At 43.8% G+C, this 60,948-nt stretch overlaps 1 protein-coding gene across 1 annotated transcript; it reads right to left on the bottom strand.

The window, feature by feature from the left end:
* Positions 1-1,456: 1,456 nt before the first annotated feature.
* TEX48 (testis expressed 48) lies at positions 1,457-6,024 on the bottom strand. The gene is made up of 4 exons (XM_068553967.1): positions 6,015-6,024; positions 5,511-5,633; positions 3,316-3,444; positions 1,457-1,560 (listed from the first exon to the last, which is right to left on the bottom strand). Exons 1-4 carry the CDS (start codon positions 6,022-6,024, stop codon positions 1,457-1,459), a joined length of 366 nt encoding a protein of 121 aa, XP_068410068.1.
* Positions 6,025-60,948: the final 54,924 nt, after the last annotated feature.

Below are 60,948 nucleotides of genomic sequence, written 5' to 3'. Positions count from 1 at the left end.
TCTGCCATTTACTATTAGTGTAATCTTCAGAGACTTATTTAAGTTCTCTGTGTCTCAGTTTCCTAATTTGTAAAACCAGAGTAGTAACAGTACTATCCTTGTTGGGTTATTATGCTAAGTGAGTTGATATTTATAAAGCATTTAGAAGAGTAATATACCAGATTTATACACTGCTGTTATCGTTATTGCTCACACTTCTTCAAATTGCACATCCTTCAAATTGCAGCCAGGATGGGCTTTCCACTGTAGGTGTGAATCTTAATCTAGAATATTGTGGTATAAGACATCGTCTTCCTTTATTCTCCTCTTCAGCGCTGGGGGCAGACACAGGGAGTGCTAATGTATTGTCTTAACAACTCACCGTGTTCATATTGCAAAAACCAGAAATATGGCTATGTCACTTTGTTGCCTAAACATTACCTTCCCTGGCTCCCCATTACCTTCTGGATAGAGTCCAACTTTCTTTTTCTGGATACGAGGCTCTTAAAGCTCTGTCCCCCTCACCTCTCCCAACACCCTGGCTCAGGTTTTCACTTTTGTCTTTCCAAGCATCGAAGTTCACTACTTTATACTCCTACCAGCTTGTCTTTCTGTTTTCCAAATTTGCTTATTCTGTTCCCTCCTTCTGGAATACCATTCCCCTCTCCTCTTTGCTTGGCTAATTCCCTTTCAACTTTCAAAAAACTCAAGCACCATCTCTTCCAGGAAGCCTTCCCCAAATCCCCAAGTTGGTTGCAAAATTCCCCATTGTTATTGTTTCCCAATTGTTGTCTATAAGGTGAAGTGATATGCTTCTGTGCCTGGCTCCCTGGCTAAAGCTGAAGCCACTTGGGGTGTCCTGCATGTTATGTTTGCATGCTCTGCATTTTAGCACAAACAGCTTTCTACAACTGCATGGGCTGTGCATTGCACTATAGGGCTGCTGGTTGTAGAGTTGTGCACTACCTGCCCCACTGTTCACTATGATCCTGAGCACCAAATTGAGTCCCACAGTAGGCGAGCAGTATTGTGCCCTCAAGTTCTAGACAGTTATTACAGCATCTATTTATAGCTGCCCGTTGCTGACCAGCCTCTCCTAAGTACTTCGTTAGGTTGGTAAGGAGTGACTGAAAGTGTTTTAGAATCAGACCTCATTTCTTAATAAGAGATGCCTAATTCTAATTGTTCTATATTCAAGGGAATCTCAGAAGTAGGGCTGGGAGAGGGGAAAAGAGGAGGGACACAGGCCTAAGATGCAACTAAGGACTTTAATTGGAGGCAGCTCCTCCACAGTGGCTTCTCCGGGAGCTGAAGTGACTCTTGCTGGCGGCACAGGGATGGCTCAGACGTCTTCTCCTCCTCTGGGGAGTTTCCGAATCAGTCTTCATGGCCCCTGTTCACCGCCCCCTTCCTGCCGGAGACCCTCCAGCAGCCGTGCAGCCTCGGAGACCTGCGAGGGGGCTGCCGTCTAGAATGTTCAGGGTCTCCCAATGAGGCATGGCTGGTACGGCCAGCGATCCTGGGAGTAGCGGCTTGGGTTTCTCTTGTGAAATCCTCTTTTGGAAACATGTGAATTCACATCTGAAAGAAGAAAGGGAAAAATCACACTGAGTGAAGGCTTTGCTCTGGCCCTGGGTGGACTGTTCCGGTCGCCTCCATCCCTGGTCATTGTCAGATTCTAGAATACTGTGTGAGCCACGTGGATCCTGGCCTGGGACGCATTGGTACCCCATTGGAGCATTCAGTGACAGCAGGGTGTCTTGCAAAGTGCAGTGGCTGGAAAATAGAAGAATTGGGCCCATGATGGTTCTGACGTTAACACCACTCTCTGCTGGGCCTTTGGAAAGTCCCTTCCCACTGTGGGCCAAAGCCTTCTCTATACAGTGAGAGGTGGGTTTATTTTTTTTTTAACATCTTTATTGGAGTATAATTGCTTTACAATGTTGTGTTAGTTTCTGCTGTATAACAAAGTGAATCAGCTATACATATACATATATCCCCATATCCCCTCCCTCTTGCGTCTCCCTCCCACCCTCCCTATCCCACCCTTCTAGGTAGTCACAAAGCACCGAGCTGATCTCCCTGTGCTATGCGGCTGCTTCCCACTAGCTTGCTATTTTACATTTGGTAGTGTGTATATGTCAGTGCTACTCTCTCACTTTGTCCCAGCATACCCTTCCCTCTCCCCGTGTCCTCAAGTCCATAGAGAGGGGGGTTTTTAAACTATGCTCCATGGAGCCCTGTGGGGGGAAGGGAGCTAGGGGGGCTTCCAGACCCTCACCCCCAATTCGAGTAGAGCAGGACCCCTTTGATTTTTTTTTAAAGCGTTTGTTGTTATAATTAGCTTTTTAAAAAAATTAATTAATTAATTAATTTTAATTTTTGGCTGTGTTGGGTCTTCGTTTCTGTGCGAGGGCTTTCTCTAGTTGCGGCGAGCGGGGGCCACTCTTCATCGCGGTGCACGGGCCTCTCACTGTCGTGGCCTCTCTTGTTGGGAGCACAGGCTCCAGACGCGCAGGCTCAGTAATTGTGGCTCACGGGCCCGGTTGCTCCGCGGCATGTGGGATCTTCCCAGACCAGGGCTCGAACCCGTGTCCCCTGCATTGGCAGGCAGATTCTCAACCACTGCGCCACCAGGGAAGCCCCACCCCTTTGGTTTTTTATAGAAATTGGACTTTGAAATTTTGTTTGCCAGGAGGGTTTAGCTGTTACGAGAATTCTGAAGTGACTGGGCTGGATGACGCTCACCTCTCAACAGCCAGCCTAATAGGGTGGTTGTGAGCTGTGTGAGGTCACCTGGGTACAGCGTTGGTGCCCATCAATGGGGCTGCGTTTCTCCTTCCTGGATGTGGCTACAGCCCAGGAACCAGAGGCATTTCTCCCCCCACTGGACTACGCTCAATCCACAAGCATTTTCTGGCATGTTTATTTGCCATGTACCTGGTTGAGTTTGGAGGAACAAAAGTGATGTAGGCCCTGCCCTCCTGGAACTTATGGTCTGGTGGCTGAAGCAGACATTAAGCAAACAGTCACGTGCAATACACATATAAGACAATGCCACAAGGGCTTAGAAGGAAAGTATGGATATGTGTTCTTTCTTCCCAGACCTCCTGCTCCTCATGTAATTCCCAGCTCAGAGGGTTCTGCAGCCAGGTCTTAGACCCCTGGACTCTGTCCAGTGTGTCCTAGAATGTGACTGCAGCTTCCTGAAGGCAGCAGTCCTGCCACTCCTGTCACCCCACTTAGCTCAATATCAAATTGGGGTTTGGTCATTAGGACAAGGCCCCCTCCCCCAGAGGTTCCTGGTCAGTGTTAGGACCCCAGTTTGGAGCTCACCCTCAAACTCACTGCTGCTGAAATAGGAGGTTCTCTTTTCTGGATGGAGCAGGGATTTTCCCAAAATCACGCGGGACACTTCATTATCTTGCTTGAGATTTTGTCCGTCAAGCTCATCCTTCTGCAGACCTGGCAGTGGTAATTCCACGTGGTCATGTGGGGAGGCTCAGAGGAGGTACCAGAGGTGAAGGCGTTTTGCCAACTGGAGCAGGGCACATGGACCAGCGGTGATTATTGTGGGGTGGGAAGTACCTGAGTCTGCGTCCTCTGGTCTTCTGAGTTCTCTGCCTCATAAGCAGGCACTGGATTCAAAATATGTATTCTTTTTAAAATATAAAGTTTACTTTCTTCCTGTTTATAAATATAATGCATACCCATTATAGAAAAGCTAGGAAATATTGAAGAATATGAAGTAGGAAAAAATGCCCCAAACACCCCTCCCCTCAGATATGATCACAGTTCCAGTGTTTGCCTATGCATATTTTTACATAGTCCATCACATCCTGTATATTATGCATGCGTTTTACTTTGTACATATCATAAATATTTTTCTCATGTCACTAAATTTTAAGGATTTTATGGATAATTCAGGATTTATTTAACCAATGTTCTATTGTTGGGCGTTTAGACTGCTTTCAAATTTCACTACCATAAATGCCATTGTGATGACCACTGTTGTGTATAAGGCTTTGTTTTGACATACTCCTAGATTCTTAAAGAATGACATACAATCTTGTCAACAGACTAGGCTGTATTCTGTAATAAATGACTATCCTTTTCTAGCCGCAAACCTTGAACAAATTGCTTCACCTCTCTCTGTCTGTGTTTTCAGACCTGCAAAATGATATATCCATTCTGGATAATCAGGTCCACTTCTTAGAGTTATTACAGAGATTAAATAAGATCACTTTTCTAGTGTGTAAGCTCTGAAACAGTAGGGGACTTATCTGATCACAGCTGGGTCCCTTGTGCCTAGACAGTGCCTTGCATGTAATTGGGGCTCAGTAATTATCATTATTATCATCTTGGAAAAAGGGACTGACATTTTTAAGTTTCTTGGTTTTTATCGTGAAATTATTTTCAGGGGAAGTATTTTTTAAAGGCCCCTGCTATGGATTTCTGGCAAAATATGCCATGAGAATTTTTTTCCTGCCATTGAACTGTCCTGTCTCCTAGTGGGATTGTGCCAGCTGCCTGACCAGCCTCCCTGACCCCACCACTCACCGCCCAACTGTGTGTTTGTCCGTCCTAGCTTTGCCTGATCTTGACAATAATGCTTTTTTTTTTTTTCTGTCTGAAATTGCTGATTTTGACCCCCAGTCTTCTCCACTATGACCTTTTGTCATGGATCATCAAGAAGGATGTAATTACAAACTGAAGGTCAGGATGCCTTCTCTCCCTCTCTCTCTCCTCTTATACATGGTTGCCTTGGAAACTGTGTGTTCCAGATGGTCTGACTAAAGATGAAAAAAGATGTGTGATAGACTTTGCATGAGCAAGAAATACACTTTCGTTTTGTGAATGATTGAGATTTAAAGGCATATTTGTTTTAGCAGCAGAGCCTATCCTATCCTGGCCAATACCTATACACTGTAGTTTCCATTTGTTGACCTTTGTTGAATGCCTACCTAGCGCAAGCCCTGTGCTTGGTGCTTCTATCTATTCCCTCATTTAATCCTCCCCGTGATCCTGAAAGGTAATAATACAGTGTGGCTATCCCCATTTTACAGGTAGGGACACTGAAGCTCAGAGAGAAAGGGTAAGTGACTTGCCCAATTCTGTGGCAGAGCTGATTGGATCTAACCCCAGCCCCAAAGGCAAGGTTCTTAGCTGCTATCTTTATAGTCTTTAGACAAGTGACTCTCAGACTATGATGTATGTTCAGGTTTCCCTGTGGGTCATGTTAAAACGTAGGTTTTGATTCAGTAGGACTGGAGCAGGGTCTGAAAGTGCAGCTTTAACAAGCTCCCAGGTGATGCCGATGTTGCTGATTCATGAATCGCACTTTAAGTTTCAAGATTTTTAAGCTCTATTGTTTATGGATTTGGGTGCTTAGCCACCCAATCTTCACTTCATTTTAGGTTGGAATTATTCAATCAGAAGCTGAAGGAAATCTGAGGGTATCTCAGCAGGAAGGGGGATGAGCAAAATGAAGCCTCGAGAGGCCAGGCAGGGTGTTTTCGCCTGGTACCTACCATGCTTTGATGGCTGAAGCTCTCGGGTTTGACTGGGGATCTTGGAGTCATCTGTGGCATTGGGTTCCTCACAGCATTTGCAGCATAAACAGAAGATCTTCGAGGCCAGGTTTTGGTGGGCTGCTGTACGAAAGAAAGGAATGGGGCCTTGGGTTCTGGGGCCTGAATTCCAGATGCCCCGTTGGAAATTTACTGTGATGGGGGTCATACAGGGTCAGCTTCTCCCAAGGTATAATAACACTTCCCTCTTCCAGGTCTCTTGTAGCTCCCCACAGCCAGCAGGTCCAAGCCCTTCAGCCTAGGTTGCTCTCTCTTAAGGTCGCTATTCCTATTTTATACAAAATGTTCTTACCCATGGAAAGGAGTTGAAGCCTCTATTCTTCCAGCTTTGCTTGCAGGGGTGCCTTCTTGAATCAACCGATCTTGAATTTGAGCCCGGTTCCCTGGGCAGGGCTGTTTGCTAAATAAACATAAGACTGTGGATGAAAAGTGCCAGCCCTTTACCTGTGCTCATGCTCCAGGTAGGATCCCACTATAGCAGAATCCCAGCCCATGCAGAAATCCACATAAACATGCTTGACTTCTAAAGAGATCTGTATTCTACCCCATTTCTAGGGGTAGGTTCCTTAACCTTCTCGAGCCTCACTTTTATCACGTGGAAAATGGGAAAAGCAGTGCCTACTTTGCAAAAAGTAAAGGTTTAAACATACGAAAATTGACCCCTGTGGTGATGGGTACACAAAGTGCCCAGTCAGTGGTCATTGCATTTCCTTTCCCTCCCCTTCATGTAGCTCATTGGCTCCAAACTATTCTAGCTGGTCCAGGTCCCATGAGAACATGGTGATGAAGCACAGTCTTATAGATGTACGTCCTGGTTCTGCCACCAACTTGCTGTATGGCTTTGAGTAAGTCCATGCTTATCTCTGTGTCTCAGGCTTCTCATCAATAATAAGAGGAAGTTAGGTTAGATGATCTCTTCAAGGATCTTCCTAGTTTGGGTGGTCCAGAATTACAAGGCCTTGTTTTCATCCCAAAGTCCTTTCACTGTGTATCAACTTTTCCAGGTCTCTGAATGCTTCCTGTTTTCCCTTCCCTTTCTTAAAGGGCAAAACCCCCTTGTAGGAAATTCTTCTCACAATACCCAACTCACTATGTGAGTTGTCTCACTCATGGGCATTTGCTTCTCACTTTCTCTACTCTCATACCGTCCAAGCCACCATCAGCTCTTGCCTGAATTATGGCAATAGATTTTCTTTTCTTTTTTTTTTTTTTAAATTTTTATTTATTTATTTATTATTTTTGGCTGTGTTGGGTCTTCGTTTCTGTGCGAGGGCTTTCTCTAGTTGCGGAGAGTGGGGGCCACTCTTCATCGCGGTGCGCGGGCCTCTCACTGTTGCGGCCTCTCTTGTTGCGGAGCACAGGCTCCAGACGCGCAGGCTCAGCAGTTGTGGCTCACGGGCCCGGTTGCTCCGCGGCATGTGGGATCTTCCCAGACCAGGGCTCGAACCAGTGTCCCCTGCATTGGCAGGCAGATTCTCAACCACTGGGCCACCAGGGAAGCCCTTACCCTTGACTTCTTAATAATTAATACAAAATCTCTAACTTCCTGCACATAAGCTATTCAGTATAGCACAATTTATATACTGTGGCTAGATACAGCGAGCAGACTAGACACATACGATGTCGCTGCTGTGTGGGATCCTTGGACCAACAGGGGTACTTTCTGGGCCCATTTAGCTTCAATCTCCAATAGTCCTTTGGATCTGCTGTCAAGTGAGTTTTTCATCATAATTTGAGCTGTGACATATTTCGCTGAGCTCTCCTTAATGAATTTATTTTCTTAGGATTTATAAACAAATGGAAATTAATATAAGGCAATTAGATCTTTTGTTTTGGAGATACACCATTTAGCAAATATGCTTACCATTAATACGCTGATTCTTCTGCTGCTTGCTATAGTTTCAATCTTCATCTACTTATATAAACTCTTGCTTCATGGGATTTTGTTTTGTTCTAGACTGCCTTATGTATATTGAGTGTAGAAGGAAATGCTTCATAAGGAAGAAATGAAAACATAAGTCTGACCTGCCTCCACCGCCAGGCAGCCCCGGGAACTGATGGTTGGAGGTCTGTTAGATTGGTGGTCAGTTTGTGTAAAGGAAATTGCTAAACCTTTGCCTTGGGTCTCTCCAAACCTTCATGAGCACGTCTGTCTTGGTAAAGCAATGAAAAGTCACTTTTCTCAGCCTATATTTTGGAGTTAGTGATTTCCAGGGCATTGATCATATGAAGCCTTTTAGGTTCTCCTTGGCCAAGGAATTCAAGATGTCATGCATAGTACAAACTTTTGACTAACTGTAGTGTATTCTTTCCTGTTTGTCATGGTCTCAGCTGCATTAAAGTTGCTTCCTCTTCCTGGAAATACTCTTGCTTTGTATATATACTCTCACTGAATGTACTCTGATGTGCTTATCTTAATTAATGGCAAAATTTTGCTAGATGACTTAAAATTACAATGGCCATTATGGCAAACTTTCAGTGTCAAAAATAATAGATTTAAGAGGGGCGGTAGAAAAGAGAGAGGACAAAAACACCAAACACTCAATAGAGGGCTTCTTTGATTGATATGCTCTCGCCCCAGAAAGAAGAAGAAAAAATCTTACTACTCAAACCTGAAACCTACTTGCATTGCATGTCTCCCTCTCTCCACCTAGCTTTATCTCTACCACCCACTTAAACTTCTCTTGTTCCTTTCCCTAACTACCTTAATAAACTTTCTTCATGGGGCATTTCTCTAGAAAAGAGAACAAAACATTGCACAATATTCCCCTAAAACTCCTGTACCAGAAGGTGGATCCAGAGAAGTTGAATTTAAAACCTGGGTGAGAGCTGAATTGAGGAGAAATATTTAAAATCATCTCAAATTTTGGAACAACAGAAAGTTGCTGTCTAGTTCAGGATTCTGTTATTCAGTTACTTATTGCCCTGGACTACCACATTTGTATCAATTAGTTAACTTAATTTTTAACCTTCAACAATGGGGGAAAATGTTTAAAAGCAGCAGGATGGAAAAGACCAGAAGATTTAAATAACCCATCTATGCATAATTCCAAAAAATTAAGGGCTTGAGAAGTTAAGAAACACAGAAAATGCACCACGTAAAATTATTTCAAAAGTTATTTCAAAAGGTAAAACCTTTTTCTTAAGGGTAGATTGGGCAAAGATTCAGAATTGAGAACAAAATCAAGATGAATCAGTAGGAGACTGAATAAACTTTAGGACATTCTGGGGTAGACCAACAGCTTAAGGGAACCTTTTCTTCTTTTCTTGCAAGGGACTCAGACCTGAAATAGTGAACTTAGATACAATAAATTGGAATGAGAAATTTAAACTTTGACCTCCCGATTATTTTCAAATAGTCCTAAAAATCAATTAGAAATCAAAATAACTTTAAGCCCTCTTGGACCAAAAGTTCCTCTGTTCTTAAAGAATACGGAGCCTGTGGATGAGGACACGTGTGTGTGTGTGTGTGTGTGTGTGTGTGTGTGTGTGTGTGTGTGTGTGTGTGTATATATATATATATATATATATATATACATACTTTGAGCAGAAAGACCATTGGAAGAACTCATGTTCCATAATGGCCAAAGGACAACTGTCCGAATCTGTCCAGTGATACCACTCTAAGGAGACCTTAGCACTCAGCACTCTCCTGTTCTTCCTCTAAACTCCCAAGGAAAATTGATAAATAAAGGTGGACAGTAATACTGCTTGATTGTTGACATGGTTTATTTCTTACTGGGAAATCAGACTCTTCAATGCCAACCGGGACTAAGACCTACCATTCTTTGTGATGACTATGTGTACCTTTCCGAGTGTGCAACTCCCGGGCACCCTCAGTGGCCTGTGTTTCTTACACAGTGTTGGAAGGGAAAAAAACCCTTCATGGAGTTATCAATATCCCAGACTTCTGAGGATAGTGAGCCCTCCAAAGGAGGTGGACAACACAAGGGGCTCATTTTCCTTCACCTTGACTGACATAGTACGCAACACAGCCCACATCCTAGGGCACAACTGACCAATTGAAAATTCTTAGCTCAGGTAATAATGGATAATAGAATACCTTTGGATTTTATTTTGGCTAATCGGGGGATTATGCACCATTGCTTTCACTTCATGCTGTACCTTGATTAATACCACAGGTGAGGTTAATCTATATCTAAGCCCAAAGAAAAGGCAACCTGGCTATTTGAGGTAGACACAGGGTATCACTTGAAATTTATCTTCTTCCGTCATGCCTGGGAAATATAGGTTATGATTCTAGACTGCCTTCCACACTCTCTTAAAAATACTTTTAATTATTTTTGTTTGTCTCACAGTCATTCATTGGCTGTTGTCCAGAGAGTTGAATACTTTTATGTGGCAACTGTTTCAACTTCTGGCTCCACAGCTGATTGAAAGACAGAAACAAGAAGACATCAGGCTGGCTGACACTCAAACTGAACATCAGATCTCTGTAAGTGGAAAACTGTAACTGTGTCTTCAAGGAAAGCCGACAACAGTGGTGAAGATCTGGACAATCCCTGAGGGTCTCTCCTGAGGCTTTGGTTGAGGGAGGGCCGAAAGGGGGAGACTGAGAATAACAAAGGAGTTCCCACACTCCTAAGTGAAGACTGATTGCTCTGTAACCATGGTAAAAGGTAATCACCAGAACCTGTTTAAACCCATTTAATCTGTTAATGAACTTTTATCTTGATGACGATTCTCCTGAAAGTAACATCCACAGACAGTACTTCATGGCCTATGGTCTACCATTCCTAAGCACTCCTGCCTTTGAAACACCACCTGTCCACGAACTCAGTGCCTCCACAAACCCCTTAAATATTAGCCATTAGCTTTGTTCAGAGACTTTGTCATCAGAGCATAGTTCTCTCTTGTTTAATGAGAAATAAACTCAGTTTTTGTTCCACACGTTGAGTGGAGGTCTCTTCTGCTAAAGCAGCTTATACGTACATAGCATCTTGGAGATCACTCTGTAGCAGCAGCTCAGCATATATTTTCAAATATAAGTTTATCTGAATCTAGCGCTGATGCTTTTCATATCTTTACTCCCCAGCAATTTCCCGAGAAAGAGAGGGGAGTAGAACCACTTTCTCCTCTAAGTGTTGGTAGCCAAGAGTTTTGAACTTTTGAACCCTCTTCAGAAATGGAAAGGATCTGAACACTGTAGCAATTACAAGCACGTTCTCTGGGGTATAATTCCTAAGGATTTACAGTTTATTAGCTATGAAATTTAAAAGAATTTAACTTTCCTGAACTTCTGTTTTCTTATCTGTAAAATGGGAATGATAATAGTATCTACCCTAGAATGTGGTTGTGAGGATTAAATAATCCTCACATAAATAATGATGGAAAGTGCTTAGCACAGCTGTCTGGCACATTGTAAAGGCTCAATAAATGTAAATGCTGATGCTGATGAAAATGTGGAGTTGATTTTGGTTAGGGCGGCAGGGTGGGTGTGGTGTTTCTTGCACTACCAGCGCCCTCCTCTAGGTGGAAGCAGGAGCCAAAGAAAAGGGCCCTTGGGTTACCCGCAGTGGGCTGTGAACTTCAGGTCTTCAGTGACCCCACAGAACTTCGACCAGAACCAGAAAGATCAATGAGGTCAAACAGGAAGACTTCCAGAGCTGGAGGAGCCCTTAGGGGTCATTCAGCACAGGTGGGGAGACTGGGACCCAGAGAGAGAAACAGTGGGGTCGTGGTAAGAGGGATGGCGTCTGCTTCCTGAAGTAAAGTGAAAAGGTGCCCAGGAGTGATGGAGACATTGTCCCTTTAAGTATGAAAAAATATCCCTCCTGCTCTCAGGTCTAACTTTTGAGCCTCACTCACCTGCAGCTGGCAGAGCAGAGATGGAACTGTCTGTGATGTCACAGGGCCTGGGAACCACGGAATGTTGGGGGCAGAGGGGTTTGGACTGACTACAAATGCAGGGAGGAGGGAGGATGTCTGCTGATCCTCTCTCTAGTGGTCCTTCCCTCTGTCCACAATGCCATGCTGTCCTTTGGGGCACTGGAATGGAAGTCCTGGTGCCTCTGGTGAAAGCATCTTGAGGATGGCTGGGCCAGAAGGGGGCAGTATAGCACTGGATGCAGAAGACCTGGGTCCACATTCTGTCTCCGTACCCAGCAGGGTGGTAACCTTAGGCAAATAGACGTCATGCCTTGGTTTCTTCCTCTTTAAAGTGAGAATAACAGGACTTCCCTGGTGGCACACTGGTTTAGAATCCGCCTGCCAATGCAGGGGACACGGGTTCGAGCCCTGGTCCGGGAAGATCCCACATGCCGCGGAACAGCTAAGCCCAGGCGCCACAGCTATGGAGCCTGCGCTCTACAGCCCACGAGCCACAGCTACTGAGCCCACATGCGACAACTAAAGCCAGCGCGCCTAAAGCCCATGCTCCTCAGCAAAGAGTAGCTCCCACTCGCTGCAACTAGAGAAAGCCTGCATGCAGCAATGAAGACCCAATGCAGCCAAAATTAAAAATAAATTTATTAAAAAAAAGTGGGAATAATAATAATTATTATTTAATTTTAAATGATATTTTTAGGATTAAATGAGGCCAGGTAAACATTTAACACGGTGCCTAGGTATAGTAAACATTCAAGAAATGGTTGTTATTAATGATCTATGCAAATGTAAAGTGGCATTCTCTTCCCAATCTATCTTTCAGGAAAAGAATTATTTTATATTTGAGTCCTGACAAAATCTCTCACCTTTGGGGAACTCTTAGTTCCTTTATTTAGGACAACCAATTTCTATTCGGGGAAGCCAAATTAGGTTAAAATGTTCTCAATCAGTACTATCTTTGGTTGCTTCTACAGGTCACCTGATACAAAAGGAACAGAAGCCAGCAAAACTTCAGCACAGTTTTGGATGTTCTGTTGGAGGGGTGGATTGGGGTTCAGGTGGTTACTTTCAGGAGGATGGTCATCAAGATAAAAGTTTATTAACAGATGAAATGTGTTTAAACAAGTTCTGGTGATTATCTGTTACCATGGTTACGGAGCAATTGGTCTATGTGACCTAAGCCATACGAGTATTCGATGGTGGTTAAAACAGTCTTTTAAACCTCAGTTGTAAAGAAGTACTCCTAAGTGGTAATATTGAAGGTTCTCAATTCTGGCTGCAAGTGAGATTCATCTGAGATGTTTTTTAAAACATAGGAATACCCTCAGGCCTAACTCCAGATAAATTAGAATCCTTGGGGATAGTGGTGGGTGAAGCCTGGGCATCAGTATTTTTACAAAGCTTTCCAGGTGATTCCTATACGTAATCAAGACTGAGAACTACTAAGTTACATTGTGGAGATGGCTAATTACACACATAAACAGTGATTCTCTGCAAAGGCTGCCCTTAGGGAGGAACATTTAAAAATGCCACGCCCGGGCTTCCCTGGTGGTGCAGTGGTTGAGAATCTGCCTGCCAATGCGGGGGACACAGGTGCGAGCCCTGGTGTGGGAAGATCCCACATGCCGCGGAGCAACTGGGCCCGTGAGCCACAACTACTGAGCCTGTGCGTCTGGAGCCTGTGCTCCGCAACAAGAGAGGCCGCAACAGTGAGAGGCCCCCGCACCGCGATGAAGAGTGGCCCCCGCTCGCCACAACGAGAAAGCCCTCGCACAGAAACGAAGACCCAACACAGCCAAAAATAAATAAATTAATTAATTAATTTAAAAAAAATGCCACGCCCAGTGCCCACTTTATAGGCCAGTAAAAATCACTATTTCTGGGCATTGGTAGTTTTGGAAAGCTCCCCAGATGATTTCCCCCCATCACACTTTAAAAAAATTGAGATATAACTGACATATAATGTTGTATAAGTTTGAGATGTACAATGTGTTGGTTTGATACATTTATATATTGCAATATGATTACTATTGCAATAGTAGTGTTAGCTAACACCTTTATTGCGTCACATAATTATTTCTTTTTTGTGTTGAGAACAATTAAGATGCAGTCTCTTAGCAACTTAGAAGTTTATAATACAGTATGATTTTTAACTTGCAGCCAGCATTGAAAACTACTGACCTACAGAACAAATTTTAAAAACATAACTTTTCTTGATGCTGTATAAATGTATTTTTTAGCTTTTCAGGGACAGTATTATATATGGATTCAATAGGACTTTTTCAAATAACTTAGAAATGAAAATATACTCTGGAAACCTGTGTCAGATGAAAATTGTAAAGACACTGATGTTAGAGATATGTGAGAAGCATTTGAATGAAGTTGTTTCAGAAAATGGGAGAATGAGGATAGCGGTATTTCTAAATTAATATATTTTATAATATATAATATGCCATTGTATACACACATCCTGTATTGAATCCTTGTAAATAGATGTTTGGTTATTTCATCCATAGCACAAAACATTTATATACTCAGGTTGGCCAAAATACTTAAAAAAAATCTTTGCATGGGGAAATTGGGAGATAGTCTTCTGTTTGGGGTGGTTTACCATTCAAGCTTAGATCTGTGGTAGGAGTCTAGTTAGCAGGTTCCTGCACTAATCCCTGGTCCAGGTAGAGAATAATGAACTAAGGCACTGGCCTAAGATAAGTGGGTGGATTTTGAATCTGGTGATTCCAGAGGGTATGGGCTCTAGAGTTGGGCTGCCTGCATGAGAAACCTGCTGTGGTAACTTGCTGTATGACGTTGGCCAAGGTCATTTACCCCTCTAATCCTCAGTTTCCTTACCTTTAAAATGGGAATTATAATAGCGTTGACATGAGGAATACATTAGACCAGCCATGGAAGGTTATAAGTGTATAGTTGTCCCTCGGTGTCTGCGGGGGGAATTGGACCCCCAAGGATACTGAATCTGAGGATGCTCAAGTCGCTTATATAAAATGGTGTAGTATTTGCATGTAACCTAAGCACATCCTCCTGTATACTTTAAATCATCTCTAGATTACTTATAATACCTAATACAATGTAAATGCCATGTATATAGTTGCTGGAGAGGTGCAAATTCAAGTTTTGCTTTTTGGAACTTTCCGGAATTTTTTTTTTTTCTCTGAGTATTTTCTGTTGTGGTTGGTCGAATCTGTGGATGTGAAGCCCTCAGATATGGAGGGCTGAATGTAGTACCTGGTAGAGAAGAAGCATTCAATAAATGTGGCCTGTTACTATTATTATTTGATACTGAGAGTGAAGGGTGAGTCTGGGCTGATGCTTTCACACCTGTGGATGTGAAATTAGAGAATTCAGGAAGAGTACGTTTTGGATAAGGATAAATTTAGGTTTTAAAACAACTTCATTTTGAAATAATTACAAATTCACAGGAAGTTGCAAAGAAATGTGCAGAGTTTTTTTTTTTAATTTTTGAATTTTATTTTATTTATTTTTTTATACAGCAGGTTCTTATTAGTCATCAGTTTTATACACATCAGTGTATACATGTCAATCCCAATCGCCCAATTCATCACACCACCATCACCACCCCCCTGCGGCTTTCCCCCCTTGGTGTCCATACGTTTGTTCTCTACATCTGTGTCTCAACTTCAAGTGCAGAGAGTTTCTATGAACCCTTCACCCAGTCTCCCCCAATGTTTGCATCCTGTATCACTAATGATATCAAAACCAGAAAATTAACATTGGTGCAATCCACTAAGCTCATTCGACCATTCACCAGTTTCGTATGTACTCACATGTGTGTATGTGTGTAGCTGCACGCAGTTTTATCACATGTGGCTTCATGTAACTTCCACCACAACCAAGACACTTAACTACCATCACCACAAAGTTCCTTATGTGCTACTTCTTTATAGCCACACCACCCCCTCTCCCCACCATCTCTAACTCCTGGAAACCACTGATCTGTTCCCCATTTCTATAATTATGTCATTTCATGAATGTTCACAAATGGAAACACACAGTATACATGTATCTTTTTAGTTTTTTTTTTTTTCACTCAGCATAATTTCCTTGAGATTCATCCAAGTTTTAGCATGTATCAATAGTTTATTCCTTTTCATTGCTGACTCATAATCCACAGTATGGATGTACCACACTTTGTTTAACCAGTCATCCAGTGAAAGATATTTGAATGGTTTCTAGTTTTTGGCCATTACAAATAAAGCTACTCTGTGGGCTTCCCTGGTGGCACAGTAGTTAAGAATCCGCCTGCCAATCCAGGGGACATGGGTTCGAGCCCTGGTCCAGGAAGATCCCACATGCTGCGCAGCAACTAAGCCCGTGCGCCACAACTACTGAGCCTGCGATCTAGAGCCCACGAGCCACAGCTACTGAACCCTGCGCGCCTAGAGCCCGTGCTCCGCAACAAGAGAAGCCACCGCAATGAGAAGCCCCCGCTCCCTGCAGCTAGAGAAAAGCCAGTGCGCAGCAACGAAGATCCAACGCAGCCAAAGATAAAATAAATAAATTTATGGAAAAAAAAATAAAGCTACTCTGAACATTCATGTACTAGTTTCTGGGTGAAGATAAGTTTTCACTTCTGTGGGGTAAATGCCCAAGAGTACAATTTCTAGATTGTATGGTAAACCCATTTTTAGCTCTAAAAGAAAGTGCCAAATCGTTACCAACCCTTCCAAGCTGGTCCCCAACAGGGGTCTTCCTGCCTAGTGTCGCTCGCGCCAATATAACTAGACTGACTTGGGTTCAGAAGCAAAGGAAAGTTTTATTCTTTGATCAAAGAATGCAGAGGCGCCAGCTCCCGCTTGGAGTCTGTGCTCCGCCCACTCCCGCTCCCCAGGCCATCGGGGCGGGGCTGCTTTGCAGGGGTCTCTTCCGCGGCGGAAGGGGCGGGAGTTCCCCTGGATCTCGCGCAGTTACGCCGCTCACGCTCCAGATCACAGCGCCGGGTGCAGCCTCTCTGCACGCGGCCTGCTGCAGCCATCTTGAATTGCAGTGTCGTGTGCGGCGCGTCTGCACGGCCCCAAGCTGCAGTGTCGGGGCAAGCCCTTTCGCACTAGGAACTCTGATCTGCAGTGCCGGGTGGAGGTCTTTGTCCATGGTATCGTGTGAGAAAGTGAAGCTAGACGAGACACAAAGAAAAAGAAAAAAAAGGTTAGGCTTTATTTTATTACCCAGATTCTATTTTTATTTCTCGGGAATTGTGAATGGGCTCTTTTGTTGACCAAGTTATTTTCCAGAGAGACTGTGCCGTTTTAGATTTCCACCAGCAACTCTCCTCTTCTCCAGTGTGTTTTTTCACTGTTTTTTATTTTAGTCATTCTAATAGGTGTGTCCTGGTATCTCATTGTGATTTTAATGTGCACTTCCCTAATAGCTACTAATGTTGAACATGCTTTCACATGCTTATTAGTGACTCATACATCCTCTTTTTTTTTTTTTTTTTTTAAATTATTTATTTATTTATTTATTTATTTATGGCTGTGTTGGGTCTTCGTTTCTGTGCGAGGGCTTTCTCCAGTTGTGGCAAGCGGGGGCCACTCTTCATCGCAGTGCGCGGGCCTCTCACTATCGCGGCCTCTCTTGTTGCGGAGCACAGGCTCCAGACGCGCAGGCTCAGTAATTGTGGCTCACGGGGCCTAGTCGCTCCGCGGCATGTGGGATCTTCCCAGACCAGGGCTCGAACCCATGTCCCCTGCATTAGCAGGCAGATTCTCAACGACTGCGCCACCAGGGAAGCCCTCATACATCCTCTTTGGTGAAATGTCTCTTCATGTCTTTTGCCCACTTTCTAATTGGATTGTTTTGAAAATTCAGTTTTTAAAATGATAGCTTATTGAGATATAATTCATATGCCATAAAATTTATACTTCTAAGGTGTACAAGTCAGTAGTTTTTAGTATATTCATAGAATTGTGCAACACTGTCTAATTCCTGAATATTTGCATCACCCCAAAAGGAAACTCCATGTCCATTAGCAGTCACTCTCCATTCCCCCTTCCTTCCAGCCCCTGGCAACCACTAATCTGCTTTCTGTCTCTATGGATTTGCCTATTCTGGACATTTCATATAAATTAAATCATACAATATGATTTACCTTTTCAGGGTACCTCCAGGTTGTAACATATATCAGTTCTTCATTCCTTTGTGTTGCCAAATAATATTCCATTGTATGGATATACCACATTTTGTTCATCTATTCATCTATTGATGGACATTTAGGTTCTCTTCACTTTTTGACTCCATGAAAAATACTGGTATGAATATCTGTGTGCAAGTTTTCTTATGGACATGTGTTTTCTTTTCTCTTGGGTATATATACCTGGAAATGAATTTGCTGAGTCAGATAGTAACTCAATTTTAACTTTTCAGAAATTGCCAGACTGTTTCCAAGGTGGCGCTACCCTCAGCAATGTATGAGGGTTTCATTCGCTTTATATCCTCAACAACACTTGTTATTGTCTGTCTTTTTTACTTTAAGCATCTTAGTGTGAATAGTATCTCATTGTGATTTTGATCTGTCTTTTCCTAATGACTAATGATATTGAGCATCTTTTCATGTATTTATTGGCCATTTGTATATCTTGTTTGGAGAAATGTCTGTTAAGCTCCTTTGCCCATTTAAAAATTGGATTGTCTTTTTATGGTTGAATTTTAAGAGTTCTTTATATATTCTGGATATTAGACCATTATCAGATACATGGTTTGCAAATATTTCTTGCATTCTGAATGTGTCTTTTCACGTTCTTGATGGTGTCCTTTGAAGCACAAAAGTTTTTAATTTTGATGAAGTTCGCTTAACCATTTTTTCTTTTGTTGCTTGTATTTTTGATGTCATATCTAACAAATCAACCACCTAACCCAAGGTCATGAAGATTTACTACCATATTTTCTTCTAAAATTTTATAGTTTTAACTCTTACATGTAGGCCTTTGGTCCATTTTGAGTTAGTATTTGTATATGGTGTAAGGTAGGAGTCCCAACTTCATTGTTTTGCATGTGGATGTCTAGTGGTCCCAGCATCATTTGTTTAAAAGACTATTCTTTCCGCATTGAATGGTCTTGGTCTTGGCACTGTTGTCAAGAATCAGCTGACCATAAATGTAAGAACTAAAATTTACTTCTGAGAATGTTGCATTTGATATTGTAAGAGAGAGTCAAATGAAGGTTTCCAGAAAGGTCAAATGAGTGTGGTAGATGGCATTGTTGCCCCAATTCTTTACCCCTGCCAATGGTCATACCTTCTCCGTGGCATCCTCATAAGCAGAGTGTATTTCCCTGTGTTTGATTTTGGATTTGACTAAGTGACTTGCTTTGGTCAATGGTTTATGGGCAAAAGGGCCAGTATTAGAGTTTTGAGCTTAGAATTCCTAGCATGTTGCCACTTCGGCTCTTGCTCTTCTGCCACTGCCCTGACAGACTGTGTGCCCATTAGCCCATTAGTCCCAGAAGAAGAATGAGAGACATAGATCAGAGTCACTCCAGGCAAGCAGTCAAGCTAAGTCCAGCTTAGGTCAGCCAACCGCCATTCAACTCACAGACAATTAGAGGCTTTGGGACGTTTGCTAGGCACAGGCATTAATGTTTTCCCAAAGTGTGGGATGCAGTCCCCCAGTGGGAAGTGCAATGATTTAAGGTCAAACATGGACATGACACTATATAGCATTGAATCATATCATGAGAGACCAACTCCCTTTTGAGTCTTTTCAGTGACATAAAGGGAGAAGTCTCCGCTAGGTGTTACCCACTCTGTAATGCCTACAGAAAGTTGACAATCTCCCTTTATAACAAAAAGAAAATAGCCTGCAGGCTCAGAGTCTTTGCAGGTGACAGCATCATACTAGGAATTCAGCTCATTATTTTGTTTTTATTCTATTTTTTTACGTTGACCTTTTCCATTTGTGGTACATTTGTTTTAGTGTAAAGTAATGAGATGGTTTAAAGAAAAATATTAAGGGAATAATAGTAGAGATAATAGGCAGATCCAACAATGTTATGTGAATAAATGCAGTTTAGGAAATACTGATTTGATATACAACATCATGTCTATGACCTATATAATAAATATTAAGAGAGATTTATGTTTCTCTTCTAAGCGGCTTGTGGAAGGGCATCATTTTATTTATTTATTTATTTATTTATTTATTTGGCTGTGTTGGGTCTTTGTTGCTGCGCGCGGGCTTTCTCGAGTTGCGGCGAGCGGGGGCCACTCTTCGTTGTGGTGCACGGGCTTCTCATTGTGGTGGCTTCTCTTGTTGCGGACCACAGGCTCTAGTCGTGCAGGCTTCAGTAGTTCCGGGGCGTGGGCTCAGTAGTTGTGGTGCACGGGCTTTGTTGCTCCGTGGCATGTGGGATCTTCCCCAAGCAGGGATCGAACCAGTGTCCCCTGCATTGGCAGGCGGATTCTTAACCACTGCGCCACTAGGGAAGTCCCAGGGCATCATTTTAGATGTAAACTCATCTCTTGCCCATACTTTTTGAGCTGAAAATTGGGTTTATTCTTTCAAAAAATGTAGGCTTCTCAATTTCCAGGAATCTTAACCCCTAGACTCCCTTCAAAGCCCCAAGGTGACGGTAGCAAATAAAACCCTTTTGTGGCTCTTACATAATTGATACTTAAGAACCTTTTGGAAAAATACTCCTCTGTAATCTCACATTCTAAAAATAGGCTTGACTTTTGGATTGCTTCTAAATAAAAACATATTTTTCGATTACACTGGAGACAAAAAAAATTTCCAGTATCAATTTGAGACTTGTGGGAAAACGGAGAGAATCAAAGTTTCACTGTTCTCGGTGAAGGTTTTGGTATTGAAATTTTGTCATGTTGGCTGACTTTTGAGTGTGATGGTGGTGGGGAGGAAGGAAGGGTAAACATTGTCACCAGTCATTTAATATGTCACTTATTACTCAGATCTGACACTAAATGCAAAGGCTGCGGCAGGAAGACGAAGCTCGCATCACTGTATATGCTGTGGTCCAGGAGAACATCTCTGAAATGCTATGGTTTCTCTGAGTAATGACTGAATCATCTCTTTATTACAGTGAAACTTCACAGTGACACTATTTGCTGTGGGGCAGAACCAGAGGGCTTCATTCTGGGACTTCTTGGGCAGCAACTAAAAGGGCTTGGCTTCCAAAGAGGCAAGGCATGTCCCTTTACAAGTCCCTCTCACCTGAGCACAGCCCACAGGACAATGCTACAGTGTAGGCCATTTCTCAAGAACTCCCTCTTGGTGCTGAATTTTGTTCTTTCTCCCTCCTCTTTTGAAACAGTGGATAGAAAAGAAGGAGCCATGGGCAGTGTAGGGTAGCATGTAATCCAGAGTTAAAATGTGGTCTTTCCCTATTCATTCAAGGATGTTTTCGCCTTACACCAAGTCATCTGCTAGGTCCATGGTCTAAAAAATTACTTACCCTATGTGGATTCAGACTTCTGCCTTTCCCATTCACGGCAAATCACTTCCCTTCTTTGAGTCCCATTTGCTCATCTCTGAAATGGGACCCATAATTCCCACCTCTCCCAGGGCAAGAAGAACGGGCATCTATGAAATTGCTTGTTGAACTGCACCATGTGTGTATTTTGGAAGGACATCTGTGTTTTCCCCAGTGTCTCACCAGGCTGTCTTTATATAGCCACCCACCTCTCTGTGCTCTCTTTGTAAGCTTTTGTGCTCACAAAGCACCATCATATTACTTGACCCAGAGGGGGATAGAGTAACTTGACTGAATGATAAAGAGGGAAGCTTGATACCTCACCTTTTTTTTCCTGACCTTTGAACAGCCATATTGTTTATTATGTCTCTTTATATTACAAATCCCAGCAGAGTGCCATATACATGTGGAGGAGGGTGCATAAATATACTTTAATTGGATTTGAGTAAGAATCTATATTTATTGTTGCCTCGATGCTTGAAAGAAGTAAACAGAGGGGATATGGGAAAACATACTCATACAGTGTCAAGCTATAGGGGGATAGAGAAGAAGTATGTTACAAGACAAAGGACGAAGTCTTACAGAGAAAAAAATTTAAAAAATGAGTTGAGAAAGAGAGATTCACGGTTTACAAATCAGTGGATTTGGATTTATCTACTGGTGTATCCACATACGTTCTTCCAGTATTTTCTCTGGTCTACTGATGGGCAAAGATGCACCATTAGAATTGACAATACATCCATGTGCAACGTACAGAAAGTCTTCCATTTCTAACATCCAGCCACCTGAACTCCATCAGTCATCTCTTCAACTGGATAAATTAGAGGTTGCTCCTTGTAAAGAAAGATTGGAAACTACCAATTTGGAGTTCTACCCTTTTCATGGTGATTCTTCACTTAGCCTTATAACTGATTTCAAGACAATTTGCCAACTCCCCAGGCATACGGAAGAGATTATTTCTTAAGATTGTTTTAAAAAGCCCTAAAAAGTGAAATCCAACATTCTCAAAAACTAGTACAATAACACAAATCCTTTGACTTTGGCAGGGATGCCGGAGTTCTACAGGACAGCTTATGGGCTTCTCCCATGGAAGTCAGCTAGATGCTGTGGGTTAGAGGATCCCTGAGGCCACCTTGCTCAAATATAGGCAAGAGTCATTTTATGGGGAGTTAGCACAATAGTAACATGAGTGGAAACTCTGTGCCAGGCAGTGTACTAAGGGCTTTGTTTGGGAGAAACTACCTAGGATGAAATATGACGTTGGACATGTTATGTGGTTTCTCTGAGGTTCAGTGTTCATGCCTCTAAATGGGGTCATAACACCTAACTCTCAGGAATTTTCAAGGATTTGTTGAGACATTGAACTCAAAGTAATAGGTACAGAGAAAACACTCAATACCTAATGTTGCTGTTTTCTTGTTATTCATACATTTCATACAAAATTCAGGCAGCCATGAATTTCATGGCAGATGGAGCATTCTGCCTGGCCCTGGGCTTCAGTGCCATTTTGAAATTTTTTCTTCCAAAGAGAGAGAGATTTAAATTTTAAAGGAGGAGGATTTCTGAGTTGTAAACTAAATGAGTCTGATTTATAAGAGTAGAATAAATTTGACTGCAGATCCAATGACAATGATTTCAAAGTAGATAAAGACAAAGCCATAGACCTAGGCTTATTTTGGAAGAAGAGATTCTTATGTCTGTCAGATGGAAGAGACTTTTACTCTAAGATTTGAAAGCCTCGTGATATTGTCCTAACCTAGAAGGGAGTAAGTAGTTTCTTTCATCACAGAATTGTAAGGCTTTATAAGACTTGTAGAAGAATTTAATTAGACTCTGAGCAAAGGTTTATTTCCTCTTTATAAAGTGCACATATGGGCTATATAATTTGATGGTGGTAAATTAAAATGTTTGTTCTCTATTCCCGCTCCAAACAGGGTCACATAAATGTTGCCTGGCTGGATTTTGAATATCTGACTGCTCCCTTCTCAAATCTTTTTGGATCGCATAGCTTTCGCGCACTGGGTCAGGAGCAGGAGTTGAGTGGTGTAATTGATCTTTGTTCTCTGACCACTACTAGGGTTATAGCTAATCAGACTTAGGACCTTCTAGGCTCCCGAGACAGCCACTTCTTTGCAACTCAAAAAGTAGCAATGAGAGAGCTCAGGTAGATCTCTCTCTTTATCCAACACAGGTTTATATTTGGCATTTTTCCTTTTATTCACTAAATGCTTTCAGACTAAAGAGGAGATGTCACCTGGGTTTATAAATAGGTATATCTCTGATGGAAGGCTAACCCACTCAGAATCTTCATTCTATGATTCTGGAAAGGGAAGAGCCAGAAGGAGATTAAGAGGCCATGCAGACCAACTCTCTCCCTTGCCCCCATTGTATAGGAACACTGAGGCCTGAAGAAGGAAAGAATTTTCCCAAGTTTATAAGTTGAGGTCCTGGTTGAGCTATGATATGGATCTAGGTCTGTTTGATCCAAAACCTGTTTGGACTTGCAGCAGAAACTACTAGTTGTTTCCCAATTTCCATCTTCTACTTCTCCCTTATTAATAGAACCTCCAGTTTGTGGCTGAGCATATAACTGTCTGGAAAAAGATTTATTTTCCAGTCTTCCTTGCAGTAGAGGTAGTCAAGAGACTAAGTTCTGGCCAATGACAAATAAGTGGTAGTATCCTGTGCGTCTTCTGGAAATATTACTTGGTCCTTCCTCCATCTTACTGGTTGTAATATGGAAGTGAAGGCTGGAGCTTGAGCAGCTATCTTGGATTATGAGGTGGAAGCCATGTGTTGAGGATGGGGGAACATCCAGGTAGCAGAATCCTGGGTGCCTGACCTTGCAGAACATGATACCAGCCCTGAAATGCCCATCCCTGGCCTTTTTATATGATTGAATTATTTTTTAAAAAATTTCATTTGCTTCTGGATTGTATCTTTACTGATTCTCCACTACCTCATTCTGCCTCCGGTTAAGTTTTCTTGTTGTTAAGAAGATAGAAATTAGGTCTTGGGAGTTCTGCTGGGGGATGGTGAGGTAAGATCCTCATAGATAAAGAAAAAGATGTTCGTGTATCTCTTTCAGCAGATTGGGATCCCCAGGAGGGAGGACCATGACTGAATTTTCTTTGTGGCTCAGAACTCAGCATAGGATATAGAAGACACTGGTAAATGTTGTTGGATCTTATACCAGTTACTTATTGCCAAAATAATGCTGAGTAACAAATAACCACAAAACCTCGGTGGCTTATGACAATGCCTATTTATTGCTTATGTGTCTGGGGTGGTCAGCTAGGCAGCTCTGCTGAACTTGGCTGGGCCTGACCACACGTCTGGGGGATTGGCTGGCTACTGGATGATCTAGTGTGGCCATGGCTCAGACAACTGGGGTGACTTGACTCTGCTTCACATGCCTGTTATATCCTACCAAGCTAGCCTATGCCAATGGAAGAGGCCACAAATGATGAGTAGAAACATGCAGGTAATTTTTCTTGCCTCTGCTTGTGTCATATCTGCTAACACCCCATTGGCCAAAGCAAGTGCCATGGCTGGACCCAGAGGTGAGTGGGAGGTCACTTAACTGTGACATGGCAAAGGCATTGGTACAGGGCGGGATGAGAACTGGGGCCTTAATGGATCCAGTCTACTACAGATGGATGACTGAATGGATGGAGGGATAGATGGAAAGAGGCAGAGAAAAAAGGCAGACAAGGGTAGGAAGTTCTATTCCCTGTGTCCAATACAAGGGAAAAGGAGGCACTAGAGGGTGGTTTCGTATAAGTCTCTAATGCTCTCTGGGGTGAGCAGCTTTGGGCTCGGGGACTGCCCATGGCACATGGGGTCTGCAGCTTTGGCACAGACCCAGGCTATGGGGTATTTATATTATGACTTGCTTCTGTGCTGGGGAATCTTTGGTTCTGAGTGAGTAATTATGAAAGGCTTCGCAAGCTTTACCTAGTGGTTGGGAAGAGTCTATTTTGGAGACGAGAAGCCTTTTCAGAGAGAACTAATTCATAACATGAAGACTGTTGTGTCGTGGCCTGAGAACTGAACTGGGAAGCAAGGGGCCTAAGTTTCAGTCCTGCCTCTGTCAAGTCAGGAAGAAACACCATATATACAAGCTTCTCTTAGGCAACTTCTGAGCACTGTAGTACTTGTCAGCAAGAGAAAAGGCTAAAAAAAGAAAAGAAGTTTTAAAGAATACATTTTTCTCCCACTCTTTATGGTTGTTTGAGCTCCTGGAAATAATATTTTTTAAGAAGATGAAAATTCTCTAGTGCTAATAAATTTGGTAACTTAGTTTTCTGTTATATATATTGAAGATCCTTTTCATTTGTTGTTTCAAATGCTTTCAAAATAATGCTTAAATGTTTATACCATAAAATGATGGCTAGTATGAAAATTAAACATTATTAATGTGAACATTAGCAATGATTCTAAATTTCATAATTGTTGATGCAAGAGATTTACCAGTAAGTCTAATCAAGTTTTCCCTCAAAGATGGGGAAAAAACTCAATTGGTTCTGATGGTGTTAGGATGAACAATTCACTTCATTTTCCTTCTGTTGTAGAAATGAAAGTGATCCTGGCAATTTTCCTGAATCCTCAACACAAAGTAAATGCTTTGTTTGCTTTCTCAGCTTAAATGAAAGGAAAATTAGATCCAATTCCCTGGCAACTGCAGATCCTGCAGGCTTTTCAGGGTCAAGGTCAAGAGCACCAAAGTAGGCCACTTTCCAAGGGGTTGAATTCTGGAGGCCTGAGACAGGTCTTTCTGATCCTCTTTTTGATCCTTCCCCCACCTTTAAAGTCCCGGGAATCTTGAGGCCTGGAAGAGGAAAGAGACTTGGCTGTGTGAGTCTCAGAGGGCCACCAGGAATACTGGATCCTCATGCTGGTTCTCTGTACATTGCACGAGATCTCATTCTTCCATCCTACACAGCTTGTGTCCCTTTAAATAGTGACTTGCCAGTTCCGAGATGCACTAATTCAAAACATATTTCTATATTTGCTTTCAGAAGAGAGCAAGCAAAGTCATATAATGTTGCCCCCGAGGAAAGTGGAGAAATAGCTATTTCATTTCCTTATTACTTGAGCATACTCAGCCTAAACCCCAGAAGTTTGTTAACTAGAGCCAGGGCCTGTCTCATTCTGTCTCAGTCCTTTTTATCCCTTTCCTCCATGGCTTGTACTGAAATATAGAAAAGATGCCTTCTTTTTGCTGGTGCATGGTTTGTGATTTCACTTCATTATGAATTCAGGATAGGCATGAGATTGAAAGCGTCAGCACGAGGCACTGACAGCTGTGAGATGGAAGGGCTCCCGGGAGTGTCTCAAATCTCCCTCTATCAGAAGTCAGCTAGATCTTAGGAGGGCTTCTGTTCCTGCCCCGTTGATTCATGTGGCACAATGATGCCTGTGTGCAGAAAGATGGCTTCTAATACAGGAGGTGATCTCGAGATTCATCTGCTGATTCCTTGCGTCAAAACCTTGCAGCTGGAGTCTTACTTCTTTAGAGAGAAGCAACAGTCCCCACCTCCCTTGCTGACAGTGGCCAGGATTGGGTATGCCTCTGGTATCAAGATTCATAGCTACTTCTTTAGATTTTTTGTTGTTCCACCACCTCCAGACTATTGGCTTGGAAGGCATCCAGGGTTCTGGAGTTCGGAGTGAGTCTTCAGAGACCCTAAAGTCTCATGGCTTTCTCACGGGAGTCTGTAGTCATTTTCCCTTCTTTGACCTCAGTTTTCCTCCCTGCCAAAACTGATAGCCATGTAAAGAACACCCCAGGGGGTTAAGGAAAAGCTGAACAGAAAGGGCCCTGGCGTCTTGCATGGGCTTTAAAGAGAGCACCTCCAGTCTTAACAATTTCATAAATTGAGGATACCTGTAAGATTGTGTTCAAACAAAGGGCTCTGCTATTGAAGAAGAAGCTTGAACTCTTCCTCACCTCTTTTATGAACGTGATCTATGCTTGATGTCCGAGAACTTCTGTTCTTAAATACTCCCAGGGACGTGAGGTGGTAGTAAGGAAACAAAATTCCCCAAACTCTTCATTGCTTATAACATCTCGGCAACGAGTGGACTTCTGCAATATATTTTTTTGTCCTCTATGTGTTAATACTTTCTTCTTATCTCTGCTTGTTGGCCCTGGATTGAACCCCTGAATCCCTGAGTAGTGATTAGCCTTGGGAGTAGACACATCTTATCTAAGTTCATAAGGGACTAATGTACAAACTGGATGCCATGGTGTCAGTTTACAATCTATATAAATAAAAAAATTGTCCATTTGCCTGTTATTACATGATATGAAAATATTGATTGACTTTAGAGATTATGTTTTGGGTGGAATAACCCAAATAATAGTCTCTGTGTCTGTATTAGTCAATGTTTTTTGCTTGGTAATACTGCATAACAAATAATCCCATGTGCCCACCCCCATATCGGTGACTTATGATAACGTGTATTTTTCTTACTCACAGATTTGCTGGTCAGTTCACGTGTCTCTGTTGGGCTTAGCTTGGATCAGCAGGGCTTGGCTTTAGGATGAAGGTCAGTGCAGGTCTGCCTCACATGTCTTCATTTTAGGACCTGAACTGAAGGGGCAGAAACTGCTTGGGGGAAACTTTTAAGATGGCAAATAGCAGGAGTACAGGAGAGGTGAGCAGAAGCGTGTGATGCCTCTTAAGGCCGTTGTTAGAACTGGCACTTTGTCACTAACACCCACGTCCCATTGGCTAAGACAAGTCTTATGGCCGAGTCCAGTGTTAATGGGCTTGGATATATACTTTATTTCTTCTACTCAGAGGGAATGACAAGTGACAAGGCAAAAAGGATATGTAGTCCTAATAATAATGACAGGGCAGAGAAGAACTGGGAATAGTAATTCAGCCTACTACAGAGGCCTGTGTTAAATTCACTTAGTGGGAGGCACTGGGGAGCACCTCGGAGAGACAGCCATTCACCTCCCAGAGGGGTTAAAATGGAATTACAATGAGAGCCCGTGTTACGCTGCCCTTCAGAGTCTATCCCATAAGACAGCAAGCAGTGGTTTCAAACACAAGCTCCACATTGAAAATCACAATGATAAGCAGGTAGGTAAAGGTAGGTATTGGTTTTCAGGCGAGCTGTTTCCCATCACATGGCATCTCTATTCATTGTACTCCTGGGCTGGCAGCACCAAGTCCCAGCTGAGTCCACTCTTAACCTATGAACTTTGGCTTTTCCAAAAAAGATCAGAATTGATCAGAATTCTTGTAAAGGTGGCAGCTCTCATGAGTTTTTTGTCCATTTCTCTTATTTTCATTCTCAGGGTTCTAGATTTGACTGTTTCTGTCACCTTCATATTCTGCCTACAGTAATGCTACTCAACATAGGAGAAAAGGGAGTGAGAATAGAATCCAGACAAACACAGGAAACTGAGAGTGACCAGTCTACCTACAACACTCATGACAGACGCTGATAAACAAGTGTCCTCTCTGCTGCTGAGCTCACACGAACCATCATTCTTGTAACAATGAGCTCCATGCAGCCATTGGCAATCCATCCACCTGACAGGAAAACTATTTGCCATCTTTTCCTAAAAGGAAATGCCCATGGTGCCAAAGATAGAGTGCCTGTCCTGAGAGATCTCCAAGGAGAGAGGCAAGGCGGTGGAGTGAGAAGAGCTTTGACCTACGAGGGACACAGGTTCTGCCCCCAGCCCTGTGGGTGACCTCCTGTGTGACCTTAGGCACATTGTTTTCCCTCCTCTCACCTCAGTTTCCCCATTGCTCATTGATATCTATGATGGAAGTAGTGGGTTTTAGTCCTGACTCAGCTGTGTGGCCCTAGTCATCTCATCTGGGCTTTCAGAATCCCATTTTTCTCATCCGGTAGAGTGAGGTCAAATTTTCTGCAATAACTGGGATAAGAAAGTGACCTGTAAACTCCAAAGTGTCAGAGAAATGGGAAGGGCTTTCATCCAAGGGCTTCTTGATCAGTCCTGGAAGAGCCAGGATTCTCCCCGCAGTGGCTTTTTCAGTTGACCTGGTAGAAGGCAGAAGACTGGGTCCCAGAAGCTTTGAGGGTCCCTTCCTGCTTGGATGCTTTTGCTTCCTTTGCTCCCAGAGAAGGTGAAAGGCCCCGTTGCATGCTGGTGTGAGTGTGCATGTTGGAAAAAACAAAACAAAATCCCACCACTTTCTAGCCTGGGGCCTCTTCTGAATCTCTCTGCAGAGAGAAATTAGGGATGCCCCGAAATTGAGAATGTGGCAGAGGACTGAGGCCAGATTGCTCACCACACAGTTACGTGACGGATGCTCAGTCATATCAGGACCCAGAAGACGCGCAGAGCCCTGCCCTGCGGGCTGTTTGAAGGTCACACCGACTTTGCCCTGCTGGGAAACGAACTCAGCGTGTCTGTTTGCGGATTCCCCGTGCTGAGGGCACGGTTTGCTGGGGCTCTGGCCCCCCTATTCCCACTGCCGCCTGGCTGTCTCTACCACCCGCTTTCGGGCCCCTGCTCCAGAGCCCCTCCTGGTGGGGGCAACTTTTAGACTTAATTACTTTTGAATTCTCCTCTTTTTTGGTGTGTTTTCCTCAAAATTTGTTATAAAAGGGGCAACTTGGCACAGGAAGTGCAGCTGTGGCCTGAGGCCGTTCCAGTCTAATTGAATCTGGGCCAGAAAGGAGCTCCTGACTCATCTCTGAGGGATTGAAAGCAGAATGACCCCTGGGACTGCCCTGGGGTCACGGGGTCACTCAGGACGGTGAAGGGAAATGATTTCTCTGGAGCACTTGCTGTGAGGCATTTTTTCCTAGGTAAACCTCACAACCCACAGCACAGGGGGGGAGGTACTCCTCTGTTTTGCAGGTGTGACTCAGGGAGGAAAAGAGCTCCTCCGCGGGGGAATGAATAGCCCCATGGCACCTCCTTTTTCAGCCCCTCTGCCTTAAAAAGTGTGTGCTGTGGAGGATAGGGTGTCATTCCATTCTGTTCTGTGTCTTTAGGAAAAGCCCTTTTCTCTCTGAGCTTCAGTTTCTGCTTCTGTAAAACACAGTCATTGGCATTAGACCTCTTGGAGCTCAAGAATCCTATATTCCATGCCCTCTTAGCACTTCACTCAGTTCTCCTTAGCTCCAGAACAGGCTGGATAACTTCCTGGGATGTTGGCATCCATTTCAAGGAGTGACCCCACAGACAGCTGTGGATCTAGTAGTTAGGATGATAGAGGTACCTACCTAGATGTGGTAGGGAAGATGGTGAATGACTGTGAAGTGGACTGAAAAGATTCCTGGTGTCTTCAGTGGAAAACTAGGTGTTTCTATGGGGCCGCTGTGCCTTTCATTGCCTTTGAGCTATTTCAGAACTCTGTAAGTCGTAGATAACTGAGAGCAGTGCAGATGGTTCATGTTCATGATTTCTTTTCCAGTGCAAGTACAGCTGGTTTAGCACACCCCCTGTGGGATAAGCTACTTGCGCATCTCTTTGTGGTTTCATTTCAACATTTCTTTTTGTTTGTGTATATGTGATTCTTTGAACCAATTGTGACATCTTACTAGTTCCTTCACTAATTAGCGAGCTAAATAAAATCCTTGATACGTGTTTATTTTATATTTCTATGAGGGTCATGATTATATCCTTTTAAATAAACTCTCCTTTAACAGTGTATAGTAACTGCAACACAAATCTGTTCGTAGTTGGTGGGTAAAGGGTTGCAGGTGGGGGTGTATAACCCTTTGTCTATACTTCCAGCCTCGAGGCTGCTTTTCTGGTCCAGACCGTTTCCCTCAAAACTCTGGTCCCCTGGGTTTCTCTTTTTGCATTTCCTGGAAAGGGGCCCATTCTTCCCAGCTCCCTACTTCAAAGCTACCCTTGAAGCCTTGCTAACCTACTACCTACTTTTGTGTTTAGACTTGACCCATCATGATTAGGGGGATAGAAATACCTCCCATGGGGAAGTGATGAGGATTAGATTAGGCTGTGCATGTCTGAGGGTACTTATCTGCAGTCATGTCAGGTCCCAGCTGAGATGGCCACTCAAGGGATCAATGCCTTGTGCCTGCCTTAAGTTTGTTTATGAGAATTGGGCTGCCCATCTCCAGTCCACTCCTCTCCCCGCATCTGGTCCTTCGCAAGGCTGGTGGAACTTTCTGCCGCTTAGAGATGAAATCTGGGCCTGAATAGCCGACCAGACCAGAATGTTAGGCGCTTCTGCTTCTCAGACCAGGTGACAGGATTTTCTGAGGCCTCCAGTATTTCTAGGAATGACCTTTTCCAGGATTTCCTCACCAGCATTTTCCTATTGACAAACTGTATTTTCATCCATTCTGAGTTGAACCCTACAATAACTCCTTGAGCTAGGCTGGAAGAGTTTGACTATCCCCCCACTTCAGACATGCGAGACATGAACTTCAGAGAGAAGAAGTGACTTGCTCAAGGTGAGTGTGGCAGGGAAAGGACCCAAGTCAGGACATGGCAGTCCCCAGACCTCTATCTCTACACTTCACTTTGATCCTAGGCTGCCAGCTCCCCACAACCTTGGCTGTCTTAGACATTTGTGTCTTTGGTCAAAGAGAGGATCTGAGTGAGGCAGGGGAGGACTTTGTTTCACCTTTTCCTTATTCTGGGGATATTCCTCTGCCCTGATGTTAGCTGACTTAACTGTTTTTTGAGATGCAAATAAAATGGGGTTGATGGCTTGAATATTATCTCCTAGGGAGTGGGGGCCCTGGGGCTCTCCTAGTCTCTCTCCCCGGGAGTATCAGTTAAAATGCAGTTGGCCGCAGGTACCAGAAAACTCAATATACAGTAACCTACAAATTAGGGATTTCTCTTGATTAACAAGGAGTTTGGAGATGGATGGCTCAACTTCAGGGTCAGAGATCCTATGATTCTCTAGTCCTAGCTGTCCAATAAGTAGCTTCTGCCACATGTGGCTATTTAAATTTAGGTAAATTAAAATTAATAAAAATTAAAAAGAATTCAGTTCCTCAGTCATACTAGCAACATTTCAAGTGGCTAGTTGCTTCTGCTTTGGGCCAGTACATGTATAGAGCACTTCCATCAGTGCTTCTGTTGGACAGCAGCAAGATGTCTCCTGCTGTCTAGGTGTGGAATAGACGGCAAAGAAAGAAGAAAGGTAGAACATGATGGTGCTACCATGTTTGTTCCTTTTTATTGAGAAGGAAAGGCTTTTGTAGAATTCCTACAAGACTTCTGTCAGTGTCTTACTGATGTCACAGGGCCCTTCCTAGCTGCCAGGGAAGTTTCTGATAGCAAGAAGAGAGAAGGATTTTGGGCAGGCAGTTCTGTGATGGGGAGAGGCTTACCTTTTCCTGGTCACGTCTGCTCTGAGATCCTCTCTCTGCCCGGTGTGTTCTAAGTCCTTGGGTTGTCTCTGTGTGTGTTGACCTGGTCTACCCCGCTTTCCCTAGCACCTCTTCAATTTGCACAAAAAAACCCCAGCAATACAAATGTCCACAGAAGTCACACTCTAGTAGAGGTTCCAGGGACTTGAAGGGGCCTTAGATCTTATTAATGCAAACCACTTAACACTAACATTGGGAGTCCCCGATCTTACCAATCTGTCTGTGTCACACTGTCATGTTGCTCTGCCATCCGGTTTCTCCCTTCTGTGTTCCCATTATTAGGAGCCCCACCTCTTAGGCCACCTGATTCCCCTCCTTTTACTAAGTAGAGCAATTTAGGCTGATACTACAGACCACGTGGCCTGGCCGGGGCGGGGGGGGGGTCTCTTTGCACAATCAAAGATGCTGCAAAGCCATGGCAGTCTTCTTCATCCTCCTTCCCCCAGCCTCCTGCCTTTTCACTAGTGCAAGAGAAATAAGGAAAGGCTTTGGGGAGTGTCCGTCTATTCCTTTCTCTGTCCCTATCAGCTCCGTCAGACTATAGGCCACTGTATAGATGTACCTTCACTCTGATGAAAATGATTTCATCTGTCTTTGGAAGGCACCAACAACCACGGCTAGTTTTGATTTTAAATAACAATTTTTGTTCTATTGCATTCATATACAGCATTTTCACTATTGAATGTTGACAATACAATTAATCAAGCATTTTGGTTAAGAACCAGCGATTGAGATTTTTGAAGAAATAGAATAAAATAAAGTATTCTTAATTCTGGAGGCAGAGTGGCCCATGAGTCAGATCTGAGTATGAGGGACAGTCCTGATGGCTGAGTGACCTCAGACAAATGTACTTAAACTCTGTGCAACGCGAGGGTTAGATGAATCAGAGACCCATGGACCATGGTCTTCAGGCCAAATTCTGCCACAAGACTGTTTGTGTACAACCCCTGAGCTACGAATAGTTTTTCCATTCTTAAATGGCTTTTAGGGACTTCCCTGGCTGTCCAGTGGTTAAGACTCTGCGCTTCCAACGCAGTGGGTGCGGGTTCGATCCCTGGTTGGGGAACTAAGATCCCACATGCTGCACGGTGTGGCCAAAAAAAAAAAAATGGCTTTTAAAAAATAAGGATATGCAATAGGGATTGGATGTGACCCACTAAGCGTAACAAATATACTACTTGGCCCTTTACAGAAAAAGTTCACCCTACCCTGGATTAGATGGTCTCTGAGTGTTTTTCCAACTCTCAGGGTCTAGATGTCTGGGATCCTGGTAGACTAGATGATTCAGGATGTGTTAAGTCCAAGGCCTTGTGAGGCTCAACAGTGATTTCCTTCATTTCTGGGGTCTCTCCATTCTGTATCAAAAGGAAAATGGGAGGGGGCATGACTCATCAGGGACTGAGGCTGGAAGTTACTGGAGGATGGCTTTACGGTAAACCCGCTGACGTGGTCCGTGGAGAGAGATTTCCCTCAGCAGGTGAGCAGCAGGCGTGTACGTCAGCTACTGGAAACTGTGGGGCAGAATGTTTTGGTGTTCTAGCCGCCGCCAGGCCTGCTCATCCGGAGCAGGTGTCAGCAGCTCCGACTGCGGTCAGCTGGGCAGCTCTGGCACCAGGCTGTGTGTGTGTGGGGGGGAAGGTCGGATGTGGAGGAGTGGGGGTAGGGGAAGTGGGTCACATTTGCTCCCCCTCGAGGCACTGAGGTCTTGAATTCCACCCTGGTAAGGACTTTGTATGGGGACTGCTACCCTTAGCCTCTTACTCTGAGGTCTGGGAAACCAGGCCTTCAGTGCAGGGCTTCGAAGGAGCCCAGTCTTCACTTCCATTCGTCTCCAGGGTGACCATGAGCAAGTCACTTCACTTCTCTCTGTTTTCTCAACAGTAAGATGGTGCTAATGAATCCTAATCTACAGACCTCCTTGGGTTGTTGAGAGGACAAAAGCAGATATTATATGGAAAATCAGTTACAAACAGAAAAGTACAATAAGGCCCCAAAGGTTCAAGGGGAGCTTTCTTTTAAAACTACCATTTGTTGAACAGTTACTAGGCCAGGCACTTGGGTAAGCTCTTTACATAGTTCGTCCATTTAAACCTCAAAACAACCCTCTGAGACACGTATTATTATCCCTGTTTATGGATGAGGTGACTCTGGGTCACGAGCATTTTAGGCTGCAGCACTGCGATCCAGTCCCAGGTCTGGGTGATGCAGTTTTTTTGCTCCTAACCACTTTTCAAGATCTGGAAAGACCATCAGCTTCTGGAATTGACACTTAAGTGGCTCTGTGGATTCCTCATTTCATTCGTGGGAATGGCTAGTATTGCTTTAGACTGGCCTATTTTTTTGTCGTCTCATAGAATTTTATTTTGGCTCCTGAAAATTCACATGGGTGATTGTCCTTATTAAAGCTCTTAACTGGAGTATTTATACTGTTTAGTAACTTTAGAGAAAAGAAAAAAGACAATGTTCTCAGGAAACAAACACCCAAAAATCTCAACCCCAAATAAAATAATAATAGCCATGAAAAACCAGTTAAGATGAAATTTTGATGTTTGTGCCATTAGAGGTTTCAAAATCCTTTGATTTTTATCTTACCTCTCCCACTGCTAATTCTCATCTTTTCTGCTTGCATTCGAGATAATTATGGGATGGAAACATTTTAGAATTACAGATGTCCAGTCATATCTGAATAATTATTATCCTTTTATGGAGTCATGCTACAGAGTTTTCTAACCACTTTTATTTCCAATATGTTAGTCGAATTTTACAGACACTTTCTGAGGTCTGGAAAACATGATGTCTATTGTCTTTAAGAGGAAGCAGAGGCTCAGGGAGGTTAAGTGACTTACCTAGACTCACACAACTACTACACAGCACAGGTAGAATTTCTAGGACTCAGCACATCTACCCACCTCCTCTGGGGAGGGCAGCCTACCGTGATTTCATGGTGTATCCAACCACTGCAAATATTGACTGATTGTGGTTTAATTACTTTTCCTCATTAAATTCATCAAATTAATTTATTAAATTCATTACATTTATTTATTATATTATTATACTATAATATTGTAGTTTATTATTATACCAACATAAATTATAGTATACTATACTATGTGTATTATAATATATTATTATACCATATATCATTATATTATTATAATATTTATAATAATATCATTTATTATTTATTATGAAATTCATTATATTTATTAAATTCATCACATTAATCATATTATAATGTATTATAATATATTATTATACTATATATTATAGTATGCTATAATATACTATATATAATAGTATATTTTATACCATACATATTATATATCATTATAATATTTTAAATAAATATTATTATTAAATCCATTACATTAATTTATTAATTTCCTCATTAAATTTGTTACATTAATTAATTAATTACCTCATTAAATTCATTACATTAATTCATGACAACCCTGCAAAATAGGTATTTATTATCATTGGAGTTTTACAAATGAGGAAACCAAGACTTAGAGAGGTGGGTATTTGTTCAAGTTTACTCAGCCAAATAGAAGCAGAGGCAGGATTTGAACCCATCTCTGCCTGACTCCAGAACCATGCTCTTGCCAGCTGTCTTCTATGCCATCATTGGCATAGCCAGGGAAGGTTTAAAAGAGGCAGAAGGGAGGGTATAGGGTATCTTGGTTCCAAAACCCATTGGTATTTTATCTGGCCCACTGGAGAGCCAGGGAGTGCGTCTTGTGAGTGACCTTAACGCAGGTTTGGTGATGGAGATGGAAGGTGTGTCCTGGCCTCTATCACCAGGAGATGGGTCTGTACGAAGGCAGCTAAGAGAGTGGTCTAAAAGCAGCAGCGAGTCTTGTCAGTTTGGGCAGGTGAAGTGTGTGCCTGTGTGGGTCTCTTCCCTTTCTCTTTTCTAGCTCAGGATTCAGGGGTTAATAACACTTGTTAAGCCCCTCTTAGATACCTGGAGCTCACTGCAAGCTGCGTGTGTATGATGTCCGTTTCAAAAAGGAGGAAATGGAGGCTGAGAGGTGTGCCATGACTCACCCGAGATCATACAGCTGGAAGGGGCAGAGCTGGGATTTACACCTCGGTCTCTCTGGAATTAAGACGCTCCGCCTGCTGCCTTTGTCTGTCTTTTCGTTCAGTCCTGGACCCCTTCTTTTTCCAGTAGCACTCCCTGCCATATTTCTAATCTCATTTGTCCCCAGGCCCAGCTGCTGGAGAAGTCCATGCTGGGCCCAGGCAGGAGAAAACGCAATGCCCGGAGACCCAGAAGCTGCTCCTGTGTACACGCTCTGCTGGGTCAGCGAGCTCCTGACCTCTAGTCCTTGTTACCTTACCAGCAGCTTGCGTGACCTGGGCAGGCTGTCCCCATGAGGACTAATGGCAGTAATAGCTAACAGGTGCCCAGCTCTGCACACTCACATTCATTCTCCATCTGAACCGGGAAGGCTCAGATACTTCATGAGTGTCGCCCCCTTCCTGGGTTCCTGGGTCCTGCTCTCAGCTCGGCCAATAATCTTTGTGTGGCCATGGCTCCTGCCTTCCCTTTTTTGGACCACAGCTTTTCCATCTGCAAGTGAAAGAGATCCTTGGAAAGCTTCCAAGGGACAAATCGGAGGCCTCTGGGTTCTGTGTAAAATTATCTCCTTTGTCTTTCACATTTTGAACTATGTTAAACTACTTCATTTAATTTTATAGAAATACCCAAACAACAACAACTCTCTCAAACCTTTTTTTTTTTTTTTTCCCTGTTTTTGTGGGGAGGTCATTTTTTCCTCTTGTAGTGTGACCTGTGCCCATTATTCTTCTCTAGTCCACCTCCAAGAAATGGGGAAGTGGCATTTAGCTTTGCGGCGACTACTTCTAATCCAGCACAAAGTCTTCACTGTCACAAGCTGAACCCCTAACAGCACATCGGGATGATGACACACTTTCCACCCAGATGACCATATCTGTTTCCGTCGCCAACCTCATCCCTCTTCTTCTCACTGAGGGCTCAATTCTTGGACAATTTTAAGAGCTCGTTTTAGGGAAAAGCCCATTTTTCCACCCTGACAGTAGAGATTTCTTTTTGGATCAGCTTTAGAAATTGCAGCCCAGGGAAGAAGATGGCTCCCTTTGCTTTGCCAGATGCTTTTTCTTTTCCCTTTATGGTTATTTCATGAGCGCCCTTTCACCCATCACTACCCCGCCCTCACCTCTGTGCTAACTGGAAGTATGGGTCTAGGATGGCAAACAGGACACGAAACCTGGAACAGTGTCTTACCAGGCTGCAAGGAGAGCTGCAAGGGTAGAGGTCTTTGGTTCCGTTCTTTGTCACTCTGTCCCTTATGGCTGCACAGCATCTCCCGGCCAGGTTGGGGAGGTTTTCCTCATCACCTCTGAAGCATCATAAATCAGCTGCCCCTGCTCTATGCTTAGCTGAGCTCTGGAGGTTTGCAGAGAAGTCTGAAGGTCTACTTTTTGTCCTCAGGGTGTGTTTTGTTGAGGCAAGTAGGTTTGATTGGAAAAAGTTCAAAGTTGATTAAGAATGGTCTGAGGCCGTACTGAAATTACTAACGTGCTGCCTGCTCCGCCCACGAATTCTGGGGCTGCAGGCTCTTCCGGGTTTGTGCTAACCACCTGGGGGTTTGCAGATCAAAAATAAATTTAGCTATTTGGTCTTTGGAGGCCACAAGATAGCCTGGTGAAATACCACTTTCATAGTGTCCCTGCTTTGCTCAGGAATACACCGTGATTCCTCGTGATAGTTTTCTGCTTGTGTGTAACAATTACCCCCAAACCTAGTGGGTCAGAAATTTGGGAGCAGCTTAGGCATGTGGTTTTGGCTTCAGGAGGGTGTGTCCTCACATCTCAGCAGGAGAGACAGATTCATGAACGCATATGAATGTTATGGTTTGTGTTACCAGCTTTGAGTGTGAACATAGTCACAAAAAATTATTAGGCAATATATTTTAAGAGCCAAAAGGCCTAAAGAATCTTGTAAGACGGGTGTACTTGACCTATCCTAAGAAACAAATATTTCCAGTCGTGTAGAAACTCCTGGGTATCCCTTTCCTATTGCATGTTCCCCACTATCTCTTCACCCAAATGGTAACCAATTCCTTGAATGAAGTCTTTATCTGTCCCAATCATTTCTCTTATACTTTTATGGCGCCAGCATGTATACCTAAACAATGTGTAGCATTGCTTTGCAGACTTTTAAATTACATTGAATTATGTCATAGAGCATGTGCTTTTCTGCAGTGTGCTTTCTTCACCCAGCATTCTACACATGAATACCCTTGTTCATCCAGTTTTTGCTGCTGTATAGTATTACACTGTGTGGCTATACTATAGTTTATTTGTTCATTCTCTTGTTGATGGATACCTGGATTGTTTATAATTTCTTTCAAATTAATCGTAGGAGCTCTCCCTGACCCGATTAACAGAATGTTCTCTTTCACCCCCTTGAGATTCTATGATACCACCCAAAATGGATAGGAATCTTAGTGACTTTCTTAGGCATAAGGGATGAGTTCTGCTCAAGAGCTGAATCAGTCCATGGCTGCCCTTGCTTCTGTGATAGTTACATGGAGTCACTGCTCAAAACTTGTTTCTCGTAGTCCTTGGCGTCCTTATTCCCTGATATGGTAACATCCCCAGGAGAAGAGCTGAGCAGGTGAGTATGAACCGAAGAGCCCTGACCTGGAGTGTGAGCCTGGGCCACTGCTGGTCCCGGGCAAGGACCCAGTCATCACCAAGGCTGTCCCTGCAGCAGGGCAATGGGGGCAAAGACTCCCACCAGCCCCTGAGAGCACTGATCTAGATAAACGGATCAGTAACCATGGCTACAGCCACCCTGTGAGGTTGGAATTCTCCTGCTGAGGCCTCTAGAAGCACAGCCTTTCATGCACTGGCATTAACAGGAGGCACGCCTTCATTTTTCAGCATGGGTCTCTTAGCCTCTGTGTTTTAGTTTCCTCATCTGTCAAGAATGCATTACCCCATGTGATGCAGACAATCATGGTCATTGATTGCTTAGCTGGAAGCAACCACTTCTAGTAGGGGCCCCTACTGCCGACATACCCTCCTCCTTCCCGAAGGCAGTAGCCCTTTCCTGGGCTTCCCTGTTAAGAGGCTACTTAACTCTGGCATGGCCAGGACACTGCTCTTGGAACGAGAGGACCCGGCCTAGGCCCCACTCCATCCACATTCTTGCTGTGTGATCTTCTTCATATTCCTTAACCTCTCTGAACCTCAGGTTCCCCATGTGTAAACACAGGGAGAATCACCTCTCTGCAGAGAATTGCTATGAGGGCAAAATGAGACCATGGACTTGAAAGGGCTCGAGAGGCTGGAATGGGTGGGGTGAGGGTGGGGGGGGGGTCTCTTCAGCTTTGGAGCAGCGCATTCTTTTGTTAAACAGTTCTGACTTTGCAAACATGTGAGTCGGGTCCTGCTTCCCCACAGCAGACTCTCGACAGCGTTTTGTGTATTCAAGACTCCCAGCATGTTCAAAACATCCCTCCACACCCCAACTCTTTTCTTCTCCAGAAAAATCTTCCCTAGTTCCTTCACAAATTATATTCTGGGTCACAGTTTCCATAAAACAAAAGAAGGTTGTAGAATATAAACTGCTTGCAAAAATATAAAATGCCATATAGTTCTAAGGTGATATCATTGTTAATGAGACCATTTATTATTATCACTATGGTGAGAATGACAACCTCCTCTGTTGAAGGCAGAGGTCACTGATGACTTCCATGCCCCTAAATCCAGGGACACCTTTCAGGCCTCATCTGACTTGATTTCTCACCTGGCCACATTTCTTAACACACACTCTTTCCTTGGCTGCCAAGGGGACAACAGTGTGTATTTCACTGATAACTCCTTCTCAGCCTCTTGCTGTCTCTTCTTCTTCAGACCAGATCTTAAATGTTGTAATCCTCAGGGATAGGTCCCAGGCCCTCTATTCTTCTCCCTCCTCCCACCATCCCTGGAAGTTCACCTATGCTCATCTACTCCAATAGCTTCAATTACCATTCATGAGCTGATGACTTCCAAGGTCATCCAGTCCATATTTCTCTCCTGACCACCAGCTCTATAGCTCCAACTGCCTGTTAAACATCTCAGTTTGGATGTATTGTGGGCATGTTAATCTCCTTGAGCCCTTCCCCCAATCCCAGACTGTCTCATGCTATACTGTGAAAGCTACCACCATCCACCCAGTTGCCCAAGCCAGCAGCCTAGGAATTATTCATGACTTCTTTCTTGCTTTCTATCCAGCGTGTAAAGAATTACCAACTTCTGTGAACACCATCTGTTTCTGCATTCCCACCACCACTACCTCTGCCTAGGAGTCAACAGCTCATTTATTGCAATAGCCCCTTATCTAGTTTCTTGAGCTCCAATATTGCCCACTTCTAATTCAGTTTCTACACTGAAGCCAAAGAGATCTTTCTAAAGCCCAATCAGATCATGGGGATTTCGGGCTGGATGGTTCACTCCACTGCTGCTGGCCCTCCTGCCCTACCCCCTGCCACCAAAAGCTGAACTCTGGGGACATTATGGAAGGAGAGTGAAGCATGGAGACACTGAAGAACTGGCATGAAATCTGTGGGAAAACTCTGGGGAGGACATCTCCTGACTTGGCATGTGGAGGGAACATGAGCCAGAGGCAGACGGGGATGGGGAGCCTCACCAGGGGACAGAGGTGACTTCTGCTCTTTCCTCTCTCCCACTCATTGCCTCAGGGCACCAGTGCCTGCCTGGCACAACTCAGCTGCGACACAGAAAACTATGGGGGCACCTTGGGTTATCCCTGCAGCTGATACCAACAATAAGAAATGAGAAGTTAAAGTCCTAACCCCCAGAACCTCAGATTGTGACTGTATTTGGAGATAGAGTCTTTAAAAATATAATGAAGTTAAAATAGGGTCATCAGGGTGGGCCCTAATCCAATAGGACTGGTGGCCTCGTAAGAAGAGGAGATTGGGACACAGACATGTACAGAGGAAAGACCATGTAAAGACAGGGAGAAGATGGCCATCTGCAAGCCAAGAAGAGAGCCTCAGAAGAAACCAATCCTACTGACACCTGATTTTGGACTTCTAGCCTCTAGAATTGTGAGAAAATAGATTTCTGCTGTTTAAGCTATTTAGTCTATGGCACTTTGTTATAGCTTCCCCAGCAAACTAATACAGAGGTGTGAATATTGAAGGGAAAAAGTAAAGCTATCATTATTCACATGTGTTATGATCATCGACAAAGAAAGCCAACTGAATCAGCAGACCCTCTTTTAAAACTAATAAGAGGATTCAGCAAGATTGCCAAACACAAGACCAACTACTAAAAACCAATAGCATGTTTCCACACCAGCAAACACCAACCATAAAATACATAAGAGAAAAAATATGACGCCACTCACTGTAGTTACAAAAACTATACCTAGGAATTATTTTATCAAGGAATAAACAAGGCATCTATGGAAGAAAAATTTAAATTCAATTAAAGGATGTAAAATGAAGTTTTAAATAAATGGAGAGAGATTCTCCATTCATGATGGAATAATATAACATTGTACACATGTCAACTATCTTCAAATTAATCTGTAAATCTGATAACAATTGCAATCAGAATTCCAGATAGATATGTTGAGAAACCTAACAAACTTATTCTGAAATTGATAAGTATAAAGGTCTGCAGATAGCTGAGGCAACTTTTAAAAAGAGGAGGGGCATATCTTCTAGATATTAAAACACATTAAAAAGTCATGGAAATAGAAGAATTGTGTGGTTCTCATAGAAGGATAGGTTAATAAGCCAATGGAAGAGGACAGAGAGCTTAGAGACAGACCCCACACATATGGGAACTTGATATATGATAAATATGGCACCACAGATCAATGGGAAAGGTCCCACTGACTTGCAGATGGCTTTGGAAAGCTGGCTGATTACATATATTAGAAGAGAACTGGATTCCTACTTTACCCAGAACACAAAAGTGGACTCCAGATAAATTAAAAACTCAAAGGTTAAGCAATAAAACTGATTGATTGAAGAAAATGTAGGGGAACATTTTTATAACCTAGGCGTGAGGAAGTCTTCTCAAACAAAACCCCCCCAAACAAAGTATAATATCAAAAATTAATTTATTTTTAATCAAAATTATGGATTTCTAATCAATGGGATTAGATAACCGTAACCCGGTGGGAGGGATAACCTATAGACCAGTGGTTCTCAGCTGGGGGTGATTTTGCCCCCCCATCCCAGGACACTGGCAATATCTGGAGATATTTTTGGTTGTCACAACTGGGCTGGAGGCGCTACTGGCATCTAGCGGGTAGAGGCCAGGGATGCTGTTAAACATGCTCCAATACATAGGACAGCCCCTCAAGGAAGGATTATCAGGACAAAATATCAGTCGTGCTGGGGTTGAGAAACTCTCCTGTAGACAGATATCACATACAGATAACACATCTAAAACCTGGAATATGCAAGAAGTCCTATAAATTGTTAAGAAAAAGACAGGGAACCCAGTGGAAAATTGGACAAAGTGTACAAATAAGCAATCCACAACAGTAGAAACCAAGATGGCTCATGAGTATATGAAGAGCTGCTCAAACTCATTAATAATGGGAGGCACGAGTTAACACAACAGTGAACATTTACACTCACTAGACTGGCAAAAATGAGAAAATTGGATAATGCCAAGCATTCACAGAGATCTGGGGAACCAGGGACACATGCACACCACTGGTGGGGGTGTAGGCTGATGCAGGGACTTGGGAGAGTTATCAGGCAGAATTCAGTCAAGATAGTGTATCCATACCGATGGACTCCAGTATCTCTGGTGAGCGTCCAAGGCTGTCTACGTAGGTCCCTAAGGAAGCATATTCAAACATGTTCATCACAGCACTGCTTTTGGTAGCAAGGTGATTGGGAGGTCCTTAGGGTACACTGGGGAAACAGAAAAATAAAATATGGTGTAGGCACGTGATAAAATACGATGCATCAGTCAGAATCCACAGACTGGATATATGTACGGCATCGTGGATAGCTTTTAAACAATTGTAAGAATTAAATGAAATAAAGTAGAAGTGTGTCTGGTGCACAGTTTTGTTTTTTTGTTTTTTTTTTTTTAAAGTATTTATTTATTTATTTATGGCTGTGTTGGGTCTTCGTTTCTGTGCGAGGGCTTTCTCTAGTTGTGGCAAGCGGAGACCACTCTTCATCGCAGTGCGCGGGCCTCTCACTATCGCGGCCTCTCTTGTTGCGGAGCACAGGCTCCAGATGCGCAGGCTCAGTAATTGTGGCTCACGGGCCCAGCTGCTCCGCGGCACGTGGGATCTTCCCAGACCAGGGCTCGAACCCGTGTCCCCTGCATTGGCAGGCAGACTCTCAACCACTGCGCCACCAGGGAAGCCCTGGCGCACAGCTTTGAATGATGTTTTTGCACGTGCCACTTAGATGGAATTAAAACAAGTGCACGTACAGATTTTACCAGAACACGCGCATCTGTGTTTTACATTTACCTAAATTCGTTCTCTGTCTAGCTTTGTTCAACTCAGTACTATGATATTGTGTGCCAGATGCTATTCTTTTTGTTACCCTCCTCCTCAAGGCCCGGTAGGTAATTATTTTAAGGAGTTTGATATATATCATGCGTGTTGGGGGGGTAATAAAAAGGAATAAAACCAGGGGAGAAGTGTTGCATTAGTCTGCTTAGGCTGCCATAATAAAACACCACAGACAGGGTGGATTAAACAACAGAAGTTTATTTTCCCACAGGTCTGGAGGCTGGACGTCTAAGATCAAGGTGTTGGCAGGTTTGTTTCTCCTGAGGCGTCTCTACTTGGCTTGCACATGGCTGCCTCTGGCTGTGTCCTCACATGTCCTTTTCTCTTTCTGCATGCCTCCCTGCTGTCTCTTCCTCTTCTTACAAGGACACCGGTTCTATGGGATTAGGGCCCCACTTTATGACCTTATTTAACATTAATTACCTTCTTCAAGGTCCCATTTCCAAATACAATAATATTGGAGGATAAGGCTTAGACATATGAATTTGTGGTGGGCAGAGAACAGTTCAGACCATAACAGGCCTATTGGTCTTTTTTTTTTAAAGTTATTTATTTATTTATTTGTTATTATTTTTTGGCCACACCGCACGGCATGTGAGATCTTAGTTCCCCCACCAGGGATCAAACCCATGTCCCCTGCAGTGGAAGCACAGAGTCTTAACCACTGGACTGCCAGGGAAGTCCCAGGCCTATTGGTCTTGAAGGGGACATGAGGAGGACTCTGGGATGCTTGTTTCCTGGTCCAGGTGCTGATTACACAGGTATATTTAGTTGGTAGAAGTTCATTGACTGACACTTATGATTTATATGCTTTTCTGTAGGTATGTTACCCTTCAAAAATTTTTTTTAAAAAGGGTTGAATTTTAGCAACTGCTTTTATTACCTTTACTGATATGTTTATATGGATTTTCTATTTTATCCTTTTTCTGTGGTATTGTATTAGTTTGCTAGCACTGCCATAACAAAGTACCACTGACTGGGTATCTTAAACAACAGGAATTTATTTTCTCACAGTTCTGGAGGCCAGAAGTCCAAGGTCAAGGTGTCAGTAGGGTTAGTTTCTCCTGAGGCCCCTCTTTTTGGCTTCTAGATGGCCATCTTCTCCCTGTGTCTTCACAGCCTCTTCCCTTTGTACCTGTGTCCAAATTTCCTCTTCTTATAAAGACACCAGTCCTATTGGATTAAGGCCCACCCTAATGACCTCATTTTAACTGAATTATCTCTTTAAAGACCCTATCTCTAAATACAGTCACATTCTGAGATACTAGGAGTCAGGACTTGAACATATAAATTTAGGGGGACACAAGTCAGTCCGTAACAAGTATAGTGCATTAACGGATTGTCTGAAGGAATATTCTTGTAATACTTGAGCATGATGTATCTTACACATTGCTTGCTGAATTCAAATTGACAGCATTTTATGTAAGATTTAAAAAATACTGTGGCCATATTTAAATTCATCTTATATTTTATTTTATGGCACCACCCCTATCAGGTTTAAGCATCAGGGTTATAATAGCTTTATAAAATGAGATAGGTAAGTTTTGCTCCTCCTTCTGTTGTATAAAACAACTGTTGTAACTTCATTTTATGTGCGCCTTGAAGGCTTGGGGAAACTGAACTGTAAAATTCCACTGCCTCAACAAAAAGTAAACCAAAGGGAGAAAAAGAAGAAGGGCACTTGTCAAGGTGGATGATGAACACCATGAGCGTATTTTCTGCGTCCGAGGTCCAGTTCCACTTCCTCAAAACATACAAAGGGATGAACAAACCAAGTCGGATCAAGTCACTCTCCTGCTCAGATCCTTCCCTGGCTTTCCATTGCCCTCAGGAAGGAGCCTACTCTTTACCACAGCCTTCTAGGATCTTCGTGTTCTGGGTCTACCAGCCTGTCCCATCTTGCTTCCTAAACCTGGTTCAAATGCATTTGATTTGATCTCACTGCTAGGATTTTGCTTAGAATGCTTCCCTTTCCCCCATATCCTTACCGGTGGAACTCCTCCTCCAGTTCCCATCTCAGAAATCACCTCCTCCAGAAAGCCTCCCAGACCTCTCCCTTGCCAATCCCCAGGCTCAATTAAATAACACACTTCTGTGCTCCTCCTGCCCTTCATGCTTCTCCCAACTTCAGCTCTTCCTACCCTGTCTCTCTTATTGCTGGGAGCCCTTGCATGGCCTGGGCCTATAGTCATGGGCTCCAAGACAGACCCTGCTGGATGAGTGACAGTCTGAGACCCACAGAGTCACATCACGAAACAGACTTCCCCAGTTAAACAGGCAAAGAAATGGGAGTCAGCTCTTTTAAGATAATGGCTCTCAAATTTAGTCTAAAGTTAAACACCACTCAAGTTCTTATTTTAGAGTGAGATGGAGTTGGGTGGGTGGGGGACATGCAGCTCCCTCCGTCTTTTCTTAAAACACAAAGCCTGCTGGAGGCAACTTCTAGTGTTGCTTCTGTGCCAGCTGAGTCAGGGTCCCTTGCCCTTAAGGGAGGGTCTCAATCCTCTGTGTTTCCTCCCATCTCTTCTTTTTGCCTTGAATGGACCTGTTGAAAAATATCTGACTCTTCTTTGAGTCCCAGGGGCATTCACCCTCTGCATTGAGAACCTGACAGTACCCAGGGGATCTTGGAGAATAGCATCCCCTCCTGTGCTGTAGACATAGGGAAACTGAGTCCAGACAGGGGAAGGGGCTTGTCCAATCCACCTCCAGTGGGGCAGAGGCAGGTCTGGACACAGGGTTCTTGCTACCAGGTGGAGACCTGGGCAGTGTGTTTTCTAGGCCCAGTGTGAGGCCAGGATCCCCCCGCCCCCTAACTGGGCTGCTGTCTTCCCTCTTTCATGTCCCCTCTGCCCTCTTACTATGGACTGAATGGTATACCAGCTCCCCTCAAATTCACATGTTGAAGCCCTAACCCCCAGTGTGACTGTATTTGGGGAAAGGACCTTTAGGGAAGTACTTAAGGTTAAATGAAGTCATAAGGGTGTGGCCCTGATCCAATAGGCTTAGTGTCCCTATAAGAAGAAATACAGAGAACTAGCTCTCTTTCTGTACCACGTGGGGATACAGCTAGAAGGCGGCTGTCTGCAAGCCAAGGAGAGAGTCCTCAGCAGAACCCAACAATGCTGGCATCCTGATCTCAGACTTCCAGCTTCTAGAACTGTGAGAAAAAAAACTCCTGTTGTTTAAGACTCCCAGTCTGTGGTCTTTTGTTCTGCGCTAGGACACCTCCCAATCCTTCATGGATCTGCCCTTTTCCTTATCTCTGACGGCTTCATCTGTCTAACCCTTTAGCTCCTTTTCTTCCTAAGATCCTAAATGTTGGCATTCTTTGAGGCTTTGCCCTTTACTCACTCTCTTTCCCCTCCTTGTCTCCAGTTCCCTCTCTTTCTTCTTCTTTTCTTTTCTCTCTTCTATTCTTTGGCTCTCATATCTGCAATTCTAGCCTCACCGTAGGTAACATCACCGTTTATTATTTCTTTCCTTACCTCCTGGACTTTTCTACTTGGATCTCCTGCTGTCGGGGTTGGGCATCCTCTCCTCTCCTACTGACCAGAAAATTCATGCCGCCTCCTGACTTCCCTGTTTACATGTTTAGCACCTGCCCCCCAGAAAGAATCTCACAGCCTTGGAATAAATTTCCAAGTCACACTGACCTTCCACTCTCTCCCTCTGGACCAGAGAAGAATGGGTGTGGGTTGCAGCCTTAGGGAGTGGTTAGTAAACTCAGTTGAATAGTCAAAAAGCACAGCTCCTCTAGCCACAGAATTTAAATACCCGGCAGGAGTGGCCTCTGTGAGTCATGAAGGATGAAACCACACGGTACCCACCTCTTGTGTTTTTCTTGGAATCGGGTGTGTGGGTGTGAGCATCCTCTCACAAAGACCTTTGAAGATTTGCGTCTTGAAAGGGGGCTGACAGTTCACCTGTACAGGATGCTCTGCAGGTGACAAAGCGCTTTCACATACCTTGATTCATTCCCACCTTATGACAACCCATGAAGTTGGGATTGTCATCTGCAGGCGAGAGCTGAAGAGTCTGAGCCCCCGGGAGCGGCTTGCCTAAGGTCATCACTGGTAGATGGCCCAACTGCCACTTGAAACCTGGTCTTCCTGCTCACAGATGGAGGAAAGAGCATGCAGTGGGCACCTCTCACTGCTAAGTCCTTGGCAGTTGTTACCTTGATATGTGAGGGAAGTTGAGGCTCAGCTAAGTGAGTTTGCTCAGAGTCTCCAACTGATGAGCATTATCGTGAGGGTCTAAACCCACATGGCTCTGACTCCAAAGTCAGTGGATGTGTGAATTCATCAGGTTCATGGCCTCCTAAATCCAGGCCTTCCCACTGACCTGAAGGGACTTCCCGCTGGGCACTGATGGCTTGTCATCCTGTTGCAGTAGTTCCCAATCTGGAGAGAGTCATTATCTCCATCATCACCCTCACCTTTGGTACCACTTACTGAGTGCTTCCTGTATGCTAAAGCACTGCCCCAGATGCCTTATGTAACTGATGCTCTGGGCTGAATTGTGTCCCCCCTGCAATTCATGTGTTAAAAGTCTTAACCCCCGCTACCTCAGATTATGACTATATTTGAAAATAGGGTCTTTAAAGAGATAATTAATTTAAATGAGTTCATCAGGGTGGACTGTAATTCAGTATGACTGGTATTTTTATAAAAAGAGGACATTACGACTTAGACATAAACAGAGAGAAGACCATGTGAAGACACAGGGAGAAGAACACCATCTGCAAGCCAAGGAGAGAGGCCTCAGGAGAAACCAGCTTACCAAATCTTGATCTTGGACTTGTGGCCTCCGGAACTGTAAGGAAATACGTTTCTGTTGTTTAAGCCATCCGGTCTGTGGTACTTTGTTATGGCAGCCCTGGCAAACGCATACAACTGATCTTATGAAGTTCTCACAGGCATTATGGGAAACGGGGAGCTTGAAGGAGGCAGGAGTGAGAGGGGAATAGGCCTCATGTGGTTGCCTGAGAGACGGCAGACAACCCGCCTGGTGCCCACATAGTGGCAGTTGTCCTGGTACGTCCCCATGGTGGGGACTGGCGGCCCTCAGCTCTGTGCGCTCAGACCTCCCGGGTCAGCCCACCGAGAATGAAAACTACCCGGCTGCCCGTGGCTGGGCTCCGGCTCTGTGCTGGGCACATGCCCGGTGCTGTACGCACACCGTCTTGCTTCCTTTCCACAGCAGCGTCCTGGGGTGAGCGTGGTATCTCTTTGCTTTACAGATGGGGACGTGGAGGCTCATGAAGGAGGTTCCCTGACTTGCCCAGGGGAACGCAGCTCGTAGGGACTAGCCGTAGAATGTGCACCTAGTTTCGCCTGGCTTCAGAACTCGGAGTGACACCAGCAGACTCAGAAAGAACGACGCACATGTGGTGCCCCCCTGATGCCAAGGGGTCAGTCCCAATGAGAACACAGCCCCATGTGGTCTGGACTGCTCTGGGGGCTTGGAGGGGTGCTCTGTTCCCCATGGTCGTGCTTTCAGAAGTTTCCTGGTAATGCTGGCATCGGAGCAAGGAGAGGGAGAAAGCGTGCCTGTGTTTTTCTTCTCTTGAGCCAATAAGGCACAGTGGCTGAGAGGACGCACCCCTGGGCTAGCCTGCGTAGATTCAAATCTCACCTCCATCACTTGTCTGCGGTGTGACCTAGGACGGCTTGTGTAACCTCCTGGTGCCTCAGTCTCCTCTTCCAGGAAGCATAGAAGGTTTTGCTCACAGAGCCCCGTCCTGGGGCTGCTGGGAGGACTGGCGGGTCTGTGTGTCTAACGCCTCCACCGGCCCCCATCCCCGGCGGGGTGAGGCGGGGGCACATAGCCATCGAGGGTGGTCTTGATGTCTGTGCCAAGCTGTCCCCCTTGTCCTTCCCTTTTCTTGACGCCATACGCGATGGACCCTGGTTTGTTTATTATCGTCCCCCAAACAGAACCCAGTCCACTGACTGCAGATCATCCTCCCTGGGGCTTTGGAAATCAAGCTCTTCACACACACGTTCTTCTCTTCCACGCAGTCGGCTCATCTCCTCCTTCTTGGGTGGATCTGGTAACTTGAATATTCTATCCCTCTCTCTTGCTTCTAGGCCTTTGTACATGTGTCTCCCTTTGCTTGGAAACTTCTCCTCCTGCCTCTTTGTCTGATCAACTCCTACTCATCTTTCAGGTGTCAACTTAAATACCACCTCCCCTGAGAAGCCCACCCTGATTTGAACCTGGCTTCTGGGCGCCCACAGATCCTACCATAGAAATGGCCACAACATGGCAATCGCTCCTTCCTTGTGGTGGTCTCTACCTGCGCCTTCCCCTACCCCACTGTACTGTGAGTTCACCAAGGGCAGGAGTGGGCCCGCCTGTCGACTACTGGATCCACAGTGAGTGTCTGACACACAATATGTGCATCACACATTTTAATTGACTTAAAGGTGATATTGTATGTGAGGACAAAACGGATGAAAGTAACACTGCTGGCCCTGGTTATCCCTCGTCTGTTTTGCGAGGAGCACCCTTGGTGGGCATTGCTTGTTGGGGTGTGGAGAGGAGCAAGGTGGAAACCTCCGGGGCCAGGCTTCTCTACTTGAGGGGCTGGGGAAGGGAAAAGAGTGTGACTCTCAAGTTCTAGGATTTGAGCACAGTGAGAATGAGTGGGAAATAGGGCAGAGATTTGAGCAGGTTCACAAAGGAGAGAACTCGGCAGAGAGGGAGAAATGTTGAAGGGGGAGTTTAAGGAAGTTCTGTGTGTGAGAGGAGCTGTCAGACTCCCTCCTCGATGTCCTCAAAGGGCCTTCAATAAAGTGTGGTCCCTAGAAGAGAACCAGCAGCCCCATCACCCAGGAATTGTCAGAAATGCAGATTCTCTGGCTCCGCCCTGGATCTGTTGAATCAGAGAACCTGTGGGTGGACCCGGCAATCTGCGCTTTAATGAGCCCTCCAGGGGATTCTGACCCACATTAAAGTTTGGGAACCAACTGCAGTAAAGCCATACGCATCTTTCTGTTGCTCTGTAGAGCTGCTCTTGTGCTCCATCTGGGGAAGAGCCCCTCCGTGTAGAGCTAGGCTTCGGGTGGAGCAGCAAAGCCAAGTGCTGGTCCTACTTAACTTGCAAGCTCTAGGTGTGCATCTGCTCTCTTTTAACCTCGAGGTACTGCCAACAGCCTCTGTTTGACAGACAGACTGAGGCTCAGAGAGGTAAGGAGCTTGACCTAGAGACATCAGTGGACTGAACAAGTCAGGCTTTGGAGTTGAGACCTGATTTCTAGCATCACTTGTGCTTTTCTAAAGCATTTGTCACTCTGAGTCCAGGTATTTTGGTCTGTAAAATGGAAACATGGGTGCCTTGAGCCAGCAATGGGGTAACAGGTGTGGAAGGAAAGGGTAAGGAGCCTCATATGGAAGATACGGTGACAGTAGAAGTGCACGGTCCTGTTGCTTACTAGGGACAGACATGGCTTCACTAATTTGACACTTGTAATTGGGAATTGCTGACTCCAAGAGGTACTGTCTAAGGCTGGGGGAAAGAGAGAGAGAGAGAGGGAGGGAGAGGGAGAGAGAGAGGATATGTCACAAAGCCTTTTTGCTCATTAATGCATTTGGAGGAAGCCTTTGTCTGTGTCTGGTTTCTGTGCATCTATTCAGGACTGGAATGAAAGTCAACATACGTGTCTTGGATGATATTGCTGCAGACCTATGGTTCGCAAACTTGGCTGCCCGTTAGAATATCTGGGCAGTTTTTATAAAATGTCAGTGTTCTGGCTGCACCCCAGACCAGTGACTTTAGAGTCTCTGTGGATGGGCCTGGGCTGCTGGTGAGGCTTCCAAGAAGTGATTTCCAGTGGAGATGACAAAGCATTAAAAATGAAACTCAAAAGATTGTTCTAAGGAAAGTGGGGAGGGGAGATTCCATTTATTGAGCACCTATTCTTCCATGGTCACATCTCCCTCTGACTTCAGCTGGGAAATGTTCTTGGCTTTCAAGGACCCACGTGATTAGACTGATAATACAGTTTAGACCCAGATAGTCCAGGATAATTTTCCCACCTCAAGGTCCTTAACTTAAACACATCTGCAAAGTCCCTTTTGCCATGTGAGATGATATAGTCACAGGTTCTAGGGATTAAGGCAGGACATCTTTGAAGGGCCATTATTCGCGTACCACAAGTGCTTAGCACAGTAAGGGCTCGGTAAGTTTAGCTATGTTAATCTCATTTAGTTCTAGCGATGACTTGGAGAAACAGACACTATTATTCTGTCTAGTTTTTATCACATCCTTGATGTGTGACCTTGGGCTGGTTACTTAGCATCTCTGAACCTCAGTCCCCTACTCTGTATAATGGGGGATAATAGTACCTATCGTATGGTGTTGTTTTTGATAATTAAGTGAATTATTTCTAAGCGAAGTGCTTAGAACATTGTCGTATACAGTAAACTTCCAATAGGCATTATCTAAAGTCATCACCATCATCATCACCATCATCATAACAGCATCATCTTCATCTTACGTGGCACAGAGAAACAGGTCATTCAAGGTTTCAAGGTCTGCCGCAGATACAAGTTTGTGATCCCAAGTTCTGTGCTCTCTTCTGGAGAAATGGAGGGTTCTCTGGAGTAGAATAAAAGCTAAGGGTAGACTCTCCAAGAAGCAGATTTCAACTCAGTGAAAGAACTTTCTATCAGGCAAGATGTCTGGCAAAATGTGCGCCTCCTTCCCCGGGAGCGGCAGGGAAGGAGGTGAACATTCCCCCCACAGTCCCCTCTTCCAGTTCTGGAGTCTGTGAGTCTGGCCGAGGAGGAGGGTTGGGGGCCCAGGGAGGGACAGAGGATGCACCTTGCTGGCTTCCTGACCTCCTCCAGCAGGAACGGGGCTGAGGGGGTTCGGGGAGCTCACTTCATAGTGGGTGGCGAGGGCTTCTGTTTCTCCTCTCTGCTCCCATCCTCCCTTTTTCAGGAAACCATGGCTTGTGCATAGGTTGTTGGCAGAGGCCGTGTGAACATAGAAGCAGAATCAGAGAGGTGGCAACCTCTGCTAGATCATGGGGCCCCCTCACCTACCATTTTACAGATGATGAAACTGAGGTCCAAAGAGGTGCGGGGATTTGCCTGAGGTCATAATGCAAGTGGGCAGAGAGCTGGGACTAGGGCCCGGATCTTATGGTTCCCAGGAGCAGCTTTTCAACCCCCATCCCTCCCAGTACAAGCACACTGCCTGCTAGGCCCTGTGCCAGACGCTCCGTTCCCAGCAGGGAAAAGACAGACACGCACCATGCTGATGGACTTCCTCTCCTGTGGTCCATCCTCGGTAGCCTGCTGTCCATCACCCTAATGTGTCAAACACTCTTCAGCCTCCAAACGTTTGTCCCTGCTGTTCCCTGTGCCTGGAGCCTCTTCTCCCTGCTCTGTGCACAGCTGGCCCCTTTTCCTTCACATCTGTGTTCCCAGGGAAGCTGATTCCAGCCCTTTGCCACATCCACAGTGCCTCCCTCTTTCTCTCGTGGCCTCACTTTGTTTCCTTTGCTTACTCCCCATCACCATCTCTGCCTACACTGATTTGCTTGCTCATCGCCCCTTCCCCTCTTGGTGCTAAGCCCCACCTCAGGCAGGGACTCTGTCGTTATTTTCACCACGGTGTCTGCATGGCCTCTGTGCTCAAAGTATACCTGGTGACTGAATGAACGGATAAGCCTGCTTTCCAGTGGGCAAAAGAGTCATTAACAAGGCCTCCATCAGACGGGTATATCACTATGCATTGTGGTCACTGCTGTGAGGGAGGTTCACAGCACTCATGAGGGCACACTCTGCGGGGGCTTGACCTCTGCCGAGTCCCCACTGAGGCACTCGCGACTGTGGGGTCGTAATGGGGGTTCCTCTGAGAAGCATCCCTGATCCCCAGACCAAGGCAAGCCTCCCTGTCCTGTGGCCGGATAGCTCCCTGAACACTTTCTCTACAGCACTTACTGCAATGATACACACTTGTACAGTTAGTTTTATTTTTATTGAGGTGAAATACACATCACATAATATTTACCATTAGTGACATTTAGTACCTTCACAATATTGCTCAACCATCACTGCTGTCTAGTTCCAAACATTTTCATCATCTCAAAAGGAAGCGCCACACATTTTAAGCAGTCACTCCCCATTGTCCCTACCCCCAGCCGCTGGCAACCACTAATCTGTTTTCTGTATCTATGGATTTACCTATTCTGGATATTTCATATTCACGGAATGAAATTAGTATTAAATTTTTTTTTTCCTATGTTGTCACCTCCCCCAGGGTAGGAGCTGGGGCTGTCTGCCTGGCTTACCTTCACCAAGTCCCTGGCACAAACAAACAGCTGTGGTGTGACGGGAGGATGTTTTCTCCGTCACATGTCAGTGAGCTCATGGAAGCAGGCTCTGTGTCTCAAAGGACCAGAGGAGTGAGAGTCCTTGGGTTCAGTTCCTCCAGCTGTCTCTGCTAGATCAGGTGTCACCTGAGGACAGTTACTTAATACCCTGAAGCATCCATTTCCTCATCAATTAAATGGGGATAATGGCAAGGTTTACCTTGTTTGGTTACACAAGGACAAATGATATGCTGCCTGCAAGAATGTGCCTGGCCCAGAGCAGATTCTCATGAACACTTGCTATTATTTTTTTCCCGTGTTTTTCAATCCCAGGCTCTGGGTTGGGTAATGGGTGGGGTCCAAACTTGGTAAATGCATTCTAGTTGGAATGATGCCTAAAAGGGTTTAAAAATTAGGCGGGTGGACCTTTAGATAAAAATTGCAGAGAATTCAGTCATGATGAGAATAAAGAAGAGGCCCTTTGCATTAGCTTTTGCTGAGTTATTCTGCAGTGATGAAGAGCACCAACCTCTCAGAGGCTTGCAACAATAAACGTTTGTTTTGCTCATGTTGTAGGTCCTTGTGGGCAAGTTGCTTTCTTCATTTGGGGTCCAGGCTGAGGAAGCAGCCCTCATCTGTGATGTGTCATTGCTGTGGTGGAAGGAAGAGGCGGGAATGGTTCCCAAAGCTCCCTCTTCTATGTCGCTTACATCATTACTGCTCACATCCCGAGGCCACACCAATGACATGGCCAAGCCTCATTTCTGGGGCGGGGGCGGGGAGTGTACCACTATCCTTCGAGGATGCACTGCAGACCACAGAGCAATGAGTGGGATGGGTAATCCTCTTCCAGGGAGGGGAGCCAATAACAGGGACTAATAATACACTGACCACCCTCTGGTCTGAGAGCTTTAGCTCTTTGGGGGGCATGTTCTGATGCATCCCTTCAGCTTGCTCACCTTGAGTCTCCACCCACTTCCCAGAAGCGTCACTCTGGGAGATTTGGGGGGCTGTCAACTAAGAATAGATACGATGAGTGGTCTGTGAGAGTCTCTTGCTCTACAGAATGGGACTATAGACTGAAACCTTTGAAGCTCTCTTCACGGCAGTGTTATTTATGGTAACAAGGAACAGCCTAAATATCCAGCAAGAGGGTAATGGCAAAGGAACAGTGGTTTGTTCCTGCAACGGCATCTATATGACCATTAAAATAAATGAACCGCAGCCAAAGACTCTCCAAAACATAAGAGTGAGTGAAAAAAGTAGATGCAGGATGATGCCAACATAAAAACATGTAGAGTTTTGGAAACAGGCAATTCCTCAAAATGTTAAACATAGAGTTACCATATGCAATTTCACCCCTAGGCGTCTACCCAAGAGAACTGAAAACAGTTGTTCACACAAAAACTTGCATATGAATATTCTTAGCACCATTATCCATAATAGCCAAAAAGTAGAAGCAGTCTAAATGCCCATCAAGAGATAAGTGGATAAACAATTATGGCATATGCACAAAATGGAATATTATTTGGCCATAAAAAGAATGAAGTACTGATACATGGAACAATAGGGATGAACCTTGAAAACATCATGCAAAGTGAGAGAAGCCAGACTCAAAAGACCATATATTGTATGATTCCATTTGTAGGAAGTGTCTAGAATAGGCAAATCTGTAGAGATACAAATAAGATGAGTGTTTGTTAGGGGCTGGGGAGAAGAGGAAGTGATTGCTTAAAGGCCACAGGGTTCCTTCTGGGGTGATGAAAACACTGTGGAATTGGATAGCGGTGATGGTTGTACAACACTGTGAGTATGCTAAATGACATTAGATTGTACTCTTTAAAATGATTAAAATGGTAAATTTTATTCTGAGTGTTTTATCATAATAGGAAAAAGCATACAGAACAACATATATGTAGTGTGTATAAAAAAATCTGCATGGAACTATATACACCAATATCAGGATAGTGGTTATCTTGGGGATGGAGGAAAGGGGATGGGAGGGAAGCGGTTTCAATTGTATCTGTAACATGTTATGGCCTTAGAATGCCTGAAGTGTATATGGCAAAATGTCAAACTTTATGAAATCTGGGTTAGTATGTGAGTATTTATTGTATGGTTCTCTGAATTTTTCTGAATGTTTGAAATATATCATAATCAAAAGAGAAGAAAGCCCAGAGGATTTGAAAACTGTTTCTGGGCAGCTGTAAGTGTGAGTGTGTCTTCTGCCCCGTTGCACTCTGAGAGCAGGTGACTTAGGGAACAGGGAACATTAGATTTCTCTGTATTTTTGCCTGGCTGCATCCCATTATTTTAGATTCTATTGAAATTAATGATGCAGGGACCTTATTTTTTTCCATCTAGACCTGGAACTTTGACTCTGATCAATGAATTCCATTTTTTGAAGGCACAGTGGTGGGCTGGGGGTTTTCATCTCAGATGATTACTTTTTTCCCCTTTGTTTGGTGGAAGACACAATCTTCCTTTCAGGCCCAAACCATTCAAAGATAAGGCAGTAAAATTGTTTTCTCAGTTCGCGATTTTTAAAACGAGTTATTCCATCATCATTATACGCAATTTTCCAATCTATGGAACCTCTCAGAGATGATGAAGTGGGAGAGGGAAGAAGCTTGGGTGCTAATTTTAGATGTTACCGATTATGTCTCCGAACAAACAAATTCAGAGAATATCTCTGGGGATGAGGCAGGAGATGATCGGAGGTTGTTTTTCCTCAAAAAGATTTCATACCTCTCTGGGTACTATTCTTTTTCTCTGTAAAATGAAGTGATCGTCTTTGTTGTTTCAGAAGCACCTATGCAATAAAGTTAACTATAATTTAAACAAAACTTAGCTAAACTCATATATCCAGCAACAAGCATAATGCCACTGGGGTTTCCATTATTCAAACCTTCCCTGAAGGTCCCTTTAAGGTCATGTTGTCCAACAAACCCACTTTACAGATGAGGAAACTGAGGCCCAGTTTGGCAACAGGTCTTGTCCAAGATCCCAAAATCTATTTTTCTATTTCAAGGTCAAATTTCTATGTAGTCTACGCACAGATCCACCTCACTTGTCAATCTTGACTTCAGCTATCTATTGTGTATTTCTAAAAAACTTTCCTTCCAAGGACATAGATTCCCCACCAAAAAGATTTTTTAATGGGATAATTGTTCTATGAAAAGAACACTGTTATATGTATAGCTGATTCACTTTGTTATACAGCAGACACTAACACACCATTGTAAAGCAATTATACTCCAGTAAAGATGTTAAAAAAAACAACAACACTGTTTATTGGAGTCAGAAAACCTAGTTCATATCCTTGTCTTGCCTGAGAAACTGTGTGATTTTGGGCCAGTCACTTCTCTTGTTTGAGTGTCAGTTTCCACCCCTACAATTTGGGCCAAGGATCCCCAAATCTGAGGGTTGTTGTAACATGGCAGATGTTCCCTGTGTTTGAGAAACTTGAAATTAAAGAAAAGGACCTATCTGGGAGGAACTGGGCATAAGCATGAGTTAAGATGGCAACACAGAGTCAGTCTTCACTTACTGGCACATTGCCAGTGAAAACCAGCTTCTCTCAGACCCTGACTATGTGCTTATCACAGTTGGTGGACTTTCTTCTTTAATCTTCATACAACTCTATAATGTAGGTCCTATCATTATCCCTTCTACTGATGGGAAACTGAGGCACATATAGGCTAAGCAGCTTGCTAAAGATCACACAGCTTCTTAGGAGGAGCCAGAATTTGCATCCAGGCCTGCTGGCTCCATTGCTCCTGCATGTAACCACAGGGCTGTCATTCCTCTCTGCTTTTGTGTCCAAGTAGGCATTTGAAGATCAGATCTCTTCAGCAGATGAGTCCCAGCACCTTCTTGTCTCAATCCTAGGAATCTTTGGAGCATCTTCATGGATTACCAAGGAACACTGGGGGATGGTGCAGCAGAAAGTAGTGCCCAGATGGTGATATTCAAGCCCCAAAGTTCCCTTCCTTGTCAGGAATAGCCTTCTTGTTCAATTCCTGGCTGTTAGCAGGATGATTTCTAACAAAAGGGCTTGTGCCAGTACCATACTGTTTTAATTACTATAGCTTTGAAATATATTTTGAAATCAGGAAGTACGATGCCTCCTGCTTTGTTCTTCTTTCTCAAGATTGCTTTGGCTATTCACAGTGTTGTTTGGGTCCCATATGAATTTTAGGGTTGTTTTTTCTTTTTCTGTGAAACATGCCATTGGGATTTTGCTCGGGATAGTGTTGAATTTATATAGATTGCTTTGGATAGAATGGACAGTAACAATGTTGTATTCTGATCCATGAACACAGGATGTCATTTATTTGTGTAACAAAAATCAACTCAAAATGGATTAAAGTCTTAAATGTAAGACCTGGAACTGTAAAACTTCTAAAAGAAAAAAATAAGGGAAAATCTTCTTGACATTTGTCTTGGCAACTATTTCCTTAATGTGACACTAAAAGCATAGGCAACAAAAGCAAAAATAAACAGTGGGATTACATCAAACAAACAAAGCCTCTGCACTTCAAAGGAAACACTGAACAGAGTGGAAGGGCAACCTATGTAATGGGAGAAAATATTTGCAAACCCTATATCAGACAAGGGGTTAATATCCGGAATATGTGAGGAACTCCTATAACTCAATAGCAAAAAGACACACAGTTTAAAAATGGGCAAAGGACTAGAATAGACACTTCTCCAAAGAAGACATACAAATGATCAAATGGTATATGAAAAGGTGCTCAACATCACTAGTTATCAGGGAAATGCAAATCAATACCACAATGAGATATCACCTCATACCTGTTAGGTTGGTGCTTGTCAAAAAAAACGAAGGGCAAGTACTTGTTGGCAAGAATATGGAAAAGTTGGAATTCTTGTACACTGTTGGTGGGAATGTAAACTGGTATGACCATTATAGAAAACAGTATGGAAGTTCCTTAAAAAATTAAAAATAGAGCTATCATATGATTTACCAGTTACACTTCTGGGTATATATCCAAAGGAATTGAAATCAGGATCTCAAAGAAATATCTGTACTCTCATGTTCATTGCAGCTTTATTCACAATGACCAAGATAAGGAAATAACCTCTGTGTTCATGGATGAATGAATAAGAAAATGTGGTATACACACACAATGGAATATAATTAAACCTTAAAAAAGAAAGAAATCCTGCCTTAAAAAAGAAAGAAATCCTGCCATATGTGATAACGTGGATGGAGGACCGTATGCTAGGTGAAATAAGCCAGTCATAGAAGATTACATATTGCATGATTCCACTTACATGAAGTATCTAAAATAGTCAACCGTTGAAGCAGAGAGGAGAAAGGAAGTTGCCAGGGGCTGGGGAAAGGAATAAATGAGCTGTTCATTGGGTATACAGTTCACTTATGCAAGATGAATAAATTCTAGAGATCTGCTCTACAGCATTGTACCCATAGTTAAAAATACTGTATTGCACACTTAAAATTTTGTTAAGAGGATAGATCTCATGCTAAGTGTTCTTATCACAACAGGAAAAATAAAAGAGCTTGTGGAATTTCACTTTCTTGAGAAAAAGAGGCTGAAGAGAAATAGATGGGAGACCATGCATTTTGAAACAATGTTTTGAAAAACTGACCCAGGATGAATGCTCTTGTTTTTCAAATTCCAGATCAGAGCAACTTTCTCAGCATCATTTGTTTCTACCCATTCTGTCTGCACCAGAAAAAATAGCAGGTGATTTGCCCAACAGGGCTTCTGACCTTGTGAATGGAGTCCCTGGGGTTTTCACTGCAGTAGGGATTGAGCCGCAGAGAATGAGTTTGGGCCCTGGTGAGAACATTTCTTTGGTGTTCAGCAGGGGTCCCAGTAAAAATCTTTGCACGTGATTTGTAATGCATGTCATATAGATGTGCCCTGGACCTCTTTCTCTTCTGCTGTATAGGGTCCTGTTACTTTGGTGCCACTTCTCCATGTTAGGTGAGCCCTGAGTAGGGAGGAAGGTCAGGAAGAAGGGCAGTTTGGATGACACGGTTTTCTCTTTCCTACCCTCTCTTGCTCTCACTGCCCCTGTCCTTGCTTTTCCTTTCAATCATGTACTTACAGCTTCATGGACTGACCTTCCTGTGACCCCCATCCTCTCCCAGTCCTCGTTAGCATGTAGTTTACAGGTTGGTGGAACACATTTTATTGACTGATCTATTTTTCTTTTACTAAATAAGTTTTTCAGTATCACCACATAACGTGGGCCTGTCTCTTCATAGTCTCAACAGACTAACCTGAAAGTCTGTTGTGTTCTTGCTAATAGTGTAGGTCCTTATCTCTTGTCCGCAGTTCTGAAATCTATGATGCTCTGTAAACCAGAAGCTCTTCTGCTGGGAAAATTCTTTTTCCTAACTTCACCTGAATTGATCTGAGGCTCTTTGTATTCTTTATTTATCCCACCCAGGGTGACTATGCATCTGTTTTGCTGCAGTATTAGTGTGTTTGAGTGTGGGCTGCCCCAGACTCTGCTGGGTGTGATATACAATAGAATAGAAGCTTGGGATTGACATATATACACTAATGTGTATAAAATGGATAACTAATAAGAACCTGCTGTATAAAAAAATAAACAGTATAAAATTCAAAAATTCAAAAGAAAAAAGAATAGAAGCAATGCATAGCTTTTCTAAAATTGGAAATATTTGATTTCCAAAATATATCAAGCTGTAAGGGTTTGGAGTAAGGGATTGTGCACCTGCATAATGGACCACATGGTCTGCTTGGCTGTTCTCTTGTTGCTGTGTGTTTGAGATGTTTTCAGCTCTACACTGCTGTAG

Source organism: Eschrichtius robustus, chromosome 10, assembly GCF_028021215.1.
Source record: "Eschrichtius robustus isolate mEscRob2 chromosome 10, mEscRob2.pri, whole genome shotgun sequence".
NCBI classification, from domain to species: Eukaryota; Metazoa; Chordata; class Mammalia; order Artiodactyla; family Eschrichtiidae; genus Eschrichtius; species Eschrichtius robustus.
The sequence above is the reverse complement of the archived record's forward strand: the minus strand, read 5'-3'. Positions and strand labels throughout refer to the sequence as shown.

What these genes read in the sequence shown, in the direction of transcription:
- TEX48 (XM_068553967.1), bottom strand. An exon ending in GCTTCAGCCATCAAAGCATG is followed by an intron (nt 3,445 to 5,510) that starts GTAGGTACCAGG and finishes TACCACTGCCAG; the next exon opens with GTCTGCAGAAGGATGAGCTT. An exon ending in CAGCAGCAGTGAGTTTGAGG is followed by an intron (nt 1,561 to 3,315) that starts GTGAGCTCCAAA and finishes TTCTTCTTTCAG; the next exon opens with ATGTGAATTCACATGTTTCC.